The sequence below is a fragment of the Oncorhynchus mykiss genome, chromosome 27 (assembly GCF_013265735.2).
Source record: "Oncorhynchus mykiss isolate Arlee chromosome 27, USDA_OmykA_1.1, whole genome shotgun sequence".
NCBI classification, from domain to species: domain Eukaryota; kingdom Metazoa; phylum Chordata; class Actinopteri; order Salmoniformes; family Salmonidae; genus Oncorhynchus; species Oncorhynchus mykiss.
This window is the reverse complement of record NC_048591.1, coordinates 7,409,516-7,469,415: the sequence shown is the minus strand read 5'-3', so window position 1 is coordinate 7,469,415 and position 59,900 is coordinate 7,409,516. Positions and strand designations below refer to the sequence as shown.

At 42.7% G+C, this 59,900-nt stretch overlaps 3 protein-coding genes across 10 annotated transcripts in view; all 3 read left to right on the top strand.

Annotated features, from left to right (window-relative positions):
- The first annotated feature begins 855 nt into the window (after positions 1–855).
- On the top strand, positions 856–26,759 carry fxyd6 (FXYD domain containing ion transport regulator 6). 4 transcript variants are annotated; one of them, XM_021587443.2, is made up of 8 exons: positions 856–1,440; positions 21,088–21,141; positions 24,325–24,345; positions 24,500–24,541; positions 24,646–24,720; positions 24,825–24,867; positions 24,986–25,035; positions 25,260–26,759. In XM_021587443.2, the coding sequence occupies exons 2-8, from the start codon at positions 21,093–21,095 to the stop codon at positions 25,307–25,309; spliced, it is 330 nt and encodes a 109-aa protein (XP_021443118.1). In that variant the 5' UTR covers positions 856–1,440; positions 21,088–21,092; the 3' UTR covers positions 25,310–26,759. The 4 variants fall into 4 exon arrangements, with proteins under 4 accessions (XP_021443118.1, XP_021443115.1, XP_021443117.1 ...); XM_021587440.2 differs by having other exon boundaries at positions 24,646–24,738; XM_021587442.2 differs by having other exon boundaries at positions 24,322–24,345.
- Positions 26,760–27,177: 418 nt separating this feature from the next.
- On the top strand, positions 27,178–32,774 carry LOC110507442 (sodium/potassium-transporting ATPase subunit gamma-like). The gene is made up of 6 exons (XM_021587435.2): positions 27,178–27,286; positions 30,059–30,096; positions 31,102–31,137; positions 31,630–31,704; positions 31,960–31,991; positions 32,664–32,774. The coding sequence occupies exons 1-6, from the start codon at positions 27,189–27,191 to the stop codon at positions 32,694–32,696; spliced, it is 312 nt and encodes a 103-aa protein (XP_021443110.1). The 5' UTR covers positions 27,178–27,188; the 3' UTR covers positions 32,697–32,774.
- A 24,940-nt stretch (positions 32,775–57,714) lies between these two features.
- LOC110507059 (Down syndrome cell adhesion molecule-like protein 1 homolog) overlaps positions 57,715–59,900 on the top strand; it is a 159,901-nt gene continuing 157,715 nt past the window's right edge. For 4 of the 5 annotated variants that reach the window (XM_036964925.1, XM_036964924.1, XM_036964923.1 and 1 more), the window contains exon 1: positions 57,724–57,902. In XM_036964925.1, coding sequence (XP_036820820.1) covers positions 57,860–57,902 — 43 coding nt within the window. In that variant the 5' untranslated portion in view covers positions 57,724–57,859. Of the gene's footprint in view, positions 57,903–59,900 lie in introns of all 5 variants that reach the window. The other variant, XR_005039977.1, reaches the window with a different exon arrangement.

The window sequence follows — 59,900 nt, the reverse complement described above, 5'->3', positions numbered from 1 at the left end:
GCGATTAAAACGTTTTTTTTTAGATCTTTGTTTAAAGCCTATTCCAAACCTTAACCCTTACTTTAACCATTCAGGGGTTAATGCCCAACTTTTAAGATTTTGGAATAAATGCCGATATTTTAACCCTAACCTTAAAAATGTGGAGTTAGTGCCTAAACGTAACCTTAATCACTTGGAAATGTAACGTTTGGAACAACTTCACAATGTGACGTTTGAGAAGCATGGATTAACGTCTAATGGCTGATGTGAAACTGTGAGACCTTGTTGTTCCATCAGTAAGAGCAGGGCAGGCTGGGGCTCATGATTGGAAAGTCCAGTCCATTGCCATGTGTAATGCAGGGTAGCTTAGTTCTATATACACCATCCCAAGAGTGCAAAAACTCAGGAAGTACATTTTCTTAGAAATATAACTTTGTCCTGTGCTTCTCTGAGCACGCTCTTCGTCTGGCCTATAGTATAGGCTATGGATCATTTTATTGAGAACACACTAGGCACACTTGATATTGCACACCCAGCAAAGAATCAGGGATGAGGGGCATCATCGGGCAGACATTGAAATACTATAATAAGCAACTAATTCTCAAACCCTGAGCAATACCACATTTATTGTATTACAAATCACATGACCCTCCCCCGGACTAAATACAACAAATACTAAGCCCTCCCCCTGATTTAAATTGAATAAACATGACCCTCCCTCATTGTCCTCTAGGGAACAATTGTGTACATTTAGACTGCTCCCTAATGTAAATCTCTGTCTCTGTCTGTCTGTCTCATCAAACCCCGAGCAATATGATATTTAATCAATTACAAATTACACAACCCTCCCCTTGACTAAAAAAAATAAAAATACGAAACCCTCCCCCTGAGTGAAATTGAAAAAGCATGACCCTCCCCCATTTTCTTCCAGGTAACAATTGTGTACATTTCCACTGCTTCCTAATGTAAATCTCTCTGTCTCTCTCCAGTCTCCAAATATTGATGGTTTAACACCGAATACACGGTATACTACATCTAAAACACAATCAGTGTATATTTGTAACCGGTTGGGTACACCATTCACCGACGGGGAGCCGCGCGCAAAGCTACGGGTAGATGGCTAGATGCTCACGAACATCATCAGTGGTCGTGTGTGTGAGGCAGAGAGAGTGAGAGACAGACAGACATCAAGTGATAGACATCAAGAGACAATTTGGAATCAATAAAAACAAAAGAAACATTGAGATTCATCAACAAAGACTTTGGCAAACTACGTTCATGTTTTGCATTCTAAGAGCGCGACTCGACCAAGAACCCTTCGTGAACTGCAATTGAACAGTGAGAAGGCACAGATATACACATTGGAACAATAATAACGCTTTGCGAGAAGAAGCTGATCATTGTCGTTGATTGGATTGTGGTCAGTCAATTTGTATCTTAAAGTCAAGATAATAGAAACAGGTAAGATAAATTGGGCATGTTTCTTTTTCGACATAATTCTAAAGGGGCGTGTGCGTTCTTATATCTACAGTGTGTTATTGTCTGCCTAGTTGGAGCTACATTTTTGGAATGTGGTTTCTGGTCAAAACGAGTGCTAGGGGGAAAATGCATTGTTTCTTAGATGTGAGTTTTACTGTGAGTAGGGTGTATTTGCTAATCAATAATATAGGCAACATTCAATTTCCTGAAATATTGATGTGAATCATTTATTAAGAAAACGTAAACTTCTCGCAATGTGTATAGGCCTATGCATGCCTAATATAAATTGCATGATGGATATAAAAAAAATATATATTCACTCATTTTATTTCGCAACAATAACGTCTGTACGAGCATCATATCTTTTTCAAATAGGCCTCAACTATGTGGTGTCGAGAGTTGTTTATGGATTCCATCTATTTTAGTGCCATGAGGGTGTGTCCTTTTCAGTGGCAGTGAATGATGTTAGATTAGCCAAATCGCCCCGTGCAGTGCTGCATAGCAGACACAACACATTCAACAGTTTGTATAATTAGTCCCAGGCTAAATAGATCTAAATGGTATGTAGAACGAATTATTTGAAGCACTTGAATACTCCTCTGTCTTCCACAATACTGGCAAGTCTAGTGGTAAAGCCACAGGTTAAGATCAGAGAAAGTGGCAGACTCGCGGAGCTCGCGCCAGACAGTGTATATGATATGAGCTAGATTTTCTCGGCTATGCACATTCTAAAACATATTAATGCACAGTTAAGCAAACTAAGGCTATGTCGTAATTTAGGTAACACCAGAGACATACTAGACAATATTATAATTTACCAACCAATACAATTATTCGGGAGTTATTGTCCCTCCGTGTCTCCATTTGGCCAGTGACAGACAGCGGTCGGGTGCGCGAAAAAAGCTTATCTGCAAATGATGGATGTGGTACAGAAAGTAGGCTGCAATTATAAAACGGAGGCACTTGTGTTAATCTGGTTGTCATGAGCTGTTGGGTCATTCCACCAAATGAGTACCTTTTGGGTAGTGTAACATAGTATACATTTTTTTTCACCTTATTTTAACGTTCTTTTCTGAATAACACGTTCGATTTAATAAAAATGTTTCAGCATCTCAAGAAGTTAAATTGAAAAATGACTATAGTAAGTGCCTATTAAGTGCCAACAGGATTGACCATATTAGGGTTGACTGTAAAGGGCTTGATGATTTCATCTTAAATAAGCCATAAATCCCCTTGTCACAGGGGGAATGGAAGCTTGTTGTGTGCAACAGGGAGGGGCAGTTGAATGCAAGCTTCACAAAAACGTTCATTTTAGCCGTTCTTTCTGGGTAATCGGGTTAATTTGTTATGATCGACCCGCATACTTTCCCACCACAAAACACCAGAAAATGGCTAAAGGGAGTAGAACCAGATCACCTGCTTTAACCCTATGATTTGACTATTAGATGTTCAATGTTTTTATTTTGAAAAAATATTTTAAAAAGGAATAGTTTCACCATATTAAAACGAGAGTTCAGTTCACGTAGCAGGTTAGATCTTAAAATAAAGGACGAACATTTCATGAGATTGGATGGATCACTAATCACATTAAGTAAATTATAATCTTCAGAAATGACTTTGTCAAAGCAACAAAATAACTAGGGCTTTACAATGATGGGGAAGACTTGGAGAAATTTTAGAGTTAAGTGGGTTAAAATCTCCCTAGAAGTCAGAAGGTGCACCAAGGAACAGATTTCTAGAATTTTCCTTGTGGTCTGTATTAATTAAAGCGCACTTAATATAATAGATTTTTCAAATTAAATATTGGTGCACAATTTCTACTGAAAATATGAAACGACACTCTTTTAGTTGAACGACCATGTTGTATAAAGGTTTATGTTCAGCGTGAACACGCATGAATGAACATTTTGAATCTCATCACTGTGCACTACCTCTTTCTCCTCTCCTCACGTACTAGTGTTTCTTGACGCTACCATTTCCAGCCCACCTCCCTCCCCTGTAGCCCACCTCCCTCCCCTCGGCACACATTCCTCACCGACAGTATTTGGTACTTCTAATAGGAGTCACCTGATGGAAACAGTTGCCATAGCAATACCCCGGCACCGTGACAGGAGGCACGTCCAATGTCTTGTTGTCATGGAGATGTACCATCATCATGATGGCAAAGATGTTAAGGCATGAGTCTTGCTCCAGAAAGGACCTTGATGACCTGTATTTTGTCTTAATTCATGATTTGCTTGTTCTGTTTGAGCAAGTTGTAATAAAGTGATAGATGAGACACACACACACACACACATCTGAGAGCTAATCAGAGGCATTTTCATTATGAAGAGCTACAGGTAACTGCCAAAATGAAGGAAACACTTGAGCAAATGACGGTTCTGGCAGCTCTGTTATGGTGTGGGGTGCTTTTTCCCGGCATGATTTAGGTCCTCTCAACCCCTTAGAAGCGCACGGCAAACATCAATAAACACACATCCATTTTGGGTTACCACTTTCAACCTATGGTGAAACATTTCTATCTTGATGGGGGGTCTCTTCCAGGATGATTTGTAGAATCTATACCAAGGCGCATTGAAGCTGTTCTAGGGGGCCATGGTAGCCCACCACCCTATTTAGGCACTTTATGATGGTGTTTCCTTTATTTCCTCAGTTACATGTATCTTTCATCAGCAGAGAGGCACTCTAAAATCATATTGTCAGTAATAGTGGGGTTTGTCACAGGTAATAGCTGCTGTTTTTGTTCTCAGAGTCAGCGAGACAGCGTGATGGGGTAAATAGATTCTCATTCTGCACTCTCCAAATGCCAATCAACACCTGACCTACCTCCTAAACACCTAGATATGGGAGCTTTTACATGAGCTTGGGTGTCCCAGAGAGATGGAGGTTAGTGTCAAATTGACACTGCAATATCCATAATGGGTAAGATCAAGAGAGAAAACAAGCTCCACCGATCAGATCTCAACACTCCCAGATATCATTTCACATAACCATATCTACACACAGAAAATGTTTTGGTCCTCGTGTAGAATCCTTTTGAGTCCCAGATAGAACCCTTAACCCAGAGGGTTCTACATGTAACCCAAAAGGATTCTATCTGTGACCAGAAAGGGTTCTCCTATAGGGATAGCTGTATAACCCTTTTTGGGTGTTGGTTTGATCATGGCCTAGACACTCGCAAACAAAGGTGTGAGTGTTCAGGTGTGAAAAGATTCACACTCACACAGAGAAGGAAGAAAACCAACGGGTCACAACTCACAACAGCATTTCCACTATGATGTTTATTTCTGTCTTCTCCCATATGCTTAATTCATAATTCATGTCTTGGGCTTGAGTCATAGCTCCGTCCCTGGGTTTGTTGCTTCGACAGAGGGTACCGCTGCTTCTACCTCATTTTCTGCCTGCCCTTCCCCTTCTCCCTCAGACAAAGGGAAGTGCTGGCAGCACCATGGGACGGAAACACGGCACCGACAAACAACGGGGTGACAAACGTGGTTTAAGGAGAGGCATAGAGGCCAGTGCAGCGGGTGGCACTTCTCATTTCTAGCGAGGGAGGTGAACTTGAGGGTCTGTGTCACTAGCACTGGCCTGGCTAGCAGTGCCACTCCCCAACAGCAGCTTTCCCACGGGATTCGGAGAGATACGGCCAACTTGGCAACCTCTGATCTGAGAGGTTGAACTGGTTGCATTGCACTTTTCCACTGCGTGGAATTTCAGACTATTGACATTGTTTTTCTTGCCCACTGGTCCTGGTTGTTAGACGGTAGACAGCCGGTCAATCCTCACTCTGTCAGCTAGGGCTAGGCGATCTATAGAATTCATTCAATGAATTGTAATTCATGTTTTAGCGCAATTCCAAATGCCTGTATCGCAAGAATCACGTAATTAAAAATATATATATATATGTATGAGTTTTTATGTCCGCTTGTTCACATGTTGTCTTTTTGGTCTTATCTCCTTTTCTCCTTCTGTGTTGTGTGCACCTTCCCATGTACACAGGCACTAAGCCCCTCCCCTTGCTACTCACACCAACGAAGATGAGAGATTACTTCTTCCTCTCTGACCAGCAGTTTCAACTCGTTATTTGCATTTGAGGTTTGGTCCAACAGAACCGGTCATATGGACACCAAAACACATTGAGACAATATTTTACTGTAATATAGGAGAAGATAACCTTTCTAATGAGACCCTTTTTATGTCTCAACTCCACAAATTGCGCGCAGAGCAGACTACTGAAATAGGAGTATCAATGAACATTGATACGGGTAAATGTAGCCTAACATGTTGTCCACACTGCTCGGGTTACATGCACAGAGCATTGCAAAATACATTTTCACATGTTAGTCAACTAGCGTCTGCGTAGCCAGGCACTAAAATAGAACTTGGTTCTATTTGTGATGCTTAGCATGCTGCAAGTCCTTCCTCTCCCATCTCCTCATTGGTTTTACCCACGTGGGTGATTGAAACTGAGGTCCACACTCCAGTCCAGTTGGTGGTGGTAATGCACCTTAAAGTTGTTTTCCAACCACCATATACAGTCCAAAGGAGAAGACTGACGGAGGAGAGATTACTAGATTACTCAATTTACTCTTTTATCTGTGGATTAATTGTCGGAGTAGAGGACCTTGTGCATTTCAGGTAAAATAACAACCCAATGTTTATATCCCAGGACAAATGACCTAGCAACAGCAGGCTAGCTAGCTAAATTATCATAAATGTTTAATGCTTTTCAACCTGTCCCCAAATTAATATAGTTGGTTTATATTTTGTTTTGATATTTCCACTTGCGTGTACTGATTGCGTCTCATGTGGATGGACAAAATCAACATGTGCTTGCTGAGGCACGTGTGCGCCCGGTTTAGTCAGCATGTAAGTATAATTTCAAAAGCCCTGAATTCATTCAATTATTGCTGACTATTTGAAATGCAGTGTATTTGACCTTGAATTGTGAAACAATGTTTATTTAGAGAAAACATTTTTAAAAACGAGATATACAGTTGAAGTTGGAAGTTTACATACACTTAGTTTGGAGTCATTAAAACTTGTTTTTCAACCACTCCACAGATTTCTTGTTAACAAACTATAGTTTTGGAAAGTCCGTTAGGACATATACTTTGTGCATGACACAAGTACATTTTCCCAACAACTTATTTCACTGTATCACAATTCCAGTGGGTCAGACGTTTACATGCACTAAATTGACTGTGCCTTTAAACAGCTTAGAATATTCCAGAAAATTATGTCATGGCTTTAGAAGCTTCTGATAGGCTAATTGACATCATTTCAGTCAACCTGTGGATGTATTTCAATGCCTACCTTCAAACTCAGTGCCTCTTTGCTTGACATCATGGGAAAATTAAAAGAAATCAGCCAAGCCAAAAATTGTAGACCTCCACAAGTCTGGTTCATCCTTGGGAGCAATTTCCAAATGCCTGAAGGTACCACATTCATCTGTACAAACAATAGTACGCAAATATAAACACCAAGGGACCACACAGCCGTCATACCACTCAGGAAGGAGACGCGTTCTGTCTCCTAGAGATGAACGTACTTTTGTGTGAAAAGTGCAAATCAATCCCAGAACAACAGCAAAGGATCTTGTGAAGATGCTGGAGGAAACAGGTACAAAAGTATCTATATCCACAGTAAAACAAGTTGACATAACCTGAAAGGCCGCTCAGCAAGAAGCCACTGCTCCAAAAACACCATAAAAAAGGCAGACTATGGTTTGCAACTGCACATGGGGACAAAGATGGTACTTTTTGGAGAAATGTCCGCTGGTCTGATGAAACAAAACGAGAACTGTTTGGCCATAATGACCATCGTTATGTTTGGAGGAAAAAGGGGGAGGCTGGCAAGCCGAAGAATACCATCCCAACCGTGAAGCACGGGGGTGGCAGCATCATGTTTTGGGGGTGCTTTGCTGCAGGAGGGACTGGTGCACTTCACAAAATAGATGGCATCATGAGGAGGAAAATTATGAGGATATATTGAAGCAACATCTCAGACATCAGTCAGGAAGTAAAAGCTTGGTTGCAAATGGGTCTTCCAAATGGACAATGACCCCAAGCATACTTCCAAAGTTGTGGCAAAATGGTTTAAGGACAACAAAGTCAAGGTATTGGAGTGGACATCCCAAAGCCCTGACCTCAATCCCATAGAAAATTTGTGGGCAAAACTGAAAAGGCGTGTGCGAGCAAGGAGGCCTACAAACCTGACTCAGTTACACCAACGCTATCTGGAGGAATTGGCCAAAATTCACCCAACTTATTGTGGGAAGCTTGTGGAAGGCTACCAGAAATGTTTGACCCAAGTTAAACCATTTCAAGGCAATGCTACCAAATACTAATTGAACGTATGTAACCTTCTGACCCACTGGGAATGTGATGAAAAAATAAATAAAAGCTGAAATAAATAATTTTCTCTACTATTAGTCTGACATTTCACATTCTTGAAATAAAGTGGTGATCCTAACTGACCTAAGACATTGCGTTTTTACTAGGATTAAATGTCAGGAATTGTGAAAAACTGAGTTTAAGTTGTTTGTAAACTTCCGACTTCCAACTGTAGAATGTGAATCGGCCATAAAAAATGGAGGTATGATTTTTTTGGCCTTATCACAGAGCCCTACTGTCAGTATAAAGATACTACTCTGAGGTAAACACTACGGAATGGACCTCGTGGGTTGTATTTGCTATCATGCCCCAGCCTCCTCCCTCGCCCAATTCGCTTTCATCCTTTTCCTAGCCCTCCGTTTTCAGCTTGTTAAATGGAAAACGTTAAAGCTTGTACTGTACTCCTCTTTCCTGTGTTTTTTTTATGTCTAATATATAATGCATTCGGAAAGTATTCAGACCCCTTGACATTTTCCACATTTTGTTACATTACAGCCTTACTCTAAAATGGATAAAATAACAACATTCTCATCAATCTACACACAATTCCCCACAATGACAAAGCTAAAATAGTTTTTTTTAAGTTTTGGCAAATCTAAAAAATAATAATGTAAAACCTTATTTACATAAGTATTCCGACCCTTTTCTTTGAGACTCGAAATTGAGCTCAAGTGTATCCTGTTTCCATTGATCATCCTTGAGTTGTTTCTACAACTTGATTGGAGTCTACCTGTGGTTAATTCAATTGATTGGACAGTTCGCAGTGTATCTCATAGCAATAACCAAGCCATGTGTCTAGGCACAGATCTGGGGAAGGGTACCAAAAAAGTTCTGCAGCATTGAAGGTCCCCAAGAACACAGTGGCCTCCATTATTCTTAAATGGAAGAAGTTTGGAACCACCAAGACTCTTCCTAGAGCTGGCCGCCCGGCCAAACTGAGCAATCAGGGGAGAAGGTCCTTAGTCAGGGATGTGACCAAGAACCTGATGGTCACTCTGACAGAGCTCCGGAGTTCCTCTGTGGAGATGGGAGAACCTTCCAGAAGTGTAATCATCTCTGCAGCACTCCACCAATCAGGCCTTTATGATAGAGTGGCCAGACTGAAGCCACTCCTCATTAAAAACCTTTTTGGGCTAGGTGGGACGCTAGCACCCCATCTCGACAACATCCAGTGATTGCAGAGAAATTGCAGAGTGCGAAATTCAAAATACAAAAATCGTAATATTAAACATTCATGAAAATACAAGTGTCATACATCATTTAAAAGCTTAACTTCTTGTTAATCCAGACTTTACGGCGAAAACATACCATGCGATTATCTGAGGACAGCGCCCCGCAAAACAAAAGCATTAAAAACATTTTCCAAACCAGCAGAGGCGTCACAAAAGTCAGAAATAGCGCTAAAATAAATCACTTACCTTTGAAGATCTTCCTCTGTTTGCAATCCCAAGGGTTCCAGCTACACAAAAAGTGGTTGTATTGTTCGATTAAAGTCCTTCTTTATATCCCAAAAAAGTCAGTTTAGTTGGCGCGTTTGATTCAGTAATCCACCCGTTCCACTCGTTCAACATGCATACAAAAGAATCTCAAAAGTTACCAATAAACTTTGTCCCAACAAGTCAAACAATGTTTCTAATCAATCCTCAGGTATCCTAATATGTAAATAAACTATACAATTTAAGACAGAATGTAGTGTGAATGTAGTGTGCTCCCTCATTCACGCGCGCCACAAGACTACAGTTCAAAATGAGAGCCATCTTGAAAATCTACTACTAACTAATTTTTCAAAAAACAAGCCTGAAATCCTTTCTAAAGACTGTTGACATCTAGTGGAAGCCATAGGAGCTGCAATCTGGGAGGATTTCCTTTGAATATCCCATAGACGAGCATTTCAATGGGTGGTGACCTCAACAAACAAAAAAATTCCGGATGGATTCTCCTCTGATTTTCGCCTGCCATATCAGTTCTGTTATACCCACAGACATTATTTTAACAGTTTTAGAAACTTCAGAGTGTTTTCCATCCAATGCTACCAATGTTTTCCATCCAATGCTACCGATATATGCATATCCTAGCTTCTGGGCCTGAGCAACAGGCAGTTTACTTTCGGCACATCAGTCATCTGAACTTCTGAATACTGCCCCCTAGCCTTAAGAAGGCTAAAGACGCTCAGACGGGCTGACAGCTGAGCAATGTAGAAAGAAGTCGCACTAGGTTTATTCTCCGACAACTTTTGTAAATAATCATAAATTTTGCCTAAATTCATACTTTTCATAACCTCAAAAGCCTAATTTTAATTACCCAGTAATAGGGTGTACCTAAATTAGCATTAGCAAACCACACATGGTCACATGGTTTGGAAAATCGACAGAAAAAACTACACATTCCAACAAATCAACCTCAGCTAAAACTGGTGGCTGCACTGGCTCCAATTCAGGCAACTGTGGAAACCACCCGGGGTTCTGTGGAATCTCACACTACCAAACTGGTCGAAGTTGAGTCTGGGCTCTCCAGCCACAGTGACAAACTCACTATGCTGGAAACCAGGCTTGACGATGTGGCCACTGCCAACAAGTCTCTGAAGCTACAAGTGGAAGATTTGATTTCACGTTCAAAACGCCAGAATATCCGCGTGTTTGGACTGCCAGAGGACTTCGAGACAGGATATCCAACCCAGTTCATTGCGGAGCTGTTCAAGGACGTTTTGGATGATGAGGCTTTTCCCAATCTCCCTGAACTTGATAGAGCCCACCGCAGCCTTGCACCGAAAGCTCGCCCAGGTGGCCGACCGCGTCCTATCATAGTGCGGGTGCATCGATACAAAGAAAGGGAGCTTGTCCTTCCATGGGCAAGGGAAAATAGCGACACCACTTTCCAAGGCCACAAGATCAAGTTCTACCAGGATTTCAGTTCTAGCCTGGCAAAGAAATGGTTTCCGCATTCAACGACATCAAGTCCACTCTGTACAAGAAGGGAATCCGATTGGGCTGATTTATCCTGCCCAACTCCGTGTCACCTTTAACGGCGAGATCTATTTTTTTTTAAATCCGGAAGAAGTACTTCTACCGACAGCACATACATTGAATGCCTGAAATACATTGCCTGAATTGGGATGATTTCTCTCCTGCCTGTATTATGTGAGTAACGTTAGTTCTAGTGACCGTGGGGACAATAGGCTACATATATCTATGACCATCTATCGATCCGTTTCTCGTGAAACAATCCTATGCTAAAGCTTGTTGGCTACAGTAGGTATGTTTGAAGCAGCACACAACTCCTTTCTGTTGTTGACAATGACATACTATACCGTCTCACTGCTCTTTCAACTTCCATTTGATCTGGTTTAGTTTCTTAATCAAAGACAATCGCTGGTAAAAGCGCAGCATTTAGGTTTCTTTCATTTTACTAAGGCTTTGAACTTGCTGCTCCACTAATGGCAATCTATAACCTACATTGCAGTTTGGCAGCCTTTAGGTCATTTTGGAGACTTGCTAGTTAGACACAGATCCTGTCCACCAATATTTGTGTATTTACATTTTTCATTGGGATCTGCATCTCCATTTTTTAAAATGTAATTTTTACTCTTTATTTTTATGAACACTCTGAACTACCGTGGTTTACTTTGGCCATGATTGGTGAGGTTGGTTACTGATGGTCCTCAGTTACATTCACTTTATCTTGGACTCCACTACGACATTGGAGTCTAATACCATCACTCCTCTCTTCCAATTGTACTCTTGATTAATTGTTGCACTAGCAGAAGAGTTTAGGCCCACGGTTAATTTGCGTAATTGTACATATCCAAAATTCTAATTGTCCTTTTGTATACTTTTATTGAATTATTCCCTCCTAACAATGTTTAACAATTTACCAAAACAGGGATTGACTCTTTTCATAGCCTACTGGTTCATTTCAAACGTTTCTCATTACTCAGCCCTGTGGCGACACCTAGTGGACTACACTCATTTTATGGTCATTGAAATGCCACCAATCGCTGTTAACATTTTAATAACTGAAGGTAAAGGTTAAAATGTACACTTGCTTATTGACATATTTTATTTTTTAATTTCAATGACGTATGTAACTTCTTTCCTAGGTCGGTTTGACCTCACTGCACATGTCGGCTAATCAACGGATGCTGAGTAAGAGAGAATTCCTGCTGCTCGTCTTATTCATAATGACGAGTTTAGGATTTGTATTTTTTCTTTTTTCTTTGAAGGGTGTTGTACTATCATTTTTATTTTGGTGTATGTTGGGGGTGGTGCTGGGGGTTACGTTGGCATTATCCAAAGATTCTTGTGCTCTGCTTTTTTTTTTGGGGGGGGGGGGGGGGATTTTATACATTTTTTATTCAGATGTTTTGCTCATGCTGCTCCTCTCTCAATCTCTCTTTTTCCTCTTTCTTTTTCATTTGACTTCTCCTCTTATAAGGATTAATGTCTAGTTCAACAACAAGTCATGATTGTACTTTAGGGCTTCCAGACAGACTGGTGACATGGAACATTCGCGATTGTGGGGGGAAAATTAAGTGCTCCAGAGTATTTTCACATCTGAACAGCCTGAATACTGATATCGCATTTATTCAAGAAACACACCTACGTGTTAACGACCATACTAGATTGCGTAAAGCATGGGTTGAACAGGTTTTTCATTCTAATTTTAACGGCAAAGCCAGGGGAACAGCAATAGTGATTCACAAACGGGTACAGTTTTCACCCTCACAGATCAGTTCAGATCTTGGAGGATGTTATACAATAGTTAGTGGCACCCTCTTCCAAACCCCTGTAGTACTTGCGAATGTTTACGCCCCTAACTGGGATGACACTAGATTTATGACATCTCTTTTAGCCTCTCCCTAATCTTGACACCCACCACCTCATCTTCAGCGGGGACCTTAACTGTGTTATTGAACCAAGATTTGACCGGTCTAATCCCAGAACACTTCCTCCTTCCGGAATGGCAAAAGCTCTTTCTAAATTCATGACCCAAATGGGTTGTGTTGATCCATGGCGCTTCCTCCAGCTGGTCACAAAAGACTTCCTCTACTTTTCTCATGTTCATAAAGCCTACTCGCGCATAGACTACTTTTAAAATGTTTTAGAGCTCTTCTCCCCTCAGTTAAAGCTACAGAATATTCTGTGATAGTGATTTTGGACCATTCCCCCCACATTCTTGATTTAGCACTTACTCTGAATGCAAAAAAAACAACAGTTGAATTATAGATTTAACACGGCCCTATTGTCTAAGAAAGAATTCTGTGACTTTATTTCAACCAACTTCTCTTCTTTGGGAGACTTTCAAAGCTGTATTACGGGGAAAGATAATTTCTTACAAAGCTCATTATGTCAAACAAAGAACTGAAACATCAGGAACTGGTGGACTCAATTCGGGCAATAGACCGGCAATATTCAACTTCACCATCCCCTGAATTAACCACAGAGGCTGAAACGTCAAACTCAATTTAATCCGCTTTCCACTGATGAAGCAGAGTTTCTGTTGCAACGAACTTCGTACTACGAATATGGTGACAAGACCAGCCACCTTTTGGCACACCAACTTAAACGCCAGTCAGCATTTCATCTTATCTCTCAGGTATATGACTCCTCCATGATCTTACAAGTGATCTCTCTAATATTAATTCAACTTTCGTGTCATTTTATTCTAACCTCTACAAATCCAACAAATATATCTGCTCTATTCTGCTCCGACGGCTAGCGTACACACCAACTCTCAATATTCAAAATACTTCCCCCTCTCCAGAGGGACCCGTCAAGGGTGCCCTATGTCCCCACTCCTTTTTGCTCTTGCGATAGAACCACTTTCCTTGGCCTTAAAATTATCATCATCATTCACTGGAATCATTCGCTGGTGAAGAACACAAAGTGTCACTGTATACAGATTATCTACTATTATATATCTCTAACCCTGTGAACTCTGTTGATAACATAATGCATATTTTAAACACGTTTGGATAATTTTCAGGTCACAAATTGAACATTCAGAAAAGTTCATGTTTTCCGATCAACCCTGCTGCCAAGCAAATTCCCCTTGGAGCCCTGCCTTTCCGTCTGTCGCCCTCTGGCTTTCCCTATTTGGGTGTGAATATAATACAGTCCCTGGCTACCCTCCATAAAAGTAACTTTGCAAGCCTTTCTTATTAGCTGGCAGAATCCATTAAATCTTAAATCTATTCAAATTCATATTTTACCTAGGTTCTATAGGTTCTATACCTTTTTCAATGTCTTCCGATCTTTCTGCCGAAATCATTTTTTACCAAGTTGGATAGGCTCATCAATCATTTTATCTGGGAACAAATCACCTAGGATACGTTGAGCAATACTTCAAAGAAGGAGACAAGATGGAGGATTGGCACTTCCAAATTTACTGCTTTACTATTGGGCAGCCGTTATTCAAAAGATCGTGGTCTAGTGTCATGCTCCAGCTTCCAACTGGTGCTCAATAGAGGTGAAATCCTGCCAATCATCCTCCCTTTCTGCCCCACTGTCCTTGTGTCCTTCAGAGTATACGGGAAACCCCATTGTGCGCTCTACTTTGAAGCTCTGTGGACAATTTCGTCAACATTTTAGACTTTCTGCCTCTTCTCTTCTAGCCCTATCAGTATCGACCACCTATTTGTACCCTCCAAACTCCACCAGGGTTTTGTTTTGTGGCATGAGATATGTTTGGTTTGTTTCAAAGATGTATTTTTAGATGGGAAGTTTGTCAGCTTTAATGATCTCGTAGCTAAATCTATTCTAGCTCATTCTAATCTTTTGTGCTTTTTTTTGAGCCCGTAACTTTGTTCACTCTCATTTTCCCACCTTTCCTCAACTACTTCCCAAGACTTTGCTAGAGGAGATTTTGTCCCTCCTGTGGAATCGCAAGTCTGATTTCTAGATTATATGACATTATGCTGACCTCTAAACCCTCTCCAATAAACAAAATCAAGACAGACTGGGGTAGTGAACTTGACCTTGCAGATGACTGGTGGGAGGAGGACCTTCGGGTTAACTGCACATCCTCGTGTGCTCGGTTAAGTTTAATTCAGTTCAAAGTCTTGCAGAGAATTCACTACACCAAAGAAAAACTTTGTCAATTAATTCCTCCCAGACACGAATGACACGTGATAGATGTTCATTCACTCTGGCAGACCACACCCATGTGTGTTATTTGTGTTCTAAGCTGTCTGAGTATTGGTCATCCTTTTTTAATACTAAATACTAAAATTCTAGATATTGACCTGCAGCCTTGTCCTCTAATAGCTATATTTGGAGTTCCATCTTTGTTGCATAGTCTCATTAAAAGTGAAGATGACGTTGTAGCGTTTGCCTCCCTCATAGCCCGTCAGCAGATCTTACTTAACCTCTAGCACTTAGCCATCCCGGATCCGGGATCGTGAATACAGACTCAAGCTCATTACCATAACGCAACGTTAACTATTCATGAAAATCGCAAATGAAATGAAATAAATATGCCATCTCTCAAGCTTAGCCTTTTGTAAACAACACTGTCATCTCAGATTGTCAAAATATGCTTCTCAACCATAGGAAAACAATCATTTGTGTAACAGTAGCTAGCTAGCGTAGCATTTAGCGTTAGCATTAGCCTTAGCATCCAGCGGGCAACATTTCAACAAAAAACAAGAAAAGCCTTCAAATAAAATAATTTACCTTTGAAGAACTTCGGATGTTTTCAATGAGGAGACTCTGTTAGATAGCAAATGCTCAGTTTTTCCAAAAAGATTCTTTGTGTATTAGAAATAGCTCCGTTTTGTACATCACATTTGGCTACCAAAAAAACCCGAAAATTCAGTCCTCAAAACGCGAACTTTTTTCCAAATTAACTCCATAATATCGACTGAAAACATGGCAAACGTAGTTTAGAATCAATCCTCAAGGTGTTTTTCACATATCTCTTCGATGATATATCGTTCGTGGAAGCCTGGTTTCTCCTCTCTATCAAATGGAAAAATACTTGCACCTGGCGCAACGCACCAATTTCGACGCAGGACACCAGGCGGACACTTGGAAAATGTAGTCTCTTATGGTCAATCTTCCAATGATATGCCTACAAATACGTCACAATGCTGCCGACATCTTGGGGGAACGGCAGAAGGTCTAAGCTTATTCCTGTCGCATTCACAGCCATATAATGAGACATTAGAAAACAGAGCTTCAGAAATTCTGCTCATTTTCTGTTTGACGTTTCATCTTGGTTTCGCCTGTAGAATGAGTTCTGGGGCACTCACAGCCAATATCTTTGCAGATTCTGAAACTTCGGAGTGTTTTCTTTCCAAAACTGTCAATAATATGCATAGTCGAGCATCTTTTCGTGACAAAATATTGCGCTTAAAACGGGAACGTTTTTTATCCAATAATGAAGTAGCGCCCCCATAGACTCAACTGGTTTAACTGGATATCCTTCAAACCTCCCACTGCATCATCATGTTTGAAAGATCTAATGTCTTTTCTACACTTAGAAAACATGTAATACACTCTGAGAGGATGTACTGGTAACTTTTTCTTGAGATGGCAGCCTTTAATTTCCTTTTTTGAACAGTTGCCTTCTATTGATCAGGAGTAAGAATTTTGGCCAACGGGATACGGGAGGGTGTGGGAAGGAAAGGATAGTATGTTGTGATATTTTATATTTTTGTGTATGTGTACTTGTGTGCATATTTGCGTTTTATTTTTTGTGTGTATGCCGCTTTTGTTGTTAAAGGGAGGGTGGTTCAATAAGTATAGGGGTAAAAGGATATATCTGTTCAATTTGTATTTTGTATTTCTTTATATGTCCTATAAAATATTTTTAAATAAAACACACAAAAAAGACTCTCAGACCATGAGAAACAAGATTCTCTGGTCTGATGAAACCAAGATTGAACTCTTTGGCCTGAATGCCAACCGTCACGTCTGGAGGAAACCTGTCACCATCCCTACGGTGAAGCATGGTGGTGGCAGCATCATGCTGTGGGGATGTTTTTCAGCGACAGGGACTGGGATCAAGGCAAAGATGAAAAGAGCAAAGAGAGATCCTTGATGAAAACCTCCTCCAGAGCGCTCAAGACCTCAGACTGGGGGTGAAGGTTCACCTTCCAACAGGACAATTATTATTCTTTTTTAAAATTAGGCAAAGACCCTAGGCACACAGCCAAGACAACGCAGGAGTGGCTTTGGGACAAGTCTCTGAATGTCCTTGAGTGGCCCAGCAGGAGCCCGGTCTTGAACCAGATCGAACATCTTTGGAGAGACCTGAAAAAAGCTGTGTAGCGATGCTTCCCATGCAACCTGACAGAGCTTGAGAGGATCTGCAGAAAATAATGGGAGTAACTCCCCAAATACAGGTGTGCCAAGCTTGTAGCATCATACCCAAGAAGGCTTGAGGCTGTAATCGCTGCCAAAGGTGCTTCAACAAAGTACTGAGTAAAGGGTTTGAATAGTTATGTAAATGTTATTTCAGTTTTTTTAATATTTATTAACCTCTCTGGGATACACTTCTCGTTAATCCAACCACAGTGTCCGATTTCAAAAAGGCTTTTCGGCGAAAGTAGAACATATCATTATGTTAGGTCAGCAACTAGTCAAAGAAAGCATTCAGCCATTTTCCAACCAAAGAGAGGTGTCATAAAAAGCAGAAATATAGATCAAATTAATCACTAACCTTTGACGATCTTCATCAGATGACACCTCCAGGACTCAATGTTACACAATACATGTTTTGTTCGATCAAGTTCATATTTATATCCAAAAACCTCAGGTTACATTGGCGCCATGTTCAGAAATGCCTCCAAAACATCCAGAGAAATTGCAGAGCCACATCAAATAACAGAAATACTCATCATAAACTTTGATGAAAGATACATGTTTTACATAGAATTAAAGATAAACTTGTTCTTAATGCAACCGCTGTGTCAGATTTGAAAAATGCTTTACGTCAAAAGCACAATATTCAATAATCTGAGAACAGCATTCAGCCACAAAAGCAAGCCATACAGTTACCCGCCAAGTTGTGGAGTCAACAAAAGTCATAAATAGCATTATAAATCTTCACTTACCTTCGCTGATCTTCGTCGGAATGCACTCCCAGGACTCCCACTTCCACAAGAAAAGTTTGTTTCGTTTGATTACGTCCATATTTATGTCCAAATACCTCCGTTTTGTTCGCGTGTTTAGTTCACTATTCCAAAGGCACAATGCGCGAGCACAAAATCCACACGAAAAGTCAAACGAGTTCCATTACAGTTTGTAGAAACATGTCAAACGATGTTTACAATCAATCCTTAGGGTCTTTTTATAATAAATCTTCAATAATATTCCAAACCGACAATAGCGTATTCATTACAGAGGAAAAAGAAGGAACGGCGCGCCCGCGTGACCGCGCAGTAAACAACTGATTGGCCACAGCCTGTCCACTTGTTGAAACAGCTCTTATTCGATCCCCTTCTACAATAGAAGCCTCAAACAACTTTCTAAAGACTGTTGACATCTGCTGGAAGCCTTGGGAAGTGCAATCTGGCCCCAAAAACACAGCATATTGGATAGGCAATCACTTAAAAGAAACTACAAACCTCAGATTTCCCACTTCCTGGTTGGATTTGTCTCAGGTTTTTGCCTGCCATATGAGTTCTGTTATACTCACAGACATCATTCAAACAGTTTTAGAAACTTCAGAGTGTTTTCTATCCAATACTACTAATAATATGCATATATTAGCATCTGGGACAGAGTAGCAGGCAGTTTACTCTGGGCACCTTATTCATCCAAGCTACTCAATACTGCCCCCCTGTCACCAAGAAGTTTTAATTTGCAAAGAAAATGTCAACCTGTTTTGATTTGTCATTTTGGGGTATTGTGTGTAGATTGAAAAAAAAAAAAAACTAAATTCATAAATTTTATAATAAGGCCATAACAAAACGTGAAAAAAAGTCAAAGGGGTCTGAATACTTTGTGAATGCACTGTAGTGTAGACTAGTAGAGGTCATCCAAGGTGTCACTTACCGTCGCTGTGTTAATGAGCTATCAGTACCATCAACAAGGTAGTATGTGTAAGAGTTCTAAGTGGGCTCCTCTTCCTCTCTCTCTCTCTTTATATCTGTACACCTCCATCTATCCATCCATCCCTCTATAACTCTCTCTCTATATATATACCAGATGGGTAAAAAGGACAGGATATGATGATTGAATAAGGAAGAGGATAAGAATGCTGTATTGAACAACGATGGGATGTAACGTTCACAGCCAAAAGTCACAGAGCGGAGCTTCAACGGTGTCAGGATCGTCTTTATTGAGGTTGCAGCAGCTGTTAAGACTCAATCGCCACGCAGATTAACCCTTTCCTCTCTCTCAGAAGACTCTCTGGCCACATCTGTAGATGTCTATTAGCCTTCACAACACATCGTCATCCACCACTGTAGACGTCCTCCCTGCCTGTGTATCTCCTGCTAATTAATAGCCCAGGGCTATAGGGTCGGGATGGGCGGTGACTGACTGAATGAGAGGATCGTGAGTACAACACTGTCCTATTTATTGCAGCTGGGGAGGGTGGTGGGAGTAGACGCAACATCACAGAGCCAGACTTAACAACCCACTTATGTCTGCTCCATAGTGACTGGCGGTTGAGTGCTATTGTCCCAGTCATAACCCAGAACCTGTCTGGATATAGACAAAAGCAGGCATATAAAGCAGACATACTGTTACCGGGTAGAATAGTGATAACATGCAACCAGGTAAAACATGCAGCCAGTTTACAGACAAAAATGCATCCACATAATTGTGTACAGAGACTTTCTGTGCTAGACTGAGAGGTCCGTTTGGCTTTTACATGCAATGTTCTTAATGCCATGAATGACATGTAAAATGTGTAGCTCTGTGAATATTTGCCTGGATTCAACATGACAACATAATGTGTGCTGTGAGGCCACTCTCCCAGTTCAATTAGGCCATTTGTTGCTCAATTACTATCAGGTGCCCTATCATCGAGCAAATTACCTGCCTCCTGAACATGATTCATCCTAAGAAACTTCAATGTGTGGCCATGAGGCTGGGCTCGCCACCTAGAGCTGTTTCAAGGGCAAGGTCACACCTCTTATCCTTAAGGATCGGTCCCTTTTTTTTCAATTTTCTCCTAAAATGACATATTGACAAATCTAACTGCTTGTAGCTCAGGACCTGAAGCAAGGAAATGCATATCCTTGATACCATTTGAAAGGAAACACTTTGAAGTTTGTGGAAATGTGAAATGAATGTAGGAGAATATAACACATTAGATCTGGTAAAAGATAACAACACAAAGAAAAGAAACATGCATTTTCTTTTCATCGTCTTTGAAATGCAAGAGAAAGGCCATAATGTACTATTCCAGGTTAGGCACAATTTAGATTTTGGCCATTAGATGGAAGCAATGCATGTGCCAAGTTTTAGACTGATCCAATGAACCATTGCATTTTCGTTCAAAATGATGTATCAAGACTGCCCAAATTTGCCTAATTGGTTTATTAATACATTATCAAGTTCATAACTGTGCACTCTCCTCAAACAATAACATGGTATTCTTTCACAGCACACAAACAGCATCTGGACTGTGGTGCTAAGCGACTATGCTAATGACTTAGGTCCTGTCTAGCCAAATGTATTCTCTCCCCCACAATCTGCATTTTGGTATCAGTAAAGGATTTGCTCCATGGGAAGTGGGGCACATAACTTGGAGGAGATAGATGGATAGAGAGACTCAATCTGGGAGAGGAGAGGAGAAGCAATGGAGGGATTGTTGTCATCTCTTTTGCCTCGAGGGCAAATGTATTTCCATGAAAAGCCTGAATCCAAGTAATCTACTTTAGTATTGTAACCTGTCTTTTGTCTGTAATTATCTCATCTTCAACCCATTACTCTAATTTATCTGGCAGCTTGGCAACTTTTACATCTAGTTTCTATTCCCATCAAGATGTCTGTGTAGTACTGCTTTGAGTATGTAACTGAAAATGAGACACTTGATTGGTATTGATCCATTCATTTTTTTATCACTCTTTCTGCAGGTATCACAGCTGCCTGATTAATGTCATTATCTATCTACCAGTGGATGTTTCACGCCAATATAAATAAAACATTCCTCTGCAGAGCACCCATTTGGAGTAATTTCTAATCTTACCTACTGTATTTGTCTGTGTGAACATGTGTGTCTTGGTGTGTATGTGTGTGGCATGTTACCCACTAACACGTCTCTCTCTCTCTTTCTGCAGTTACCATGGAAACTATTATGTTCTTCCTCTTTTCACTCCTGGTGTATGTGGCTGGTAAGTGCCCCCTCCTCCCCTCAGCCACTACCAACACCACTAACACCAGCACGACGACCACACTATCCACAGGGAGGCAGGAGACACAGGGGAGGGCCGTGGCATGACATGGCAGGCATGGGGTTTTGACTGAGCATTAGTGGATTGACTTATTCTGGAGCCTGAGGCTTCCTTCCTTTGCATGCATAGTACAGTGTGTGTGTGTTATGTATATCCCAAGTATAATGTAATATACTGTATATCACAAGTATATTTAGGCCATGACACACATACAGGAACTGTTTAACTCTGCTGCAGATCATAGGTTCTATACATCAGTTGAGAGAGCAACTGAGCCATCCATGTTATGTATTCTTCTATAGAAGACTGGTGTTATCCATACTGTTTGCCTCTCACTCTTTCTCGTCTGTCAATCAGACTAACCTTCCACATTCTATCGCTTTGGTATTTTCCCACCTCTCTTCAGTTCACATTCTGTTCTGGTTTCTCTTTCTCTCTCCCTTTCTTCTTTTGTCTCCAGATTAAACATCTCTCCTTTTCCCTCTTCCCTTTCTCCATCTCCAGATGTACATGTTTCTCTATCAATCTCCCTCCCACTATAATTCAGTGTTTTTCATACACACACACTCCCCATGCTGTGTGACTCCCTGTCTGTTGATATGAATACACATGCTGAGTAGAGTGCACACACACACACACACACACACAGTCTTGTACAACTAACCTTCTGGCGACACACAATTCAGTCCCATTCAAAATTGTCCCTAAACCTAACCCTAGCCTGTAGTCTTACCCTTACCCTAACCTTAACCCAAAAGCCTAACCTTAACTCTAACCCTAACCCTAAGCTCCTAACACTTAATGTAATTCTAACCCTAACACTAATTCCAACCTTAACCCTAAACCCCCTAGAAATAGCATTTGACCTTGTGGGGACTAACAAAACATCCCCAGTTGGTCAAATGTTGTTTCTCTTGGTCCCCACAAGAATAGTTAAACACGTCCACACACACACACACACAATGGGGGAGTGGAGCAGAAAGAAGGTCTGGGGTTTGTGCAATGGGCCGAACAGTGTTTGCTGATGGGAATTTAGGAAATTAATTGACACAGTGAGTGAGGGTTGGAAGAATAGAGTAGGGGAGGAGGAGGACGGGAGATAACTGAGGCGATCCATTCAACTAATAATCCACAAGGCCAGTGCCATTGCACAACTGGATGTGAATACTGCAGCCTGTCAAGAGCCCTATCCAAGCTCTGATGTGACATACTGTCGTTCAAATATGAGCCAATAAGAATTCTGAATTACAGTGCATTCGGAAAGTATTCAGACCCCTTGACTTCTAACGCTACAGCCTTATTCGAAAATGCATTCAATTGTTTTGTTTTTCTCAACAATCTACACACACTACCGCAAATGTATTAAAAATTACAAACTGAAATATTACATTTACATAAGTATTCAGACCCTTTACTCAGTACTTGAAGCACCTTTGGCAGCGATTACAGCTTTGGCAGCCTCGAGATATTCAGAGACTTGTCATTGTCTTGTTGGAAGGTGAACCTTCACCCCAGTCTGAGGTCCTGAGTGCTCTGGAGCAGGTTGTCATCAAGGATCTTGCTGTACTTTGATCTGTTCATCTTTCCCTTGATCCCGACTAGTCTCCCAGTCCTTGCCGCTGAAAAACATCCCCACAGCATGATGCTGCCACCACAATGCTTCACCGTAGGGTGGGTGCCAGGTTTCTTCAGACATGACGCTTGGCATTCAGGCCAAAGAGTTCAATCTTGGTGTCATCAGACCAGAGAATCTTTTTTCTCATGGTCTGAGAGTCCTTTAGGTGCCTTTTGGTAAACTCCAAGCGGGCTGTCATGTGCCTTTTGATTGGTAGAGTGTTTCAGAGATGGTTGTCCTTCTGGAAGGTTCTCCCATCTCCACAAACTCTGGAGCTCTGTCAGAGTGACCATCGGGTTCTTGGTCAGCTCCCTGACCAAGGCCCTTTCCTCGATTGCTCAGTTTGGCCGGGCGGCCAACTCTAGGAAGAGTCTTGGTGGTTCCAAACTTATTCCTTTTAAGAATGATGGATGCCACTGTGTTCTTGAGGACCTTCAATGCTGCAAAATGTTTTTGGTACCCTTCTCCAGATCTGTGCATCAAAACAATCCTGTCTCGGAGCTCTACGGACAATTCCTTCAACCTCATATCTTGGTTTTTGCTCTGACAACTGTGGGACCATTCGAAACACATCCAATCAATTGAGTTTACCACAGGTAGACTCCAATTAAGTTGTAGAAACATCTCAAGGATGATCAATGGAAACATAATGCACCAGAGCTCAATTTTGAATTTCATAGCAAAAGGTCTGAATCCTTCTGTAAACAAGGTATCTTTTTTTCTGAAAACCGGTTTTTGCTGTCATTATGGGGTATTGTGTGTAGATTGAGGGAAACATTTATGTAATCCATTTTAGAATAAGGCTGTAATGTAACAAAATGTGGAAAAAGTCAAGGAGTCTGAATACTTTCCAAATGCACTGTATGTTCTAAGTGTTGGGTTCTAATTATTAGAGTAAGACCTTGACGGACACGGTGAACGCTTCAACCAAGTTTATTCTTCCCAAAGGATCGAACAGCTGAATCGACGAACACATATTCACACAAGCACTGATTTAACCCTTCTCCTATGCTGTTTCCTCCACATCTGAACAGCCAATGCATCTCTGTTGCTAGAAAGAACCTTAGTGATATCTGTTGTTCCCCACTTCATCTAACCTGACCTCTAACCCAAAGTGCTCACTCTTCCCCAACTAAAGGCTGTCATGGTTATTGGTACCAGACGGTGTCTCTTCTCCTCCCAGAGGATCCCTTCCATATGATCCCTGATGGCTAACAATAATGTATCCTGACATAATCTCCCTCAGTGACATTAATAAGTATTATTCTCTCTCTCTCTCTCTCTGTCTGTCTCTGTCTGTCTCTGTCTCTCTGTCTCTCTCTGTGTCTCTGTCTCTCTCTCTGTCTCCCTCTCTCTGTCTCTCTGTCTCTCTCTGTCCCTCTCTCTCTCTGTCTCCCTCTCTCTGTCTCTCTTTCTCTCTCGCTCTGTCTCTCTCTCTCTGTCTCTCTTTCTCTCGCTCTCTCTGCCTCTCTCTGTCTCTCTCGCTCTCTCTGTCTCTCTCTCAGCAGTAGCAGACCCAAGTGCAGAGGGTGAGTAACCTGTGTGTACAATGTGTTTAGCCATGTTAACCCCAGCCCCGTTATACTTTTTGGTATGTACAGCATTGAAAACTGCTATGATTGTTAGATGTGCGATATGGCTAGTATCTCATTGCCTTGCCTTTTCCTGTGCCTGTATTTTCAGATGGTAAAAAGGAGAAGAAAGAGGTGGACCCATTTGTCTATGGTAAGTAGACCACTGTTAGTGCATCTTGATGCTCTTCCCCATCAACTGACAGTGTTACGATAGCCAAGAGAGTTTCTTAAGTAGACGTCTGTGTCTCTGTGTAGACTATCATAGCCTGCGGATCTGTGGACTGGTCTTTGGCGTGGTACTCTTCGCGCTGGGCATCCTCCTCATCCTCAGTAAGTCTTCATACTTCAGTAAGTCTACCTACGCAGCACATGTACTTTATGGGCCTTCGATTGTTGATTTTAAGATCGGGTTGATGATTTGTTGTCGGTTCTAGGCCGAAAATGTCGCTGCAGTTCCAATCAGGAGAAGAAGCCCAAGTAAGTCAGCATTTGTGCCTGATTGGTCGATTACATTTCTGCTCTGTTGTTATGGGGCTGTGTTCTCCGTCTCTGGTCACCATGACAACCAACATCTGTCCCCTTGGTTCTGTTGCAGGGCCCCTGGAGACGAAGAGGCTACGGCAGAGACCCTGATCGTGTCCAAGGGTGAGAGAACTGTCACTCCCCACTCACCCCTCACACACACCCCCTTCGAACACCCTTGACACCAGTCCATGGTCGAGGTCAACCTTTGGGAATGATTTTTCGTAGTTGATGCCTAGGTTCCCCCACATGTTACGGCCACTGTTTGAAATGACTACCCCAGCCTCACTGGCTTTTCATGAAGTCATGTGAGTTTCCTTGATTCCTCCTCTTCTATCCAATCACAGCTAAGGAGCCAGAGCCAGAGCCAGAGCCTGAAGCTAAGGCTGAGAACTGAGTCAGCCCAACCAGACTGACCCCCACCTGACCGAATCAACCACATCTGCCACTGAACCACTACCTAACGACCAACACAACAACCATGACGATGATGACGACGGCAACAAAAGGTGATGATGCTGGGCAAAAATAATGATGATGAACGAAGATGATAATGAAGAATGAAGATGATGCAAAAGGAATACTGTGCTCTGTTGTTATGGGGCTGTGGGGCTGGGTAGAGGATAGGAGTGTGTAGACGGGGGTGGGGGGGATAATGCAGATGTAAATAGACCTCTAACCTATTGTTCCGTGCTCTGTGCCCGTGTATGTGTCTCAGTGATCTCGTGTGTACCTGTGCCTTTCTGCGACACTCTGTCTCCAGTTTGTTGTCTTAGCCAGTGACACCTTTTTACAGATCGTCTTTACCCCAGTTCTTAATAAGTAAGAGATTTGTCAAGAAATGTTCTTCTTGTTTGTGTTTAGCTTAAATTCTGTGTTTCTATCGTCTTTAGATTCTAGAGGTTACTGTTTGCTATATTTTTGTTGTTGCTGTTATCACCATCACTCTTGTAACACTTGTCCTCAATGCTGTTTTTCACGTAGTAGATTCTATACTATGTATACATGCATACATATTAGTATAAATAGTCTATACACAGTTATAGCTATATATATTGAAATATATGTGTGCCTGTGTGGGTACATGAGTTTGGGTGGTGTGTGTGTATGTGTATGTGTGTGTGTGTCTGAGAGGTTGTGTGTTTTTGACTGTGTTGCGCCTTACACACGAGAATCCAACTGCCACAGTTTGCTGACCAAGCACAAGAATGCATCAGAGTTAACTAGGAGCTCACCAACAGTACTTACTGTAGTAAAGTGAGCTCCTACATCAGCTGTATCACTGCCTTGTCCTAGAAGAAAAAAAACGTCCAATCTAGTCTCCTCCTCTGCCATTGGCTGAGCCGGGGCGATACCGCCCTCAGAGGCAGGCTAGGATTGGCCGGTTCCCACACCAGTGCCGCAAATCTGTGTCCTCTATCGTTTATTTGAGAAGCAACAGTAGCTGATTGCAAAATCAGTCTCTCAACCAATGGCGTTTCGCTGTTTTGTATTGGATGATTGGTTATGCATTTAGTTAATGAGAGCGCGGGCCTGTGTGTGAGTGATCGAGAGTGTGTGTCGATGCTAAGTGTGCCAGAGTCATAGTTTTAGACGCCAAATTAGGTGGAAGAAAACAAAAGGAAAATATAATTTGCTCTGTATCAGATGTCAGGTAAAGCTTGTTACGCAGTACGATATATGGAGTCTCATGCGGAGTATCATTGTTACAACAACAAACAAAAAAAGACACACTGTCACGACAATAAGTAACTAACTCTGTTCGTTCTGTGCATGAGGTTGTATTGTAATAGCTGCATTTTGTGCTTGTAGCATAGAAATAAAGTGTCTCTCACCAATGACCTTCACTTATTTGTTCATTTATGCAGTTTTAATTGTAACGTTATGTTGTGGTTTACTTGTTTGGTTGACTTATATGGAGAAAAATAGCCACCAACCACTGCTCACCTGTGATTCTGGTCATAATTGTGGTAAGCTACAAAGTCACACGACCAAGAACTACAACACAATGGCAATGCAATGAACCTGCCAATTCCCGAACTCAAAGTCACTCAAGGTTGTGTGAGTGCTACTTCAAAGGTAAGGTACAAAATGGCGTGCATTTCCTGCTAGGTTAATCACAGTAATGTGAACACTGCGCCTCAAATGATTCCAAAGGTTACCATCTCACACTATTTATCGGGTCTGAAGGCCAAGTTTTATAGGCCTGTAAACATGTAAATGACTGGCTGATTGGGGGCAGGGCAAGCCGGGCAGGCTGAATTATGGGGGAGGGAATGGGGTTGACGGGGCAGGAGGTGACTGGAGTGCAGCTGACTGCAGAGACACACCTGAGAGGATCTCACACAGCCAGAGGAGCCCTCCAGCACCACAGGTGAGTCCAACCTGGTTCTACCAAACCTATGACTAGAGATTGATAGACCGTTGGTACTTCAAATACGTAATAGGAGCACTCGTCGGATGAACGTTGTTGAATTATTGCTTACTTAACTCGAGCAACTCATAAGCAATCGCAGCCAGCGAATCATGTATAGTTTGGGAAACACTGTGTAGTTGGGGAAAGGGCCAGCTTTTCATAAATCATCAGATTTTGATCCCCAATCTTTATAATGTCAATAACATGGTGTGTTACTCTTCTATACATACATATTGATCAGTGAAAGGGAAAACTACTGGTCTATAATTACATTGAATAATACTATCGAACTAGCAATAAGCCTTTATTGATGTTGACTTTCTCAGGATGTTCTACAAATCACGTATAATTTGACTTTGCGAAAGTATTCGGCCCCCTTGAACTTTGCAACCTTTTGCCACATTTCAGGCTTCAAACATAAAGATATAAAACTGTATTTTTTTGTGAAGAATCAACAACAAGTGGGACACAATCATGAAGTGGAACGACATTTATTGGATATTTCAAACTTTTTTAACAAATCAAAAACTGAAAAATTGGGCATGCAAAATTATTCAGCCCCTTAAGTTAATACTTTGTAGCGCCACCTTTTGCTGCGTTTACAGCTGTAAGTCGCTTGGGGTATGTCTCTATCAGTTTTGCACATCGAGAGACTGACATTTTTTCCCATTCCTCCGTGCAAAACAGCTCGAGCTCAGTGAGGTTGGATGGAGAGCATTTGTGAACAGCAGTTTTCAGTTCTTTCCACAGATTCTCGATTGGATTCAGGTCTGGACTTTGACTTGGCCATTCTAACACCTGGATATGTTTATTTTTGAACCATTCCATTGTAGATTTTGCTTTATGTTTTGGATCATTGTCTTGTTGGAAGACAAATCTCCGTCCCAGTCTCAGGTCTTTTGCAGACTCCATCAGATTCTTCCAGAATGGTCCTGTATTTGGCTCCATCCATCTTCCCATAAATTTTAACCATCTTCCCTGTCCCTGCTGAAGAAAAGCAGGCCCAAACCATGATGCTGCCACCACCATGTTTGACAGTGGGGGTGGTGTGTTCAGCTGTGTTGCTTTTAAGCCAAACATAACGTCTTGCATTGTTGCCAAAAAGTTCAATTTTGGTTTCATCTGACCAGAGCACCTTCTTCCACATGTTTGGTGTGTCTCACAGACACACCAAACATGTGGCAAACTTTAAACAACACTTTTTATGGATATCTTTAAGAAATGGCTTTCTTCTTGCCACTCTTCCATAAAGGCCAGATTTGTGCAATATACGACTGATTGTTGTCCTATGGACAGAGTCTCCCACCTCAGCTGTAGATCTCTGCAGTTCATCCAGAGTGATCATGGGCCTCTTGGCTGCAGCTCTGATCAGTCTTCTCCTTGTATGAGCTGAAAGTTTAGAGGGACGGCCAGGTCTTGGTAGATTTGCAGTGGTCTGATACTCCTTCCATTTCAATATTATCGCTTGCACAGTGCTCCTTGGGATGTTTAAAGCTTGGGAAATCTTTTTGTATCCAAATCCGGCTTTAAACTTCTTCACAACAGTATCTCGGACCTGCCTGGTGTGTTCCTTGTTCTTCATGATGCTCTCTGCGCTTTTAACGGACCTCTGAGACTATCACAGTGCAGGTGCATTTATACAGAGACTTGATTACACACAGGTGGATTGTATTTATCATCATTAGTCATTTAGGTCAACATTGGATCATTCAGAGATCCTCACTGAACTTCTGGAGAGAGTTTGCTGCACTGAAAGTAAAGGGGCTGAATAATTTTGCACGCCCAATTTTTAGTTTTTGATTTGTTAAAAAAGTTTGAAATATCCAATAAATGTCGTTCCACTTCATAATTGTGTCCCACTTGTTGTTGATTCTTCACAAAAAATACAGTTTTATATCTTTGTTTGAAGCCTGAAATGTGGCAAAAGGTCGCAAAGTTCAAGGGGGCCGAATACTTTCGCAAGGCACTGTATTTCATCGTTTTAATGTCTTCACTATTATTCTACAATGTAGAAAATAGTACAAATAAAATAAAAACCTTGAATGAGTAGGTGTGGCCAAACCTTTTGACTGGTACTGTATGTCTACACACAGGCAAACACACTCTCACAACTTTCACAGCTCGTACTTACACACACGTGAGACTAGCCGAACAACGTTTTAATCTCACAATCCATGCAATTAATGATTAAAGGCATAGAGATTTAGATGAAAAGAACAGAACAGAGTACTGATTGTGTGTGTGTGTGTTTGCGTGTGCGTGCATGTGCATGTGTAAATCAATATCTCTACTACCGTCTCTAGGAATTAGTCAGATACATGAAGATTAAGAACCAGCTGAAGCAATTTGTTTGGACATCTAATGTTCCTTATCCTGTCAACGGACTTTCATAAAAACTGGATAAAAACATTAAAAACCATTCCTCAGATTTATTAAAAACAGATTGTTGAAATGTAATCCGTCTGAATCCATAACCACGCGAGACAATGGCTTTCAGAACTAACAGAATGCCTGTTTTCATTGGTAGTGCTACTGAGATAAATGATTTGCTAACTAAACAAACTAAAAATATGTTACATTTTAACCATTTTTGTTTGCCCTGTCAGCAACACCGGTGTCAAACCAAAAAGCATGCCACGCTACAATGAATGACTAGGGAGCCAACAAATGTTATTGTAGACACGGATGCAGCTTTTGTATATCTCTTACTCATTTCCTTCATCCGGACAGACAGACACACAGACCGGCCATCATGTCCGCCGCTGGAGGTACGTTTCAATTACCGGTCATAGACACTAATAGCTTGTTTTTTTTTGCCCAGAGGTTTAATGTTTTGACTCACTATGTTGTATTCTAGTTCATGGTGATTGACCATAATACATTTCATTTTTTTTTTTTTCATGGAGATCGTGCCCATAGGTGTCCCCTCTAGTCCCAGTTCTCTCTTATACTATGGGTTTATCAGGCAAGAGGCACAACCTGTGACCTGATCATGTTTCATGTACATCATTAGCCAGTCAGGTAATGGGCAGAAAGCCACAGGGAACCATGTGCTAGCTCGTTGTTCTAGCTCGTTGCTCTAGCTACATAGTAAACATTGATTTGCTATGCTTACAGCTATAGAGACCCGACACCAGCTAGCTAGCTTCGCGGTGCACTGCGAGACATACAGTACAAATCCCAAAGCACCTTCACGTAGTCAAGCAAACCACTCTCAGTCGCCACTACTTCCCGTTGACTGAGTGAGACACAACATGTTAGCCTGCTCCTTATCTATGGAGCGGTCAAACAAATCAGGTACCATGGAACATCGAAACATATTGGCATGACCTGCTCTGGGAGATTTACATTGACTTCCTGTGGGTCAGGTTTACTTTTGAGCCAGTCATGTATTATTAGAAACCGGGACATTTGAGCCCTGGATGCTGATTGGCTGAAAACCATGGTACTGTCTATTAGACAAGATGGTGTATGTTTGTGTATGTACATTGCATGGGGATCATTAAACTGCATACGGCATTTGAAATCGGGCGCACAGGAAATCCACAACCATAAACATAGACAGGAGCCTCCTGCGTAGGCAGCCATTGACGCTTACCCAGATCCATGTAGGTAGAGGATCAGAGGGGACCACTTCTTTATGAGTCTACCCCTCTCATGGGACAACAGTATGTTTCTTTGCCTACTCTATTTCTGTCACCCCTGTGTGTGTCGGCCTGTAGAGTGTGTATATCCTCTTGGAAATTACCTCGTGTTCTCTGCTCTCTCCTCAGCTCCCGAGTACAACCCTGATGCAGAATTTGTGTATGGTAAGAGACAACAAAATGGTACTGCAGGAAATAATTATCTGACAGACAGTCATTTGGTAATTTGATAACGCCTAATTGCAAGGAAAGAGTGAGTGAGCTAGAGAGCGAGAACGAGAGCAAGAACGAGAGAGAGCGAGAGCGAGCTGTTGCCACAAGAAAAGTGCAACCAGTGAAGAACAAACACCATTGTAAATACAAACCATATATATTTTTATTTATTTTCCCTTTTGTACTTTAACTATGTGCACATAATATTACCTTTTTTTTTTAACTTTTTGTGAGTGTAATGTTTACTGTAAAACAGTTTTGTTTCTTATCTATTTCACTTGCTTTGGCAATGTAAACAAGTTTCCCATGCCAATAAAGCTCTTAAATTGAATTGAATTGAAATTGAGACAGTGACAGAGAGAGACAGAGACAGAGAGAGAGAGAGAGACAGATAGAGATGTTGCCATAGGTGAACTTATGATGGGTGTGTCCTCTGTGTTGTAGACTACCAGACTCTTCGTATTGGAGGTCTGACTTTTGTTGCGGTCATCATGATCCTGTCTGTTCTCCTGCTGGCCAGTGAGTCCCCAGACCAGACTCTGTGTGTGTGTGTGTATATGTCTATGTGTGTGTGTGTGTGTGTGTGTGTGTGTGTGTGTGTGTGTGTGTGTGTGCGTGTGTGCACTCTCCAACCTGACATACATCTAACAACCCCATTTTAAACCAATTTAATGATAGTGTTCTCTATTGCCTTGCTGTCTATTAGGGGAATGGGGAGTGCTGTAATAGACTGTATCATCAGTACTCACTGATTGTCTTTCTCTCATCCCCTAGGCAACAAAATCCGCCAGTGTGGAAAGCCCCGGGTGAGTGTCCTGATATCAGACAATGGAACACAAAGATGAGATACAGGCTACATCTTGAATGAGAGGCAGTCCACATCCATCTGTCATTGGTCAAGAAATGAACATGTGGTGTTGTTGATACCACAGTAACCCATTGAGCAAGTTGCTCTCGGGGAAAGCAGTATTTAAGTGACATCTGCTGGTTTGCATTTTGAGACATAGAATAAGGGGTCTGGAAGACTTACTTGACTGAAGCACTCCTATAAGGAGCGTAGGCCGTTAATGAATGCCATCCAATCTCACTCGGTTTGGGCCAAGTTTTTCCAGGTCAACACCAGTTGTGGCAGCTCTAAATACTGTCTGCCTGAACACTTCCAAGTGTTTCTTGGGTACTGGAATAATGCGAGATTATTCATGACGGATGAATGATGGCCCACAATGTACATAGTTCTAATGAATCAGTTGTACATATTACTAGACGTAATAGTACGAGTAATTTAGGCTTTCATTCACATTCATACCAAAATCCATTAGTTCAATTCTTGACTGTTACATCTATCTACTACACCCGAAGGGAGGAATATATAAATGGCATTGTAACGGTCACTATTTTACAAGTCACTATTTTTTAACAAGAGAATATTCTGTGAATTCTATTGTTAATATCCTGCCCTTCTGCTATGTGTGTTCCAGCAAAGAACGATTGAAGAGGTTCACCTACCGTAGGACGGCTGGGCTCTTGTATGTTGTTGACTGTATTGTGTGAGACTGCGTTCCTTTTTTATTGATAAACTCTAGACCCACTGTAGCTGTCCTGTGTTTAATACAAAGTAAGTTGAAAATTAACCTGTGTAAATTTGACAAAGTGTTATACTGGGTTGCAGATAGCCTATTAGTTACCGAAAGGTCACAAGTTTGAATCCCAGAGGGGACAAATCTGTCCATGTGCTCTTGAGCAAGGCACTTAACCCTAATGGCTTCGGTAAGTCGCTCTGGATAAGAGCATCTGCTAAAATGTAAATGAGTCACTGAGATCATGTAATTCTGTGGTATTAGGCCTTTACTTTGCCAAGTAGTACTGTAGCCTCTATGTTAGCAGAAGCCTAAAATGAACCACTGCCAAGAGGTCTGGATATTAATGGCTCAGAAAGTTAAGTGCCCAGTAACCGTAAATGTGATGGTTCAAGCCCTGCTGTCCGCTCTCAATCGTTTCAGTAGTGAATTAATACCGTATGTGGCCACGAGATGGAGGCAAAACATTGTTTGGCCATGACCATAGACTTGTCTTATGCTATGAGCAAACCTGAAAAACATCCAAGGGTGTACTCATTAGTTGGATTACGTTGCAAAATGTTGTCTGTTTAATCCAAAAGCTGTTGAGTTCTGTTTAGTTCTTAAATGGAAATTGTAGTTCAGTCAAGTCCCTCTTAAAAAAAAATATGCAGGTGGAAGAAGTTGGATTGAACCCCGCAGACTTCATTCCACTTTGGAGCATGGAAGAATTGTTCATTTATACATGTGTGCAGCTTGTGCCAAACACTTCGCAGACTATTCGGATTGGAATGGCAATGAGTGGAAACCATACATTTAAAAATGAACTTACAACTTTCATTTTTAAGCACTCAACAGCTTTTACGAAACGTTGAAGGGCGTTCGGAGCAAACGGTTGCCGTTGTAGACCAGTAGGCTTAGTCTACACACCTCTCTCTTTGTCTCTTTTGTGCAGCTCCTGCAGGACCTCCTCTAGGTCAAAGGGGCTCAGCAGTGTCCTTCTGTAAACACCGTCCTCCACCCCCACAACAGCCACACTGTGTTAGGGTGTGAATGCACACACATGCACACATACACAGAGACTAATTTACCTATCATCATCCCGTTGTGATCATAATCTTTCTCACTCTTTTACATTTCCTTGATCACCATCTCTCTCTCTCACACACACGCACACGCATGCACGCAGGCAGGAACACACTCACACACCTACCTATAGGCTAAATGGGTGAATATCCTATGGACATTTAACGAAAATAGCCAAGATTTTTTGGCTTGTAGTTCTCTGAACTATCAACAATCATCCCATCTTCAATGTGTTATCCTTTCCACGAATTCTCATGATCTTGCAACCTTGTCACAGGTAGGCCTAAAAATAGCCTAGGCAGTGACCACCTCTACCTATATTTAATTTGACCCTATTTTATAGTCACATAATTATTAGCCTAAGCTAAGAGAATGGATGTTATCGTACAGTTTTCAATGTAACTGACCGTAGGCCATGCCTAGGCTACAGACGAGGCCTAAGCTACGTGAAATGGGTTGCACCCAATGACTGTATACAGTATATGACTGTACGCGCCACATGCTGTTGTTTTTGCTGAGATATTGAACTCGTTTTGAAGTGCATCATCTTGCTATAGGCTACAAGCAGCGTTGGATGATTATATCGTGCTGACGATGACAAAGTGCATTAATCATGGCGCCAGGGCCGCGCTAATTATCCCAGAATAAATAAGTTGTTACAGCCAGGGACAGTAGCTGTCAGTGGAAAGTCCACAACACCACGACGGCAAACACCTTCCTCCCTGAAACAAGGTTATTTAGCTTAGGCAACTGCATAATATATTCCTCCATCTCAATCTTTGTTTCAGACTTCTATAACAACAAAGAGGAAAAGGCAGTGAGTCGAAGCATCGTCTCTGCTTTAGTTTTCGAAATGATTGGGAGGAGCGGTTTTTGACATATTAATTTATCCTGAGCACATTCCCATTCGTTGGCGATGTCAATTTTAACTAACTCTTTTCAAAATACACTATATATACAAAAGTATGTGGAAACCTCTTCAAAATAGTGGATTTGGCAAATTCACCCACACCCGTTGCGGACAGGTGTATAAAATCGAGCACACCGCCATGCAATCTCCATTGACAAACATTGACAGTAGAATGGCCTTCCTTAAGAGTTCAGTGACTTTCAACGTGGCCGCATCATAGGATGGCACCTTTCCAACAAGTCAGGTCATCAAATGTATGCGCTGCTAGAGCTGCCCGGTCATCTGTAAGTGCTGTTATTCTGTACTGGAAACATCTAGGAGCAACAATGGCTCAGCCGCGAAATGTTAGGCAACACAAGCTCACAGAACAAGACCGTCTGTCCTCGGTTGCAACACTCACTACCGAGTTCCAAACTGCCTCTGGAAGCAACGTCAGCACAATAACTATTTGTAGGGAGCTTCATGAAATGAGTTTCCATGGCCGAGCAGCCGCACACAAGCCTAAGATCACCATGCGCCAGCTGGAGGGGTGTAAAGTTTGCCGCCATTGGATTCCGGACCAGTAGAAATGCATTCTCTGGAGTGATGAATCACGCTTCACCATCTGGCAGTTCAAAGGACAAATTTGGGTTTGGTGGATGCCAGGAAAATGCTACCTGCCTGAATGCATTGTGCCAAATGTAAAGTTTGGTGTTGGAGGAATAACAGTGTTGGGCTATTTTTCATGGTTCGTGGTAGGCCCCTTAGTTCCAGTGATTGAAAATCTTAATGCTACAGAATACAACGACATTCTAAATGATTCTGCGCTTCCAACTTTGAGGCAACAGTTTGGGGAAGGCCCTTTCCTGCACAGAGCCCTGACCACAACCCCATCGAACACCTTTGGGATGAATTGGAACTCTGACTGTGAGCCAGGCCTAATCTTCCAACATCAGTGCCTGACCTCATTAAAGCTCTTGTGGCTGAACGGAAGCAAGTTCCCGCAGCAATGTCCAACATCTAGTGGAAAGCCTTCCCAGAAGAGAGGAGGCTGTTATAGCAGCAAAGGGGGGGACCAATTCCATGCCCATGATTTTGGAATGAGACGTTTGACGAGCAGGTGTCCACATACTTCTGGTCGTGTCGTGTACTGACTTTTATGTTCACTAGCTATACAGGCAAACACTGCCAAGTACTAAACAGAAAACAAATCAAAACTACGCTGATCACGTCGGCCAATCACATTCTCCGTACCTAAGGCACTTAAACACCGCTGGTGACAACTTGAGAGAGATCTCAGTCTGGCAAACTGCTATAGGTAAAGTTTTTTTTTAAATATTTGTAATCTATTTAGTAATAGAAACATACTACCATCAATGAAAGCTGTAAATTAACTCCCAACTTTACGTAAAACGCACAACCTTAGCAACGTAGATAGCTAGCTACAAGAAGTAGACCTGTTACTAACTAGCAGGAGCAGATGGCTTTATAACGAGCATTCCATTCCGGGACAGAGAGATTAAGCTATCACTATTCCAAGTAAAAATGTAAGACTAAAAAAAAGTAGTATTGTAAACCTAATACAGTCATCAGGGCAGGACTCACTCATTTCATTCAAACTGACAAATAGGAAATGCAACATACTCCATGTCAATAGGCCTAGTTGGAGTAGGATGCGGAGCACCCTGCCTGTATCCTTTTCCTTGCAGCTTGGTTCATTGGTTCTGTCGATGACAATCATACCCATAACATGATGCTGCCACCACAATACTTGAAAATACAGAGGAACAGCATTGCTTTCCTTCCAAATTACTGTTCTGTATGACAAAGAGAAAAGAAGGAAGCTTGTGTTCAACAAATCATCCATTCTGTTTTCAACAAGGCCAGTAAGTAATACTGCAAGACGGCACGGCAAATAAATGAACGTTTTTGGCCTAAATTAAAAAACTACAGAGTAAAATCCTCTGTATTTTCAAGTGTTGTGGTAGCAGAATCATGTCATTGGTATGCTTGTCACTGACAGGGACTAGAGAGTTTCGCTGGATCAAAAATAAATATGAAAGGAGCAGGGCCTAGTTAGAGGAAGTCAAAGGAAAACCCACCTCAGTCTTTTGGTCCAGTCTCAGTCATGACTTAAATTTGCTTAAAAAATATATATTTTTGCATATGGTTTTTGTTTCTTTTTTCAAAATACTTGCTGGATTATCTGATTTCCATGTGGTCCTGGGTGATGACATGAACACAACACTCATCCTGACAATGGATAAATCTAACAAATTGGGTACTGCACCTCCTCCCACCATAGCATTGTGAAATATGGTCTCTGATTTTACACTAGCAGATATATAACATAACCCACAGCTGAAGAATATACTTTTTACTTCGCTAGACTGATCATTTTCAAGGATAGATTACACATCACTTTCATCACAGTTAGTGCATCTAGTTCAGAAGGTGAAAATTGTACATGTGTCTATGCCTGATCATAATGCAAATGTATGCAAATTGCCTACAACCAATGCTCCAAATCGTGCCACAAGGTGGAGATTTAATCACACACACTGATTTACATGAATTTATCCTCCGCAACAAAGAGTCTGTGAATGACAAGATATTCCTGTGGGATGCCATTCAAGGGTTCATTATGAACAATGCAATGGCGTTTGCTTCTGGTTTGAACAAGTCTCAACCGAAAGAAAACTGGAGTCCACTCTATCCTTACTAACTCGTCAACGGCAGAACAGTTTCTCCGCAGAAAAAGAGAGAGAATTATTCATCATAATATCCAAGTTAAATTCCTCGCTCAGATTAAGAGCAGGATATCTCATTCGTAGAGGCAGACAAACTGATTATCTGGGCAGTAACACACCTCGCCTCCTCTTCGCTAGTAAATAAGGATAGGCCCTCTATGGAAAGACGAGACTCTCTCAAACACAATGGTGTTTTTTTTGCTCCCTGATTTGGCAACTTCTGTCTGTAGCATCCAAACCTTTTGGGCTACACACTAATATAATCCCTCTGTGCAAAACAGAGGTAAATGTCAGTGGTTTTGCTCTAGAACGCCCACAGGCCTCACAAGACTCGTCTCAAGTACCCCCGGTACCAGTTGGAAAAAAACGAATGGTGGTACTGTATACAGTGCATTCAGAAAGTATTCAGATCCCTTTTTTTGTTTTCCACATTTTGATACGTCACAGCCTTATTCTAAAATGGATTTAATTATTTCTTCCCCTCATAAATCTACACACAATACCCAGTCATCCTTGAGATGTTTCGACAACTTGATTGGAGTCCATCTGTGGTAAATTCAATTGACTGGACATGACAATATAGACACAACTGTCTATATTAGGTCTCACAGTTGACAGTGCATGTTTAATGCCAAAAATATGGGGTTAAATACATGCAAAATCAGTACATGTTTAGTGCCAAAAGTATGGTGTTAAATACATGTAAAGAAATATATATATTTATCTCAGATATAGGAGAAACACTTCAGAACTAACTTATTTTTTGGGACTATCTGTTGTTCCATGTAGTGAATCTGTAATTCAAGGCATTTGTATGGGCTAGTAAGGCCCCCCCAAAAAACAGAGCAAATAATATGTTGATATAATTTTTGGATACTTTAAGGAGGCTTAAAATTCTAAATCAAATAGCTAAATTATCCTTGGTATGACTGTCGTGGAAATTCACCACTATGGACTCAAACTCAATGTGCATGAATCAATCTTTATTATCACAGCCAGAGAGGTACACAAACTCAATCCAAATTTGATGTAAACTCTGAAAAGGGCATTCCCTTTCAGTTCTAATATAATGTTACACAAACAAGTCATGTCAGCATGATTTACATTATTAATTATTAACTTTGCTCCTGCATGTGGGGCGGCAGGTGGTTAGAGCATTGAACTAGTAACCAAAAGGTTGCTAGATCAAATCCCAGAGCTGACAAGATAAAAATCTGTCATTCTGCCCCTGAACAAGGCAGTTTACTCACTGTTCCTAGGCCGTCATTGAAAATAAGAATTTGTTCTTAACTGACTTCCCTAGTTAAGTAAATTGTTAAAAAAAAAATAGGCTTCTACTCTCAAATACTAAAACTGAGATGTTCCAATTGGTTCACGAGTTCACATCTCTTTAGACAACATTTTCCCTCACATACCCTCCTTTTACCACTGTGATAATTATTGTTTCATTTTAAGGTAAGCATTATATTATGGCTTAAACTATCATAGGATGTCCTATACTTCTATCAAAGTAAGCAAAATCAACACATAAAACCAGACCCGTTATCCTTTCAAACCCTTCACTCTGGGTTGTACAATCTAAAATACATACAGATACACAAGGGATCTTTAGACCCAGAGGTAAATACATCTCTCAAGGTTTAACCATTGTTTCCATAGCTCTTACCACAATCGGGTTGCATTGACCTGTTCTGTACTAACTGTTCCTGGGACATAAACTAGTCAAAATATAAAACCTGTTGTTTAACAAATCTGCTAGTGCCTTCAAAAAGTTGGTGTTGACTTATCAGCTCAATATTCAGTCCTAAAACATTTAATTGGATCTACTCCAATTCTGGACAGTGTTTCACACAATGGAAAGAGATGATTGTTTTTTAGATGACATTACCTTACCATTTAATTCACTGGTGTTATTGAAACTATCGAATTAAGAAATAATAAACGTATTATAAACGTCAAAAACGTATCTTATTCAATGATTCGTACCTGTGTCCCTTACAGCCTGAGTTCAACAAGTATAACTCACTTTCACCGGCAGCCAATCTGTTGGTCCACCAGGAGCTTATCTTTAACCCAAACACCAGATGGCAGCCTCTAATTTCATATCAGTCCCAGGGCTCAATTCCACCGTTTACTTCTTCAATTTACTAAGATATTGCATTATTACAGTGCTATCTGAAAGCCACTTTTCCGGATTGACTGGCCTTCATGTGTTAGACGCATTAAGAAGGAAAGAAATTCCACAAATGAACTTTTAACAAGGCACACCTGCTAATTGAAATGCATTACAGGTGACCTCATGAAGACTACCTCGTTGAGAGAATGCCAAGTGTGTGCAAAGCTGTCATCAAGGCAAAGGGTGGCTACTTTGAAGAACCCTTGAATGAGTAGGTGTGTCCAAACTGGTACTGTATATAAAATGACGGTTGATGATGTGTACGGCTGCATTTCAGATACATTTTTGTGCATTTGAATTATGCAGTAATAGGACCTAGGCCTAGGGTTTGAGCGAGTGAGAGAGAACATCATTTTGATTGCAAGCCCTGGTCCCATTGACTCGGCTGCCCCCGCATGGAGAGAAAGAGAACTGTTCAATTTCAGCCACTCACAAGGCTCATTTGAATTTCCTGATGCATCAGGAAAATTCTCCGCCACAAAAGAGTGATCAAATAAAGACCCGACATCTGTATATGTTCCTCTTCATCACACACAGACAGACAGCGGCTTGCGTTTTCACATGAGGCTGTTTACATATTAGATAGAAGCATGCCATTGGCTGCCTTCATGACAAGGGATATGTACGGGAGTTCTGATTGGTTCCTAGTTTAGCAGTTCAGCAAATTTGCCTGAGCAGACAGTGTTGAAATATACTTAAAAAAAAAAAAATATTGCAAGAATTGAAGGTGCCAACAAATTTCACGGTCGTCATAAGAATGTTTTACTGTCATATACAAAAAAATAATCTCCTCCCTCGACAGGGATAGATCAACTTCAAATTTTTCTGTGTCGGCCCACCACCTAGAGGGAATATTAGGCCTATATACCTTGCTCAATAAGGTGCATGAATTGAGGAGTAAGCGGTGATGTGAAGAGGGAATTCAGCAGCTCTCGGAGGGCAGTGAAAGCTGATAAGAGCTTCGGTAAAAACAAATGCGTTTCGGCCTTGTCGGAGTTACAGGTGCAGAAAGGAATTCAAACATTGTGATTGTTAAATTACTAGCAATTTTTTTTTCTCAATAACCAGTCCAATCACATTTTTTTTGTTGAATTTCCATTGTGATTGGCACCTGATTGGTCTCTGAACCTGTCGTAGGCCTTTCGAAATATATAAAAGTGTCCTTAAATTATTCCACCACAGGAGGTTGGTGGCACCTTAATTGGGGAGAACGGGCGTGTGGTAATGACTGGAGTGGAATTAGTGGAATGGTATCCAATACATCAAACACATGGTTTCCATGTGCTGCATTACAGCCGTTATTATGAGCCGTTTTCCCCTAAGCAGCCTCCTGTGTTTTCCACCTATAACTCCGACAAGGCCGAAACGCGTTTGTTTTGCTGAAGCACCTTTATCAATTATCCCTGTCCTCTAAGAGGTGCTGAATTTCCTGTTAACTGGCCTATTATAGAACCACAAACACCCCAAAAAGTTTCAGCGTGTGGAAACAGCATCAATCTCCCACCAAGGCAACTTGCTGGATCAGCATGGTGAATACTGTACATGGGCTGCTTTGACAGGTGGGCTCTCCCTCCCACACCTGCCTTGCTTTGCACGAAGACTTCACTGAAGTTAAGAATGAGAGGCCATTTATCAGACTGTTCCCTGTCCTGATAATATCTTTAGTACTGTGTGTGTGCTCACGGACTTGAAAACACAATGGACAGGTGCTGGGGTATGTGAGAAGGCAGGTCAGTTATTGTGTCCACAGGTAAAGGTAGGTAGCCTAATTGCCAGCCTCTGTGTGTACTGCACATGTCAGGTTATGACAATGTCAACAAGTTTGCAGTTGAATTGGTTATAGCGCATAACCGGTTATAGCGCAAAGCATTGGGGTGAAACTGAGGTAGAACAACAAAATCAGAACAGCTAAATCAAATGTCAAACGTTGAACTGTCAAAAAAGCTCTAATCTAATTTACAGGTCTGACGAATCAGCAGAAAGATCTTTCAAAAATCGGACATCTGTCCATTACCTGATGGTGCCGGTAAATGCCTTCAAAGCCGGCCACTAGGGGCAACAGTGAGCTCTGTTACCGTCATATACTCAGCAAAAAAAGAAACGTCTTCTCACTGTCAACTGCGTTTATTTTCAGCAATGTTAACATGTGTAAATATTTGCATGAACATAACAAGATTCAACAACCGAGACATAAACTGAACAAGTTCCACTGACAGAAATTGAATAATTTGTCAAAAGTCAAAAGTAACAGTCAGTATCTGGTGTGGCCACCAGCTGCATTAAGTACTGCAGTGTGTCTCCTCATGGACTGCTCCAGACTTGTCAGTTCTTGCTGTGAGATGTTACCCCACACCTCCACCAAGGCACCTGCAAGTTCCGGGACATTTCTGGGGGGGAATTGCCCTAGCCCTCACCCTCCCATCCAACAGGTCCCAGACGTGCTCAATGGGATTGAGATCCGGTCTCTACACTGGCCATGGGAGAACACTGATATTCCTGTCTTGCAGGAAATCACGCACAGAACGAGCAGTATGGCTGGTGGCATTGTCATGCTGGAGGGTCATGTCAGGATGAGCCTGCAAGAAGGGTACCACATGAGGTAGGAGGATGTAACGCACAGCGTTGAGATTGCCTGCAATGACAACAAGCTCAGATCGATGGTGCTGTGACACACCGCCCAAGACCATGACGGACCCTCCACCTCCAAATCGATCCCGCTCCAGAATACAGGCCTCGGTGTAATGCTCATTCCTTTGACGATAAACGCGAATCCGACCATCACTCCTGGTGAGACAAAACCGCGTCTCGTCAGTGAAACGCACTTTTTGCGAGTTCTGTCTGGTCCAGCGACGGTGGGTTTGTGCCCATAGGCGATGTTGTTGCCGGTGATGTCTGGTGAGGACCTGCCTTACAACAGGTCTACAAGCCCTCAGCCCCTCTCAGCCTATTGCGGACAATCTGAGCACTGATGGAGGGATTGTGCGTTGCTGGTGTAACTTGGGAAGTTGTTGTTGCCATCCTGTACCTGTCCCGCAGGTGTGATGTACGGATGTCCCGATCCTGTGCAGGTGTTGTTACACGTGGCCTAACACTGCGAGGATGATAAACTGTCCGTCCTGTCTCCCTGTAGCGCTGTCTTAGGCGTCTCACAGTACGGACATTGCAATTTATTGCCCTGGCCACATTTGCAGTCATCATGCCTCCTTGCCCCATGCCTAAGGCATGTTCACGCAGATGAGCAGGGACCCTGGGCATGTTTCTTTTGGTGTTTTTCAGAGTCAGTAGAAAGGCCTCTTTAGTGTCCTAAGTTTTCATAACTGTGACCTTAATTGCCTACCGTCTGTAAGCTGTTAGTGTCTTAATGACTGTTCCCCAGGTGCATGTTCATCAATTGTTTATGGTTCATTGAGCAAGCATGGGAAACAAAATTTAAATCCTTAACAATGAAGATCTGTGAAGATATTTGGATGTTTCTGAATTATCTTTCAAAGACATGGTCCTGAAAAAGGGACCTTTCTTTTTTTGCTGAGTTGATAGGCTTGGGTTCTGCTAGGTCATTGTGGATGGGGGTGGTGAATGGGGCTGTTCTCATGACACTGTTAATACCATGACTCTGGATTAGAAAGTTTCATGTTTCACGACCCCTAGTCGTGGGAACCATTTAAAAAAAATAGACATATATTTTTAACTCATCCCAACCCTTAACTTAACCATTCGGAATGAGTGCCTACACTTAATGTTGTAACCCTATCCCAAACCTTGACCATTACCTTTACCATTTTGAATGAGTGCCTTAACCTAACACTTAACTTCAAAATTAGACTCTTGGAGAAATTGAACAATACAGAGCTGCACGAGGAATAATAATAATAATAATAATAATAATGAAAAAAATAGCAATAAAAACATTTGGAGCAACTTAGAAATTTGCAGTGAGGCTTGTGAGAGCTTGTTAGAATCGGAAACATGCGGAGATAAGGAGTGTGTTGTTTCCACTATTTAATGCCAGTTAAATGCTCAGGGCAATGCTGGTTTAACCTGTCAAGGTGATGAAGCTCCTTATTTACCGTGTGTGAGTGTTGGTGTGGCAGGGGGAGTGTGAAGCGTGGGAAAGTGATAAGATCTGAGCATGGGGGTCAAGATGGAAAGTCTTCGCTCAGCAATGCTCTGCGTGCCCTCTCACGCTCTCTTTCTCTCTCACACACACACACACACACACACACACACACACACACACACACACACACACACACACACACACACACACACACACACACATGGAAAACTGACACAGTAGCCCACAAAGTTAACCACACGGGTTCCATTCAGGGCCTTTACGCCCAAACCCCTTTCCCTCACTCATTCTGTCCTGATATGAACAGATCTGAAAGATCTGAAAGGACATCATACCTATAGGTGTAAGCAATATGGCAGGACCCAAATACCCTTGTGAAAGGCTAGTTAGTTCGGGTCATCACATAGTGTTTCCCCGTCCAGTCCTTTCAGATCTGATGACATAGAACGACAGTTGCTGGGTATGTAACTCCAGTTCTATGAGTGGAGCGGAGCCCCATAGGGGCGCTCCTTTTGGTTTACCCCACTGCCTTGGCAGCCAATTGCCAATTGCCTATGGGGCTCCACTCCAATGATAGAACTGGAGTTACATACCCAGCAACTATCGTTCTATATTGTAGAGAGGAGGCCCATAGGGGGGCTTCGCTCCTATTGGTTTTAGGGCATGAAAATGAGAAAAAAGATCCGGCCCAGCTGTGTCTGTGACCAAGTATGACAGAGTGTAGACCAAAGGACTAACTACTGTGTCCTCAGTCAACTCAACACCTGTTCAAAGACTGTTGGGCAAGAGAAATCATGTACTGAACTGAACTCAGACAGTAATCACGACTACACATGTGTCCTGAAGTGTAGGGGACATACACTACACGGCCAAAAGTACAGTATGTGTCTCATTCCAAAATCATTGGCATATGGAGTTGGTCCCCCTTTTTCTGCTACTGTATAACAGCCTCCACTCTTCTAGGAAGGCTTTCCAGGAGATGTTGGAACATTGCTGCGGGGACTTGCTTCCATTCAGCCACAAGAGCATTAGTGAGGTCAGGCACTGATGTTGGGCGATTAGACCTGGCTCGCAGTCGGCGTTCCAATTCATCCCAAAGGTGTTTGATGCGAATGAGGTCAGGGCTCTGTGCAGACCAGTCCAGTTCTTCCACGCCGATCTCTGCAAAACATTTCTGTATGGTCTCGCTTTGTGCATCCCTGGGGGCGTTGTCATGCTGAAATAGGAAATGGCCTTTCCCAAACTGTTGCCACCGAGTTGGAAACACAGAATTGTCTAGAATGTCATTGTATGCTGTCGTGTTAAGATTTCTCTTCACTGTAACTAAGGGGCCTAGCCCGAACCATGAAAAACAGCGCCAGACCATTATTAATCCTCTACCAACCTATACAGTTGGCACTATGCATTCGGGCAGGTAGCGTACACCTGGCATCCGCCAAACCCAGATTTGTCCACGTGATTCATCACTCCAGAGAACGCATTCCCATTGGTCCAGAGTCCAATGGCGGTGAGCTTTACACCACTCCAGCAAACACTTGGCACTGCGCATGGTGATCATAGGCTTGTGTGCGGCTGCTCGGCCATGCAAACCCATTTCATGAAGCTCTCGATGAACAGTTCATGTGCTGACGTTGCTTCCAGAGGCAGATTGGAATTTGGCAGTGAGTGTTGCAACCGAGGACAGACAGTTTTAACGCTCTACATGCTTCAGCACTCGGCGGTACCGTTCTGTGAGCTTGTGTGGCTGAACAACTGTTGCTGCTGGACGTTTCCACTTCACAATAGCAGCACTTACGGTTGACCGGGGCAGCTCTAGCGGGGCAGATCTAGCAGGGCAAAAATATGACAAACTGACATTTAGGAATGGTGGCATCCTATGACGGTGCCATGTTGAAAGTCAATGAGCTCTTCATAAGGCCATTCTACTGGCAATGTTTGTCGATGGAGATTGCATGGTGGCGTGCTCAATTTTATACATGTAGCTGAGCTAGCCAAATCCACTAATTTGAAGGGGTGTCCACATACTTTTGTGTATATACAGTGGGGCAAAAAAAGTATTTAGTCAGCCACCAATTGTGCAAGTTCTCCCACTTAAAAAGATGAGAGAGGCCTGTAATTTTCATCATAGGTACACTTCAACTATGACAGACAAAATGAGAAAAACAATCCAGGAAATCACATTGTAGGATTTTTTATGAATTTAGTTGCAAATTATGGTGGAAAATAAGTATTTGGTCACCTACAAACAAGCAAGATTTATGGCTCTCACAGACCTGTAAACTTCTTCTTAAGAGGCTCCTCTGTCCTCCACTCGTTACCTGTATTAATGGCACCTGTTTGAACCTGTTATCAGTATAAAAGACACCTGTCCACAACCTCAAACCATCAACCTCCAAACTCCACTATGGCCAAGACCAAAGAGCTGTCAAAGGACACCAGAAACAAAATTGTAGACCTGCACCAGGCTGGGAAGACTTAATCTCCAATAGGTAAGCAGCTTGGTTTGAAGAAATCAACTGTGGGAGCAATTATTAGGAAATGGAAGACATACAAGACCACTGATAATCTCCCTCGATCTGGGGCTCAACGCAAGATCTCACCCCGTGGTGTCAAAATGATCACAAGAATGGTGAGCAAAAATCCCAGAACCACACGGGGGGACCTAGTGAATGACCTGCAGAGAGCTGGGACCAAAGTAGCAAAGCCTACCATCAGTAACACACTACGCCGCCAGGGACTCAAATCCTGCAGTGCCAGACGTGTCCCCCTGCTTAAGCCAGTACATGTCCAGGCCCGTCTGAAGTTTGCTAGAGAGCATTTGGATGATCCAGAAGAAGATTGGGAGAATGTCAAATGGTCAGATGAAAACAAATATAACTTTTTTTGGTAAAACTCAACTCGTAGTGTTTGGAGGACAAAGAATGCTGAGTTGCATCCAAAGAACACCATACCTACTGTGAAGCATGGGGGTGGAAACATCATGCTTTGGGGCTGTTTTTCTGCAAAGTGACCAGGACGACTGATCCGTGTAAAGGAAAGAATGAATGGGGCCATGTATCGTGAGATTTTGAGTGAAAACCTCCTTCCATCAGCAAGGGCATTGAAGATGAAACGTGGCTGGGTCCTTCAGCATGACAATGATCCCAAACACACCGCCCGGGCAACGAAGGAGTGGCTTCGTAAGAAGCATTTCAAGGTCCTGGAGTGGCCTAGCCAGTCTCCAGATCTCAACCCCATAGAAAATCTTTGGAGGGAGTTGAAAGTCCGTGTTGCCCACCAACAGCCCCAAAACATCACTGTTCTAGAGGAGATCTGCATGGAGGAATGGGCCAAAATACCAGCAACAGTGTGTGAAAATCTTGTGAAGACTTACAGAAAACGTTTGACCTCTGTCATTGCCAACAAAGGGTATATAACAAAGTTTTGAGATAAACTTTTGTTATTGACCAAATACTTATTTTCCAACATAATTTGCAAATAAATTCATAAAAAATCCTACAATGTGAATTTCTGGATTTTGTTTCTAATTTAGTCTGTCATAGTTGAAGTGTACCTATGATGAAAATTACAGGCCTCTCTCATCTTTTTAAGTGGGAGAACTTGCACAATTGGTGGCTGACTAAATACTTTTTTGCCCCACTGTATAGTGTATATGCTGTAACATTTCATAAAGTGTGGTTGATCACCCCTTAGTCTTATAGGCCAAAGCAATGCCATTGCAGAGACAGTCAGACAATGGCTGATTTAAGAGTGGCCAACCGATGGCTGCAGCACCATAGCACACAAACATTTTGGGTGATGACCTAACCATTGTCATATGTTCCACATAACACGCCAAAGCGCGGACAGGACACAGACAATGGTGCCGTTCCTCTCTCTCTCCCCAGGATGAGGAGGAGAGAAGGCCCACACCTCAAGGAACCGAGATCTGTATGAGCTCTTAATAATCTTAAGCATGAGCGCCGGATTAGGACCGCAACACCGCCCTTGGCAGAGGTCACGACAAGTAACAATGCTGTCTTTAAAAATAAGATCCTCAAAGAAACCTGAACCAAAGGCTCCAACGGTGGTTCACACAACGCCAGGGTGTGAAAAGCAGGAAATCTCACCCCCCCTTGGCGGTTTACGTAAGCCACTGTGGTCCGGTTGTCTGGCAACACCAACAAATTGCGTCCTTGGAGCATGGGTGTGAAGTGCAGTAACACCAATAGAACCGTTTCCAGCTCCAAGAGCTTGAGGTGACACTCTGTTGTAGACCACACACCCCCCCACTGCCAGAGCTTGACACTACCCACCCCATCCCATCAGAGATGGATCTGTAAAGACTGGGATGTGCGAGGACATTCTGCCCATGGGAACACAGCACGTCAGAACATGTGGGTCTTTCCAATGATTCCGTTCTACACAGAAACACCAGAGGGACCATTGTGTGGGCCTCTGACATGAGACCCAGAAGAGACATGACAGAGTGCATCATTACCATGCACATTGGATGTAACCAGTTGAGGGTCGATATGATCGCAGACTTCTGTGGCTCCAAAAGCCAGGTTGTCATAGTCGCGGTGTCTAGCTGTAGACCCAGGTAGACAATCCGCTGACTCGGCCAAGGCGTGCTCTTTTTCCATTTCACTGCAAACCCAAGACGCGTGAGGTGAATCACCAGTCGGGCCATGTGTGTGATCACCAGTTCTGCTGACGAAGCGAGAACCAGCAGGTCATCCAAGTATCCAAGCCAGAATCCTGACTCCCTGCTGACGCAGCGGCTTCAACGCAGCCTCCGCACATTTGTGAAAGGTTCGAGGAGCTAAGGCGTACACAAATGGCATTCTTGTGTACTCGTACCCCATTCCTTGAAAATCGAAACGTAGAAACTTCCTGTGACACGGAAGCACCTGCACATGAAAGTACGGGTCCCTCAGGTCGACGCTCGTGCATAAGTCATTCATATGGATACATTCCAACAGACATTTTGTCTGCATGCGAAAAGTCCGTTTGGCTACAGACTTGTTTAAAGTCCGCAAATCCAGAATCGGCCTCACGCCCCCGTCTTCTTTGGTACGAGAAAGTAAGGCGAGTAAAGCCTACTTCACGAGCAATTCTGCAGTCTCTTTGTTTAGAGCTTCAACCTTCTCCACAATCCCCATAAAGGGTGGAGGGGGTCAGTAAAATTGAATGGCGTAACCCCGTCTCAACGTCTGGTCTAACCAGGTGGACAGAGTACAGCTTTGACGCCATTCCCAATAATGCTCTGAGAGCGGGAGGCGCATAGCCAATGAGCATTCAGTAGGACATGTCTGTAGTCCTCCATGGCCCCCTCCACCGCTGACCGCCGCCCCTTGGGTGGCTCCGGTGCAGGAGCGGAGGTGTGTCTCTGGTGGTCACCTGTCGGCGGGCACGACGGCCTCCCGACGCTCCGAGTCGTGGCCCGAGAAGAAGTGGAAGCATGGGGGGGCCTGAGTCTCAGTGCCAGAATGCCGCTCTTCTAAGAGGAAGGGTGCTTTAATAGCTCTCTTGCCCCCCGACTTATTGAAGCACTCCATGGCCTCCACGACAGCGACTCCAAAGAGGCTGTTGTCCGAGATGGGAGCATTCAGAAGGGGCGTTTTATCAGCCTCTTTGATGGCTGTCAGAGAAAGGCGAAGGTGCCTCTGTTGGGGCGGAGCTCCACAATTTAGAACTGGTAGGTCTTTGGGGATGGGGTTATGGGCCGATATTGAACTGGGTCATTGTGTTTTGTGACCTGGCATGAAGATGAGGCTGTGTCCATGTCCAGATGTGACCAATGATGAGCATCACAATTTGCTTGGGTCAGATCCACTGTCGCCAGTAAGATATATCACCACTAGGTGTCACCAGATATCTCTGATCCATATCTCTAACTGGGCCGTTATAGAGGCACATATCTTCAGTGCCCATCTTCCTGTCCATATTTTCTCTATCTTTATCAGAGAGTATATGTAGAATTCCCATATCTTATACACATTTGAGGATTCTAATAGATATGTTGTGAAGTGTATTTCTAGGATGTCATTCATTGCAGTCTGATGCACTGGACTGGATCTATATTGGACCTACAGAGATTGGCTTAAATGGCGGCCATATTGCATGTGGTTTGGACAGTACCTGAACATTGTGTTTTTGTCTGTGAGCTGTTGTTAGCCTCAGGGACTGCTAATCATTTGCGTCAGTCGCCATCTCTTTTTCCTGCTTCCTTTTTTAATCTCATCATCTCAACCCCCCCTACCCCCCATCTCCCTTCCCTCCTTCCCTCTTTCCCTCTGTCTCATGCAGAGATTCTCTAATGTATATATACATGCAGAAAAACAAGGGAGGGAGAAGAGAGAGCGAGAGAGAAATTAAGAGAGAGATGCGCATCGTACAGGACGAGGTAGCCCCCCCTCTTCCTCAATACCCCTCCTCTTTTTATCCTCCCTGGCTCATTTGAATATATTAACACCCCCTGACTTCTCGCTTAAGCAACCCCACCACCACACCCCTCACATTGGGCTGTAGGGACTGAGAGGCACTAGAAATATTCTCCACTCCTCTGTGCTCCTGCATACACACGCAGAGTGCGAACATACACGCTCTTTTATATCTAAAAAAAAAACTTGGTTAAATGCATACGCACATGGTGCCTTCCTTGAACGTGTTGCGGCAAAAGAGGCACAGTTCTGAGATTCATATTAGCCTAATGCAGATGAATCTAATCCAGCACACGACGCAGCGGCAAGGCGTTCCACTCACTGGAGCATGGAGAGATCTGCGGCAGGCAGTCTGGCAGGAACACTGACTGGGGGGAGCTGAGCTGGAGCCTGGCTGGAGCCGGGAGGTGGTAGAGATGGGGAAGTGCACTAGGCATTCCTACTACCTGTTCACAATAGTCAACATTTTTGTTATTGTATCATTGTAGAGTCCAAATGGACATTCGTGTTAATGAAAGTGGTCCCTCCACAACATTTGATTATCCAGTGCCCATGTCGTTACCTTCCCCCATCCCAACCCTCAGGCCTAACTGACCCAGTGGACCAGTGATGTGGTGTGTTCCCCTCCACCTATCCCCCTTTCCCCCCACCAGCGGTGACCTTGCGTACTCCACGGGGGCTGGGGCTGTGCATTAATTCCAGATACATTAGCACTAATATGATCCTAGCATGTAGTCATAGCCTGAGGGGCCCTCTGATTGGCTGAGTTTTAGCATTAGCATTAGCATTAACATTCACATTAACCCACCTGCCTCATCACTCTCTCTCTCTCTCGCTCTCGCTCTCAGCTTCTCCTTCTCTCACAGCCTCTCTTTCTCTCACAGCCTCTCTTTCCCTCACATGCTCTCTTTCTCTCACAGCCTCTCTTTCCCTCACATTCTCTCTTTCTCTCACATCCTCTCTTTCTCTCACATCCTCTCTTTCTCTCACATTCTCTCTTTCTCTCACATCCTCTCTTTCTCTCACAGCCTCTCTTTCTTTCACAGCCTCTCTTTCCCTCACATTCTCTCTTTCTCTCCCAGCCTCTCTTTCACTCCCAGCCTCTCTTCCTCTCACAAGCTCTCTTTTTTCCTCTCTTTCAGACATTTCTCTCTTTCTTTCTATCTTTCCACCAGCTTCTCCATAGCTGCTCGCTTACTTGGGCTCACGAGTGGCGCAGCAGTCTAAGGCACTGCATCTCAGCTCCAGTAGGTGTCACTACAGACACCCTGGTTCAAATCCAGGCTGTATCACAACCGGCCCGTGATTAGGAGTCCCATAGGGGAGCGCACAATTGGCCCAGCGTCGTCCGGGTTTGGCCATGGTGGAGGCCGTCATTGTAAATAAGAATTTGTTCTTAACTGACTTGCCTGGTTAAATAAAGGTTCAATAAACATTTTTTTTTAACTCTGTCTCAGCTGCTCTCTCTATCCTTGTTTTCCTTTTACCCTCTTTCTCTCTGCCTCCCTCTCTCTTTTCCTCACTCAGCCTGTGTATCTCCAGGCAACAAATGAAGAGGGAGAAAGAGGGGATGCAGATGAATCATGTGGTGCGCCGTGGACGGCTTGACTCTTGTCCAAAGCGATATCCATTGCTGGCTGGGAGCTTGCCATTTTACTGGATTGTCACATCACATGATGATCACCACTTGAAGTACACTATAACCTGCTTTGTGCTGTCAGAAAGGGTCAGATCAGACCTAAGTAGAGAGGATTGCAGCCTTTCCGTGTGGTAACGTAGCCTATATGTCACTCACTGCCCACAGCAGGTTGGCTATTTCTGTGAATGGAGCTGGATCTGGTTATTGTGAAGTCCATGACTACTGTGGGTTGATGGGTAGATACAACTGGTTCTAGAAGTGAGTCAGTGAAGTTGTAATAGGCCGGTTGAGAGGTGAGGGAAGGAGACAGACCAGTCTCCTGCACAAGTCAGATGATTTGAAACCCAAACAGTACATTTCCACTGGGTTACATTTCTCCAATCCCACTCATGCATTTTATTTTGTAGTATTTAGTTGACCATGGACACAGAGTGTGCTTGTGTGTGTGTGTGTGTGTGTGTGTGTGTGTGTGTGTGTGTGTGTGTGTGTGTGTGTGTGTGTGTGTGTGTGTGTGTGTGTGTGTGTGTGTGTGTGTGTGCGCGCGCGCGCGCGCGCACGCGCTCTCACTAATCTGTATGTGGGAGTAGTTAGGTGGTGAACAGCGTCTCTCTCTCTCTCTCCACTTGTTACATAATGGAGAGAGGAGGCACAGTTGCTCGTTTGCTACGCTACAGGAGATGTTCTGTGGAAGCGACAGACCACAGCTAGTGTAAGCTCACATTTAGTTCAATCTAACAACTATCCTTTCCTATTTCTCCCACTGAGTCAAGCTTACATGTAGTTTGACTAAGAGCCTGGTTACTCTTCTGTGACTGTTGTGACTGCAAAAGCCTTCACCTCCATGGCTGCAAATCCTTGTCTCAAATAGTGATGATGCTGAAGTCTCTGGGTCTGATCTATGCTGACCTGAAGACAGAAAACATTTTCAAGATGACACTTACAGTGCATTCGGAAAGTTTTCAGACCCCTTGACTTTTTCCACATTTTGTTACGTTACAGCCTTATTCTAAAATGTATGACATATTTTCTTCCCCTCGTCAATCTACACACAATACCCCATAATAAAAAAGAAAAAAATGTTTTTTAGACATTTTAGCAAATGTATATATATATAAAAAAACTGAAACATCACATTTACATAAGTATTCAGACCCTTTACTCAGTACTTTGTTGAAGCACCTTTAGCAGCTATTACAGCCTCGAGTCTTCTTGGGTATGACGCTACAAGTTTGGCACACCTGTATTTGGGTAGTTTCTGCCATTCTTCTATGTAGATCCTCTCAAGCTCTGTCAGTTTGGGTAGGGAGTGTTGCTGCACAGCTATTTTCAGGTCTCTCCAGTGATGTTCGACCAGGTTCAAGTCAGGTTCACTACTTTGCTCCGTTCATCTTTCCCTCAATCCTGACTAGCCTCCTAGTCCCTGCCGCTGAAAAACATCCCCACAGCATGATGCTGCCACCACCATGTTTCACCGTAGGGATGGTATCAGGTTTCCTCCTGACGTGACGCTTGGCATTCAGGCCAAAGATGTCAATCTTGGTTTCATCAGGTGAGAAAATCTTGTTTCTCATGGTCTGAGATTCTTTAGGTGCCTTTTGGCAAACTCCAAGAAGGCTTTCACAACAAATCAAATAAAATGTTATTTGTCACATTAGCCGGAATAAAATAGGTGGAGACCTTACAAGCCCTTAACGAACAACAGATTTTAAGGAAGATAAGTGTTAAGTAAGTTTACGGAGGGAAATACACATGTGGAGACCATCACTTCACCCACACCGCGTCTCACACAGACACGGCGGTTGGAACCAAAAATCTCACATTTGCTCGTGTTTCTAGGCCCAAGCAAGTCTCTTCTTTTTATTGGTGTCCTTTCGTAGTGGTTTCTTTGCAGCAATTTGACTAGGAAGGCCTCATTCATACAGTCTCCTGTAAACAGTTGATGTTGAGATGTGACTGTTACTTGAACTTTGTGAAGCATATATTTTAGCTGCAATTTCCGAGGCCGGTGACTGTAATGAACTTATCCTCTGCAGCAGAGGTAACTCTGAGTCTTCCATTCCTGTGGTGGTCCTGATGAGAGCCAGTTTATTCATAGCACTTGATGGTTTTTGCAACTGCACTTGAAGAATTTTCCATATTGTCTGACATTCCTGTCTTAAAGTAATGATGGACTGTCATTTCTCTTTGCTTATTTAAGCTGTTCTTTGCATTACATGGACTTGGTCTTTCTCCAAATAGGACTATCTTCTGTATACCCCCTACCTAATCACAACACAACTGATTGGCTCAAACGCATTAAGAAGGAAAGACATTCCACAAATTAACATTCAACAAGGCACACCTGTTAATTGAAATGCATTACAGGTCACTACCTCATTAAGCTGGTTGAGAGAACGCCAAGAGTGTGCAAAGCTGTCATCAAGGCAAATGGTGATTATTTGAAGATTCTCAAATAGAAAATATATTTTGATTTGTTTAACACTTTTTTGTTTACTACATGATTCCATATGTGTTATTTCATAGTTCACTATTATCCTACAATGTAAAACATAGTAAAAATAAAGGAAAAACCCTTGAATGAGTAGGTGTTCTAAAACTTTTGACCGGTAGTGTACATGTAGGTAGTGTTAAAGTGACTATGCATAGATAATAAACAGAGTAGCAGCAGCTGTCCAGGAGTCTTATGACTTGGTGGTAGAAGCTGTTAAGAAGCCTTTTGTCTATAACTAGGGTGGCATGGAGTCTTTGACAATTTTAGGGCCTTCCTCTGACACTGCCTGGTATAGAGGTCCTGGATGGCAGGAAGCTTGGTCCCAGTGATGTACTGAATCGTACGCAATACCCTCTGTAGTGCCTTGCAGTTGGAGGCTGATCAGTTGCCATACCAGGCAATGACGCAACCAGTCAGGCAGGATGCTCTCGATGGTGCAGCTTGTAGAACGTATTGAGGATCTAAGGACCATGCCAAATCTTTCCAGTCTCCTGCGGGGGAATAGGCTTTGCCGTGCCCTCTTCACGACTGTCTTGGTGTGTTTGGACCATGATGTGATGTTGACACAAAGGAACTTGAAGCTCACAACCTGCTCCACTACAGCCCCGTCGATGAGAATGGGGACGTGTTTGGTCCTCCTTTTCCTGTAGTCCACAATCATCTCCTTTGTCTTGATCACGTTGAGGGAGAGGTTGCTATCCTGGCACCACACGGCCAGGTCTCTGACCTCCTCCTTATACTGTAGGTTGTCTCATCTTTGTCGGTGATCAGGCCTACCACTGTTGTGTCCCCTGAAAACATAATGATGTTGTTGAAGTTGTACCTGGCCATTCAGTCATAAGTGAACATGGAGTACAGGAGGGGACTGAGCACACACCCCTGAGGGGCCTTCGTATTGAGGATCAGCGTGATAGTGTTACCTACCCTTACCACCTGGGGGTGGCCCGTCAGGAAGTCCAGGATCCAGTTGCAGAGGGAGGTGTTTAGTCTCAGGGTCCTTAGCTTAGTGATGAGCTTTGAAAGCACTATGGTGTCATGTGCCTTTTACTGAGGAGTGGCTTCTGTCTGGACACCTTACCGTAAAGGCCTGATTGGTGGAGCACTGCAGAAATGGTTGTCCTTCTGGAAGGTTATCCCATCTCCACAGAGGAACTCTAGAGTTCTGTCAAAGTGACCATTGGGTTCTTGGTCACCTCCCTGATCAAGGCCCTTCTCCACCGATTGCACAGTTTGGCCGGACTGGCCGGGCAGCCAGTCTTGGCGGTTCCAAACTTCTTCCATTTAAGAATGATGGAGGCCACTGTGCTCTTGGGGACCTTCAATGCTACAGATATTTTTTGGTACCCTTCCCCAGATCTGTGCCTCAACACAATCCTGTCTCGGAGCTCTACGGACTATTCCTTCGATCTCATGGCTTGGTTTTTGCTCTGATATGCACTGTCAACTGTGGGACATTATATAGACAGGTGTGTGCCTTTCCAAATTAGTTCAATCTTATTTTTATATTTAATACATCTCCAAAAATGTATTGTGTGTAGATCGCTGAGAAACGTTAAATGTTTAATCAATTTTAGAATGAAGCTGTAACGTAACAAATGTGGGAAAAGTCAAGGGGTGTGAATACTTTCCGAAGGCAGTGTAGGTGACATTGTAGTCTGAAGATTTCTAGCCTGTCCTTTCATATACAGTCCCTAGGCGTGGTCCTGTGTTTTGGAGCTTGGTTAATTTGGTTTGTTCTGTATTTTAGGCTTCAGTATGTGGGGAAGGAGGATGAGGGTTGACAGATATCAGGATTAATTTGTTTCTGGTGACTGTGCCTCGTATACCCTATAATCAATAACATTACAGTTCGTGTAGCTATTCGATAATTACAGGCGAGATGTGAAGTGGCGTGGATAGTGCCCACTGCGGAGGAACTGAGGGGACCAATGCAGAAGGCTACAGTGGAACCACTGAGGTATAGCTGGGTTTCTCTCTAGAACGGCCTCCCAAATGGCACCCTATTCCATTTGTAGTGCACTTCTTTTGACCAGTGTCCCTAATAGGGGCCCTGGCCGAAAGTAGGGCACTGTATAGGGAATGGAGTGCCATTTTGGACAGATCCTATGTATTGTTGTAACTGGCTCAAAAAATGACATTCCACGACTGCAACAATCATTCTTTATGAAGCTATTCATCATCATCTTACAAATGAAATTACAGTAAATCAATGTCATTTTTTAAAAGTTATACTTTGACAAAAACTATGAAACAGCTTGTCTGATTTCATTATTCATTATTATACCTTACTTTTTGTTGAAAATGTGTAGACTGTGGTAATAAAACAATAACAGAATATATGTAATACGTGTGTGTGTGTGTGTGTGTGTGTATGTGTGTGTGTGTGTGTGTGTGTGTGTGTGTGTGGACATGTTTAACTATTCTTGTGGGGACCAGGAGGCCCCACAAGAATAGTAAATTAACACATATTTGACCAACTGGGGCTGTTTTGTTAGTTCCACGAGGTCAAATGCTATTTCTAAGGGATTTATGGTTTAGGTTAGAATTAGTTTTAGGGTTAGAATTACGTTAAGGGTTAAGGTTAGGAGCTAGGGTTAGGTATAGGGTTAAGGTTAGGTTTTTGGATTAAGGTTAGGGTTAATGTTATGGTAAGGGTAAGAGTACGGATTAGGGTTAGGTTTAGGGGTTAGGTAAAATTGGATTTTAAATGGGACTGAATTGTGTGTTTGGTGAGAGTGCGGCAGAATGTTGCCCACAGTCTCTAAGGACGCGCTGAGCCGTGTGTGGCTCCGCGTCTGTGCCAGATCGAGCGAGAGTGAAATAGAGAGAGAGAGAGAGAGAGAGAGATTCATTGTTTGCGCTTCATATCGATCTGACAAAAAAAAAAAATTCTTGAGTCTCTCAATTCTGCATATATTAGGCTACCCAAGCAACAAAAAATAGCACGCAAAAATAATAACACCTTTATCCTTAAAGTAGCCTACCAAACGTAAATGTATCTATATCCATTCTGCCAAGCTGACACAGTCACTGAATGAGTGAACTCCGTTGTGCGCAAAGTGAAGACGGATGTGAAGTGAAGACCCCAAAAGTCCACAGGTGCGCGCGTCCATGGACCTTTACAGATAAATAGCAAACCTATTCTATCACACCTCAAGAACCACACACCTGAGCCCCCATAAACAAACACCCACCGCTGCAGAATCATACACAAACCACCCCCCACCCGCGCAAAAGAAGCGCTCCATATTCCATAGCTCTCTGCCACGCCAAGCCCCTCTCCCGGGCTCTCCGTGCTTGTGATCATCGTACAGTAGATGCACTGCCTCACTTCTCCATCACCGCGCATCATTAGAATAGCAGGGGAGGGGCCGTCTCGGATGACAGTCCCGGCTAGGGGAGGGTGCGGGAGGCGGGACCAGATCAGTGGCCGTTCCACGGCGCTGGCGAGTCTGGGACTAGGGCTGGAGAGATCGCCGGTGAGCATCGTCACCACTCCAGCACCGAGCCTCGTCTGGCCGAACACTGCGCCGTGCACTCGTCGGGATTGCACAACATTCCTGAGAAATATACCTGGTATTTATGGCATGTGGCTGGTAACTTTATTCCTGCTGTACTCTTTCCAAGAAGGTACGTGAAAGACACGCAAACTTTTTCTCTCTCCAATGCAACGTTGAAGTTGTGGTGCATATAGTCTATGTGTGTTTAGTTGTGCTTCAATACATGAGGTCGGGTTGGAATGCGCTAATTTACAAAAGTCACAACTTTAAATTCCCATTTTTTTTTTTAAATGTCAGTTCAAGTCAATGGCCTATCTTCACTTGAATAAAAAAGCTTGATTTGGATGGCCTTCATTTCTTTAAGCCCACTTAGGACGGAGGATGACAATTGGAAGCACTTTTCAGCCACCATCCCTCCTTTCAGATGTATTGATAAAACCAAGGAGACATTATGCAGCTGCGTAAATATGTTGACTTTATTTCGAGAAGTAACAGACAGATTAGCAGTGTGGTCCATATCCCCCTATACGCCGTCTGTGGCAGTTACGATAGGGGAGGTAACACCATTTGCATTTATGCACATCTCGAGTTGTCATGAATATGGAGACACAACAATAGGAGAGGAAGACATGCAGGCGCAAAGATTGCGAGCTGCATGCTGCTACATACTCCAACTGCGTCTCTGAGCTGTAGGACTTTTACCAGAAAAGTAGAAGGGCTGTCGAGTGTACATGTGTTTGCTCTCTTTCCTCTGCCCCATAACAAATAACAGAATGTGTCAGGCTTATGTGTGATTTGTTAATATGGCTTCTTTGGCGTACCAAATTAGTGCGTGTCTGTAAACGATCGTACACTTGAGTGTGTCTGTAAATGAGCGCACCTTATAGTGTGTCTGTAAATGAGCGCACCTTTTAGTGTGTCTGTAAATGAGCGCACCTTATAGTGTGTCTGTAAATGAGCGCACCTTTTAGTGTGTCTGTAAATGAGCGTAACATTTAGTGTGTCTGTAAATGAGCGTAACATTTAGTGTGTCTGTAAATGAGCGTACCTTTTAGTGTCTGTGAAAGACTTTACCTTTTGGTGTGTCTGTAAATGAGCGTACCTTTCAGTGTGTCTGTAAATGAGCGTACCTTTTAGTGTGTCTGTAAATGAGCGTACCTTTTAATGTGTCTGTAAATGAGCGCACAATAAGGGCAACAAAAAAATGGATAGGAGATGTGTAAACTGATGCTGGGGATATTGAACGCTGGGATTTTAGGCAGATAATGTCTCCACTGTTGGCAATTTGCTTCACTTTCTAGAATGACACGGGTCAGCGCATGCAGACACACTCGGATGTTATTATCAGTAGTGTAACTATGCATCCTCCATTTTTCTATGGCCCCAGATTCTACATACTGATTGGATGGAAAAATACTGCAGATCGAGAGGAAGGTTGAATATGGTTTTGATTAAATACTTGCTTCAGATTGAACGCTTGTCAACCATTTCAACAACTTGAACTTAATCTAGTCGATACAATTCAGTCATAAACCCCAAGATATGTTCAAATAAATAAATACATAAATAATTGTAAAAAAAACAAACAAACAAAAAACGTAATTAGGTCTAGGACCACATGCAGATAGGCCCTAACGCTATTCTGTTCATTTTTTTGTGTGTCCATGAGTGGATGTTCTTTTAGACATCAGAAATACATGGCCTATAGCCTTGCAGGCCAACAGTCGGGGATGGTGTGGTGTATGTGTGTGCGTGGTGCTGCTGTTGTGACTAGGGCTTTTTGTGGTGTTTTTGTTGTGTTTAATTGGATTACAGGGTCTTTTAAGATGATGTACTGCACATCGCCTTGTCCCGTGACTGAACAAGATGTACTGTGTGTGTGTGTGTGTGTGTGTGTGTGTGTGTGTGTGTGTGTGTGTGTGTGTGTGTGTGTGTATGGTGAAAGGAGGGAGGGAGCGGAAAGTGGAGCGGAAAGAGTGGAGGCAAGAGATGTAGATAACCAACTTCCATTTAGCATCGTTTTTTCCTTTATTCATTTATTTTTTGTCAACAATCAATTTTGTATTGACTGACTATGCGATTTAACGTAACTCGTATTTGTGTTTTGATTTTAAAGATAAGATTTGAT

What these genes read in the sequence shown, in the direction of transcription:
- fxyd6 (XM_021587439.2), top strand. Translation starts at nt 21,093, where the DNA reads ATGGAAACTATTATGTTCTTCCTCTTTTCACTCCTGGTGTATGTGGCT. An exon ending in ACTCCTGGTGTATGTGGCTG is followed by an intron (nt 21,142 to 24,321) that starts GTAAGTGCCCCC and finishes TCTCTCTCTCAG; the next exon opens with CAGTAGCAGACCCAAGTGCA. An exon ending in AATCAGGAGAAGAAGCCCAA is followed by an intron (nt 24,868 to 24,985) that starts GTAAGTCAGCAT and finishes GTTCTGTTGCAG; the next exon opens with GGCCCCTGGAGACGAAGAGG.
- LOC110507442 (XM_021587435.2), top strand. Translation starts at nt 27,189, where the DNA reads ATGGGGTTGACGGGGCAGGAGGTGACTGGAGTGCAGCTGACTGCAGAG. An exon ending in GGAGCCCTCCAGCACCACAG is followed by an intron (nt 27,287 to 30,058) that starts GTGAGTCCAACC and finishes TCATCCGGACAG; the next exon opens with ACAGACACACAGACCGGCCA. An exon ending in GCCAGTGTGGAAAGCCCCGG is followed by an intron (nt 31,992 to 32,663) that starts GTGAGTGTCCTG and finishes TGTGTGTTCCAG; the next exon opens with CAAAGAACGATTGAAGAGGT.